The sequence below is a fragment of the Macrosteles quadrilineatus genome, unplaced genomic scaffold, assembly GCF_028750875.1.
Source record: "Macrosteles quadrilineatus isolate MER2022 unplaced genomic scaffold, UCM_ALF_1.0 Scaffold_3__2_contigs__length_128488019, whole genome shotgun sequence".
In the NCBI taxonomy this organism is placed as follows: domain Eukaryota; kingdom Metazoa; phylum Arthropoda; class Insecta; order Hemiptera; family Cicadellidae; genus Macrosteles; species Macrosteles quadrilineatus.
Window position 1 is genome coordinate 73,977,793 of NW_026542596.1, and position 72,089 is coordinate 74,049,881.

Genomic DNA, 72,089 nt, shown 5'->3' on the forward strand with positions numbered 1-72,089 from the left:
AAAATACTAAGTTATTTGTTTTATGCTTAAAAAATGGAAATAAAATGCAAAATACTAAGTTTTCATAACCATAACACTACCTATAAGCCCCTGTTCCCATAGTTTAATCATGCTGGTTCGCAAACTCGTTCGAATAAACCTTGTTTTAAACATTTTGACCAGATTTCATTAGCATCATTTTGCTCGAGTTATCGCGCTAACGGGCACACGAAGAATATATACAACGACGAACTATATATATAATTTATATAACTATATATATATAACGACGATATATATAACTTTTAGGCCTACGAAGACTAAAAGTGTGATTATATATATTCCTTGCCCATTTATAGACCCAACATTTTGAAACTTCGTAATTTATAAAGTAGGGTTTAAAAATATTCTGGGAAAATTTCAGCTCCCTAACCCTTGTAGAAACAAAATGGTGGCATGTTGAAAATTTATAAATTAGCTTCCTATAAAAATCACTTTCTTGAGTTAAGTTATCATCTGATTTGTTTGCCACATTGCGTTTTAAACGTTTTACTGAAACTAAAGTCAAGAAATTACTTTTAACGTTGAACAAAAAGTGATATGTTTTGCATGTGCTATTGTTTTTGGCAACGTCACAGATGAAATTCGACAATTTTAGGTTGCCTACCCAGAAGTTGAACTACTTGGTAATCCAACAATAACCAAGTGGAAAAATATTTCGTTAAAAACTGGTAGTGTTGCCAACAAATACTTTAGAGGATCTAATGAGGAAAAGAAGAACTTGTAAGCGCATCTCAAGTTCTCTGGAAGCCGTAGAATGTCTTTGTAGCTTGTGATTTTCAGTGTGTCGCTGAGGATGGATCACACTTTGAATAATTTTGAAATTTTAAGTTTTAAGAATAAAAATAGTTTACAAAACCAAAAACAAATTTTACTGTGTTTAAAGTATCATTTTCAAACATAAATTTTGTTTCTACAAGAGTTAGGGAGCTGAAATTTCCCAAAAATATTTTTGAAACCTACTTCACAAGTCGTGTATGGTTTCAAAATGTTTGATGCATAAATAGGCAATAGATAAAATTCAAACGTTTAAACCTCGGCGTGTGACACACTGTATATTTCATATATTTTATTGAAAAATCTTTCCGGACGCAATGAAATAAAATAAACTAGAGGTCGAAAACTAAATGGTCGAAAAATAAACTAAATGGTCGAAACTCGACCAAAAATTACTGACTTCTATATTTTCACCCCACGCTGTAAATAAAACATGTGATTGTAATTTCTTCCATTTGCTTTGATTTTCTGTTTATATTTTGTTGTTATTTCGTCGCCAACATGGCAACCCATAAAGCTCATGTTATTTTTTGTAATTTCAAATCCAGTTTTTGGGCTTATATTTGAGCCTATTTTGATTTTTAAAGGAATTCTGCACTTCTACAGGAAAATATCTTTCTAAAGGTATGCGTAGATTTTCCCTGCGATGCACATGAGCTGAGAAAAAAGGTTTTAAAGAAACATGCTTGCCTATTAATATATAGATAACAAAACACATACAAAGCAACAGGATGATATTGGAGGGTAAACAAACATATCTCACTTAAGCTACAGGTTATTATTGAGTCAAATATTAATCACGTCTGTTGCACGAGTTTTCCCACCCCTAGGGATCAAGGTGGTGTAATTAACTAAAGGGGGAAATCAGGAGTGGCTTTTATATTGCACATGAAACGCATAATTCCAAATATTTACATTTTCCTTCTAAAAAATATGTATTCTTCTTGACCACACCAGGTTTTTTCTGCTATATCCACAAGGTTAGGTTAAGTCTACATTAAGAATTTACTTTAATTCGAAATGTTTGGTTACCCAAACCTAAGCTGGTGTGGTTGGTACATCAGAAGAGTAACAAAACATCTGATAAGTACAACAATCCTTAAAATAAGAAGTCACACAATCTTTGATAGTTTATTTTTGTGTTGGTGAATTTATACTATTTAAGGGTCAATTAGAAAAACTTTCCATTACGTTTGGTAAAAAGGTTGTGACATTGTTCCTCAATCTGGAAATGGGCCTCTTAGGTTTTTTGTCCATTTTTATTATTTCACAGTTCTCTTTGTGTCCTTATGTGACTTTCAAGCTTTGACTCCGTTTGTGTTTTATTCTAGTTTACGTTTTAGGTAATCTTTCTCCTGATTTCTGAACCAGATTTCAGATCTTGAAACGTAACAATTCTTTGTTTTACTAATCGTGACACGTTCACAATAGTCTCTTAGATAACGAAGTAAAAATGTGTTGACGACTAGATGTGGCGCTCAATTTTTATTTCAGCACAAGTTTTTCGATACGGACGTAATGAGAGCATTCTATTAGCTGTCATGGTGTGATATCTCTCTTGTTGTCATTTGAAGTTTACCTCAGCCCGTTCCCGTTCCAGTTCTAGTAGTACCTGGGGACCGAGCTTTGCTCGGGGAAAATCATTAGTCCACTCTGAAAGCAGTCTTAGTACTGTATTGGAGACACATAGATCCATTCCCAAACTCCACACGGCTCGCCTTTACTACGTCATACACCATTTCCTACGTCATGGACCTGTTTCCCTCCATTTCCATAGCACTTTAGGATTGTAGATACCTTAATCTAATCGTTATTAACAGTTCCCACACTCCGGACAGCTCGTCTTTACTACGTCCTACACCATTTCCTACGTCATTGACCTGTTTCCCTCCCTTCCCATAGCATTTCAGAATTGCAGATACCTTAATCTAAACGTCATAAACAGTTCCCACACTACGGACAGCTCGCCTTGACTACTTCCTTCGCCAATTCCTACGTCGCGGACCTGTTTTCCTCCCTTTCTATAGCATTTTTGGATTGCAAATACTTTAATCTAATCATCATAAACAGTTCCAAAACTCCGGCTACTCGCCTTGACTACTTCCTTCACCACTTCCTACGTCGCGGACCTGTTTTCCTCCCTTTCCATAGCATTTTTGGATTGCAAATACCTTAATCCAATCATCATAAACAGTTCCCACGCTCCAGACAGCTCACCTTGACTACTTCCTTCACCACTTCCTTCGTCACGGACCTGTTTCCCTCCCTTCCATAGCATTTTAGGATTGCCCATACCCTTATCTAATCGTCATAAACAGTTCCCACGCTCCGGACTACTCGCCTTGACTACTTCCTTCACCACTTCCTACGTCGCGGACCTGTTTTCCTCCCTTCCCATAGCATTTTAGGATTGTAGAAACCTTAATCTAATCGTCATAAACAGTTCCCACACTCCGGACAGCTCGCCTTGACTACTTCCTTCACCACTTCCTACGTCACGGACCTGTTTCCCTCCCTTCCCATAGCATTTTAGGATTGCCCATACCTTTATCTAATCGTCATAAACAGTTCCCACACTCTGAACAGCTCGCCTTGACTACTTCCTTAACACCTTCCTACGTCGTGGACCTGTTTTCCTTCCTTCCCATAGCATTTTAGGATTGCAGATACCTTAATCTAATCGTCATAAACAGTTCCCACACTCCGGGCTACTCGCCTTGACTACTTCCTTCACCACTTCCTACGTCGCGGACCTGTTTCCCTCCCTTCCCATAGCATTTTAGGATTGCAGATACCCTGATCTTATCGTAATAAACAGTCCCCACACTCCGGACTGCTCGCCTTGACTACTTCCTTAACACCTTCCTTCGTCACGGACCTGTTTCCCTCCCTTCCCATAGCATTTTAGGATTGCCCATACCCTTATCTAATCGTCATGTACAGTCCCCACACTCCGGACTAATCGCCTTGACTACTTCCTTAACACCTTCCTTCGTCACGGACCTGTTTCCCTCCCTTCCCATAGCATTTTAGGATTGCCCATACCCTTATCTAATCGTCATGTACAGTTCCCCCTCTCCGGACTAATCGCCTTGACTACTTCCTTCACCACTTCCTACGTCACGGACCTGATTCCCTCCCTTTCCATAGCATTTTAGGATTGCCCATACCCTTATCTAATCGTCATAAACAGATCCCAGACTTCTCACTGCTACCCTTGACTACAATGTATCGAGTAATCTTCAGTATAATCTTTGCTAAATGATGTTTTTCCTTTTGTACTGTATTTGTAATTTGCTAGTATACTGTGGGTAGTTGGCTTATTATGAACACATGCTACAACTTCAAGTCTTTTGTTTACTTTTTCCTTGTTATTTAATTCAGCCAACAAGGTTACCTAGCAACCCATAAGACTAATGTTAAAAAAATGTGATTTTCAGTTTCATTTTTCTACGTAATTAGATTTTTGTTTTCAGTTCTAACTGCAGTAAACTCGTTTTTAGGCCAGAATTAAACTATTTACAACATTTGAAGAAAATCGTCGGAACCGTTTTCGAGATCTTTGTGCAAGCAAGCATACATACATACATACATACATACATACATACAAGCAAACATTGCTCGTATTAGAGTATAGGATTACAAGGGAACAGTTACTTCTGGAAGCCAAATTGTTTGAATAACTCACATTAAATGGTGAAGATGGAGGTTCCTTTAAAATATTACGATTTTCAATTGTTAAAAGAATTAATCTATCTAATATATAAAATTCTCGTGTCACAGTGTTTGTCTGCAAACTCCTCCGGAACGACTTCACCGATCGTTATGAAATTTGGTGTGTAAATTCTGTAGGTATGCGAATCGGACGTAAACTATTTCCCGTTTCGAAATTCTTAAAAGGGCTCCGCCCCAGTGGCTCTGGAGTTTCCCATATTAACCTTATGAGAAATGGAATTAATGAATCTTAACAGCTGTTTCATTAAACAAGTTGGTTCTGTTCTATGATGTTCAATAGCATTAAAGTTACAAGGATTACCAACAGGGTGCAGCACTATTATTTCTTTTACATTTATGACAACAGCTAATTTGCAACCAAAAGGTGAGTGAGCGTAGCGAACGAACTTCAACCTGGAGGCGAGTGAGCGTAGCGAACGAGCTAACCTGAAGGCAAGTGAGCGCAGCGAACGAGCTCCAACCTAAAGGTAAGGTGAGTGAGCGTAGCGAACGAGCTCCAACCTAAAGGTGAGTGAGCGTAGCGAACGAGCTCCAACCCAAAGGTGAGTGAGCGTAGCGAACGAACTTCAACCAGGACGTGATTGAGCGATGCGAACGAGATCATCTTGAAAATTAAACGTAACGGTACTTTCTTTCCATCGGTCTGTCTTAGGGGAAACCTATAACTTAGGCGATACGAAGTTCGCCGGGTCAGCTAGTACTATTATAAAAAAAAGAGGTGGTTGCTGTATGTGTGTATGTGTGTATGGGAAAAGTAAACTCGAAAAATACTGGTCGGATTGGGCTGAAATTTGGCATGATGATAGCTCACATTCCCGATTAACATATAGGCATATTCTTATTTCAAAAATCCTTTCGGGCTCCGCCCCAGTGGCTCTGGAGTTTCCCATGTTAACCTTATGAGAAATGGAATTATCGAATCTTAACAGCTGTTTCAATTAAACAAGTTGGTTCTGTTCTATGATGTTCAATAGCATTAAAGTTACAAGGATTACCAACAGGGTGCAGCACTATTATTTCTTTTACATTTATGACAACAGCTAATTTGCAACCAAAAGGTGAGTGAGCGTAGCGAACGAACTTCAACCTGGAGGCGAGTTAGCGTAGCGAACGAGCTAACCTGAAGGCAAGTGAGCGCAGCGAACGAGCTCCAACCTAAAGGTGAGTGAGCGTAGCGACTTCCAAACTTCAACCAGGACGTGATTGAGCCATGCGAACGAGATAATCTTGAAAATTAAGAAGTTAAACGGGGCAAAGCCCGCGGGTTACAGCTAGTTTCAAATAAAGAAAACGAGGAGGATATTCAGTTTTAAAGTTTTAACGTTTTTGCTATCAAACGGAATTTTTAAATGTTACAGCAAAGTTGGTAAGTTCTAGGATTAATTTAATCATCCTAAGGTCAGTTAGGTTAGGTTAGAACAGTTTCTAATACTGGGTTTTCTTTGTGTGCAGCCTCTTCCCAATAATTATGAAAGTAACTGGATTAGGATTTAGGAACGCTTTCAGAATTGGCAGCAGACAGCTTGATTAACTTTGTCAGCTTTGACTATGACGTCCGCAGTTTTATACATCGATGCGTCCGCCATGGCAGCCAATAGAATTAGTCTGTATTGAAAAAAATGGTGCTGAATTAAAAAAATTTCAGATGTTTCAGTAAATATTTGGATTCTGTTCGCACCAAAGCAGGTATGACAACATTACCTAAACAGGAAACCAAGACCGACCACATATTTTTTTTAATATTCATATTTTCCCTGTGAAAAAATACATTTTCGCAAACACTAGAGAAAGTAGCAAGGTGTTATCCGTTGAGTAAGGTAGTAAATTAAATTGTTTACTGTTAGTTCACGCCTATCATAGACAACGCCCGACAGTTTTCCAGCGGCTAGGTTGGCACCACTGAGGCGGAGTTTGTAGGACGAAGACGTCATTCAGTTCTCAGCGCGGGCCAGAGCAGGACGTGCTATACGTTGTTTGTGTTGTTTATTTATTTATGTGAATTGAAGGCATCGTGCGTTGATATGACCGAAGCAATGGAGACGGTAAGTTTTATTTTTAATGTGTTTTTGATTTTTCCGTTTTTTTAATGTTTCGATTTGTGTGTTGACATTTCTTTGCATGTTACATCATACATATGTTATAGTCACAAATGTTTTGTAACATGAATATTGGTCAAATACATAGTATAAAGGTACAACTAGTGTTGAATTACATATTTTGACGTTTTTACTGTGTGTTTCGTTAAGTCAGAAGCTTCGCATGTCGTCAGACCACGCGTTGAAATCTTTCTCATTTCCAACGATCGAAAAGCAACAGCATTTTGTGTTGAAATAAATTTTAAAAGATAAAAGTTGTATTACACAAACATAATAAATCTGTATTCTATTACAAATTTAGACTCCTGAACATTTATTTTTTTAAATAATGCGTTTGTACGTATGGGGTTTTCTAAGACATTTTCCAAAATTAATATTTTGTTAAATACTAGTTCAATTACTTTATGAATAGAATTATGAATTTTTAAAATACTTATGCTGAGATTTGAGGTGGATTAATTTATCTGTGTCACATGTTCCATGGAACATTTCTCAAATGAAAATTGAGATATTTAAGCACCGGTATTATATTACATGTTTAAAAAAATTCAATGTTGATAAAAAAATATAGATTCCCAGCTGAATTATAAGAAATCACACTATTTTTTATCCACTATTACTTTCTTTAGGTTTACGTTTTCGAGTATTGATTAGGGGTTGGATTTATACAGTTAGGGTTAGATGGTTATGAAGATAGTTCACCAGGTTTGGTACACATTGAAAAACGAACCCCTTTATTTTTAAGACACTTTACATTGTCCGTAATAGTACTTTTTAATCTTTTACGAAAATATAGTTTGTATAATGTGATAATGCATGTAGCTAATCGTATAACTTACCAGTGTTTTTGAGCAAAGATTACTTTGCATACTAAAATTATGCGTAACATTTCCAGCGTGTTGTTTGTATGGAGAAGCGGTATCTAAATGAAAAGATATTGTAAATTGTTATATAACTCAACGAGTTATGCAATAATCATATAAACATAGAGAACTAGTTTGGGTATGAATCGTATGATTCTATTCTACAGAATATGGTTGTAAACACTCCTTTGACTAGCACTCTGGAACGTTACATAAAGTACTACTCTACAAAGGGTTTCCGATTGAACGAATTCCTTTGGTCCTCTAGTGGTCGAGGATTATTTCTAGGGAAAGGTAAAAGTTCAACTGTCTTCGTGAGATTGCTTCCACTACCGTTAAGCTTTAATCTAATTTGTCAGCACGGTCATAAGTCTGGAAATATATTATTCTTTTCACATACTTTTAAAATCGCTAATAACTAGCGATTTATTAAAACTTCTAGCCGATTGGTAGGTTTTACTCTAGGAGTAGTATGTTTAATTTCTCACCAATCTACGTTTAATGGGTACTATCATTGACTATTCTGCTAAAACAAACGGCAATCACACTAGGTTTCATCTTTTATATCCACCATATCAAGTCAGTTTTTATGTCCTATGACGCTAGGCACGAGCCCGTTTTTACATTATTTCAGGGTAGAACTAGTAGTTGCGGAATTATCACTTGGATAAAATCCATTTGTGATTTGATGGGATTTGAACCCGGGACCTCAGGTACCGAAGTCCCACGCTCTAACTAGACAAGCATGCTCTCCAGGACATTTCCCAACATCAAGTTAGATTAGGTTATCCGCACTAAAATATACACTTTTATTCAAAATGTTTGATTATTACTTTAATACTTTTTATTGAAATGGCTACCATAAAAAAGGTATTTTAAGCCACGTATGGATGGATATGAGAGTAGGATGAGTGGAACGATCTAGTCTTAGTGACTAAGGCCGGCATATTCCTTAGACACAGCTGTTGATTAATAGCCTTTACGGTGGAATGGAAACTAAGGGACCTACAATTTATAGTGGAATCCGAACCACATTTTTGCCATGGTATTAACGAATTGGACTAATTATCAGCAAAGTACTGCGGACAGTAGTAGTACTTACTAGTGCAGACGTTAATCCACACCATTGAGTATTACATCCACAGTGCATGCCTATAAATATCCACAATACGTGACCTCCTAGTAACTCAGTCTATCCACAGAGACTTTTTTGTGTCCTAACCTGGACTATGTAATGTGGTCAGTATAACAAAAAGGTACAACAAAATGTATTGAGTGTGTATTATGGTGCGGATTAGAATGGCGAGCTGAATGCACAGATAACACAAGAACCATAACGCTATCACCGTTTATTTTGTTATTTCTTTTAGTCGTCTCAAAAATTAATTACTAAATTATAATTAATCATGAATGCCAATTGCGTTTAGTAGTGTGATTCTCAGTGCTGATAAGAACATTTCTTCGTCCATCCTGATTGACACGATCTATACAGTGAATATTTTGTACACATTGTTTGATTTTTTTCATTGTTGAAACCTCTGACTGTATCCAATAGTCAATGATGAAACACAGTTTTGTGTTTAATCATGTTTGTACAGTGATCCAATCACCGCTATTCACTAATTGGTGGAAGTTGCCGATCGTGTGACGGGATGCTGTCACGGACTTTTACCGTTACACGGCGTGTCGTCCGCGGTTACTGATCGTATCCGCCTTTTTGTCGCCTCATTTTATCATTCAAGTATTTGTATATGCAACAATATATAGTAATTAGTAAACGTGGATTTTTTATTTTGGAACGGTTGTATTGATAATCGAATGTGTACGTTGTATGCATAGAACAGTACGTTTTACAGAAGTTGCCAAAAGGTTCAACCCAAAAAAGTATTGTTGTATTTTACGCGAATAATGAATAGCAAAACCTCTGCTATTTAGGCACGATAAACGTGTATAAAAAATGAATCCTGCTCTTAACGGTACATGGTGACGGGAAAAGAGGATGTCTGTGATTTTCGATTTAAAATACGCTTCGTAATTTCCTTTCAACTCATTTGAAGCAAAGAATTGTTTTATTTTCTTATAATGCGAATATTGTTATTACAATTGTATTTTTAAGAATGATAATTTAACAAAATGATGTTTCCATATTACTTTTCTAAATTGCCGCACAGTTGACAAAACATCGCATTAAATTTAATCATACTGAAGTTATAAAATACTTAGTCTGTATTTAAAATTCAATTAATTTAACCAATCAATCAGAACAATAAGTTTAATTAAAATAATAAGTTTTCCCTATGTATGATTATTATTCAACGGTAGCCACATATTATCGTATTTTAAGGGGGGGGGGAGGGGGGTCGTTTAAATTATGTCATATTTCACCAAACAGCTGGTTCTTCGAAGAAATAATTTGTCATAATGCCTGCAAGGGCAGCTGAGCCCAGTATCAAGCCATCGGCTATCGGTATATGACTCGTAACAATGGTCAAACAGCTGAGTTACATGATAAATAGGCAAATCCAAAAACCACTTACCTACTCAGCTTACATGTTTAGCTTAAATGTTATTAACTGTTAGATGAACATGCAGACAAACAAGTTCAGTGGGATTGGGAACACGCATTCGTCATTCAACTAACAATTAAACATATACTAGGTAGATATTAAATGTGAGATCTACTATATAAGGGAACGTACGAAGTCTGCTTAGTCTGTAATAATCGATCACATTATTTTATCGATACCGAAAAGCTGTAGAAACATTTTAATGATTGAAATCATCTTCATTTGAAACAGTTCATCATTCAACTCAACAGCTTTCGCCGGATTAATTGACGCACAATAGCGTTCGTCATTTAGTTCACCAAAGCTTCTCTTAATCTGATTGCTATAAACATTGAATGATCAGGGGTGGAAATAAGTGAGTGGTCACTAGATAGCATTTCTATTGTAGGTGTTTATTTAAGCTTTTAATATAGAACTAAGTTCTTTTAAATAAAACAGTTTAAAAATTTAATGGATTTTGATCAATGTTAAGCTTGTCAAGCGCAATTACGAAAAATGTTTACACTTTGATTGCTACGAATCACCGATATAATTAAAATGAAAACACGTTTGTTGCCGAAGATGTATTACTACACACCAGAGTCTTACTGAGTCTTTAAAATTTGTTCTTTCAAACCCCTTTCTTCAGACTCCAAATAAAAATGCCACCTGTAGTTTAGAATATACGTTTTCCAAAAGCAACACACGGCAATAGACTATCTCTAAACTAATGTAACTAAGCTATGGGTGTAATGTTAACTAAGCTCTAAAATTGATTAATAAAAACCTCTACTTTAAAACGAACTTCGTAAAACTACGGTTCCAGCTTCCGTAAATCAACTACTCCAGCGTGTAAAAACTTCAATACAGTACTTATAATTGAAATAGCAAACATACGAATTGCCAAGTATGAATGGAGATGAGTGTAGGATGAGTGTGATCTTGTAGCATTTTTACTTACTAAGTCCGACATATTCCTTAGACACAGATGTTAATTAATAGCCCATACAGCCAATAAAGGGACCAACAGTTTATAGTGGAAACCGAACAACATTTTTGTCTTAATTTACGAATCGGTCTATCAACCAAGCATGTCCTCCGACCAAGTAGCCGATTGCGCATGTCTGTTTGCTCAGATTCACCTGAGCAAGTGTGACGCAATCACGCAATCACAGGTGCCAGGACACCATGATAGAAAGCTGAGACTGGGAGCGCCTGCGCGCCTAGCCCAGGGTGAAAGTAACCACAAGTCTACTGTGTGGATAACGGTCTCAACCCGTGACTCGATATACAAGGCTTTGTATCGTGAACGGAAGAATTACACTCCAAAGTGTACTACAAATAGTTTAAATGAAGAAAAATCGTTTAACAATTTCATACATGTTGTATTTCAAGACTAATGTTTACAGAACTAGACCATTTAGAGAAATAAGTAGCTTTCATAAGCGAACAGAGGAGTAAACATATTTCAAACTAATAACTCATGTTCCCTCGGACATATAAACACTAACCAACTAATTACTTTTGATTGACTTTACTGATTAATGTTAAATCAATTGAAGTTATTACATGTTATTTGTAATTGCGTGGTTATAGTTTTGTTGTGATAGTTACTCTTAACTTCGATTTTAACCAATTAGTGAAGTAAACAAAAAGGTGGAATAAATTGAAATCGATTTAAAGTAATATGATACATTTTTTGTTACAACGAGACGTGTGCTTATGAGTAAATAAATAAATACCCCAACCACAGAAAACCTGCAGACTAAGCGAATTTCCATTTGCTAATTGGATTTACTCTAAAATATCCCCTTAAAATATCACATTTATTCCCGATATAAATAATATTCTCCGTTGCTATTAGGCACATAATAAATGTTCAGTATACTAAATTATTTTATTTTAATCCCTACAAAATGGTTTGGAAAGAAATTGCAAAATTGTAAGTTTATACGGTAAAAAATGGGTAAAACCAATGTTTACCCATAAACCCCCACCTCCCCTCCAAAAAACCTGTTCCTATAGGCCGATCATGCTGGTTCGTGAACTAGTCCAAAATAAGATTTAGGTTTACAATTTAAATGTAGGTTTACACGTTTATACCAAATTTCCTCGAAATCGGATCATTTTTGCTCGAGTTATCGTGCCGGACACAGGTCCTGGGTCCAGCTCTTACCATGAGTACTACGGTAATAGCTTATTCCCTATATGAAAAATTCGCTAATAGTATTAGTCTATCAGCAAATAGCATGAGTGAAGCAATTCTTCGTCATTCGTTAAAGGTTTTTTGTATTAGGACGCTAGGCACGATCCCGGAATTGTTTTTCACATTATTTCAGGGTAGACCTAAGGGTTGTGGCATTATAACTTAGATAAAACCCATTGGTGATCAAGTGGGATTTGAACCCGGTACCGAAGTCGCGCGCTCTAACCACTCAGACAAGCTCGCTCCCCATTCGCTTAAGTTATACGGGATTGACGAATTTGCGATATGATCCATAGTGCTGGGGCTGCGTTGAATTTTCAAACTCCATCATGTCGTTATTGATGGTGCAATTAAAATAATCGTGATTGAGCTAGATGTAAGACAGCACAAAGAAACGACGAAGGTGACCTTTGTGAAGGCGAGGCCGACAAGTACAGTCTGAGGACGACCTTGATGGCACAACTACAACTCTGGTAGGCACCCAGTGGCGGTACAGTCCCTGCAGTGGATGGTGGCAGCTTCTAAACATATTAGAAAACCGGAAAACGCAGCCTCTAAACAGTTTTTTTTGAAAATACATACATCTAGTGACAATTAACTGTGTGATCTTGATCCTGTGGTGATGCTTCAGTTGGCATGGAACTCACACCTTTTTCAACTTGAAATTGTTACGAATCCATCTTAATTATTTTTGGAGGGCAGGCAATTCCAAAAAAGCGAAGAATCTTGGGAAGATAATGTCTTTGTTGTTCCACCATCTTATATGTATATTTACCTCTTTTGAGCCGTTAAAAGGTTCAACAATATCATTAAACATGGATTTGATCTTTGCGAATGTGTCTGAATAGATTTCCAAGAGCTCTACTCTCAATAGAGTTTTTGTATAAAAATGTAGGGTGAAATAGTCAGATCCAAGCGGGACCTGAGCTTGATGATAACGTAACTCTTCTAAGAGTATTAATTAATGTACTAATTTGAATAAGAGAGTCATTACATAGTTGGTACAACTACTCATATATTTATTTCGACGAGTTTTTCCTACACAGTATCGGCCTTGAAGGATTAACCTCATACCATTATGCCAATGCAGACAACAATCATACATTTGTATAAAAAATGATATATATTTATTATCAAATTTTGTATACCGGTACCTATTTTGTTGTATTCTACCATCTATGTTTTTCTTTGTAAATTGGCTTCTGCCGTTGGAAATAAATAAATAAATAAATTTGTGGTCAATAGTCACAGCGAACTTGGATTTCAGCTTTAATTTCAATTCGAATCTTACAAGCAACGAGAAGGCTTGGGAGAGATATACGCCTACCAAAAAGAAACGAATGTCATATATCATTAAATACGAATTGAATTCACTTATAATCCCGATCGGTGCAACGTTTGTAACATTCTATAACGTTATAGCAATAGAATATTAGAGTAAACTGCAGGTACCAAAAATGTCATCAATTCAGGATTTTTTTCGTATTCCTAAATTTGGATCTTAAAATTTGATAAATATTCTACGGAGTTACTAAAACCTAATTGTTTAATTTGTTTTTCCCACACGAAATATTCAACACTTTAATTATGATGTCGAACAATTAACCCAATAGGATCATTTAGGCCTGGTAGGCTTTCTACGATTAGTAGAGCAACTGTTTTTGCAAGATAAATGTGCAATAAATAAATAATCTATAATATAGAACCATTTTATCTATGATAGAACGAACAACAATAAAATATGCAAATTAACTCTTTTTAAGACTATAACATATTCTATTATTAAATAATTATCTAAATCATTGTGGAATTTAGAAATTGTATATCTCGAAACGTACTTGCCAAAACCTCAAATACAAATAATCGAAGATTAAATCCCAAAAGTGTTATTTGGAACTCAACTTTCAACAATTGGCACCAGACTCTGGCCTGGCACGGATTCAACCCGCTCAGATAGTAGAAAGTTTCTAAGCAAAAGCTCTAAACAAAGTTCCACAGTGTAGGCCAACTTTTAAACCGTTAGTAATATAAATAAATACGGTAGCAAAACACTGCTAGGAGGTAATGTTTCGTTAAATACATACTTCAAAGATAGTCAAAGCTTCAAACGAGGTGCTAAAACCCGCTTTGAGTTTATGTTATTTTAATATGTCTGATGTGTAGGTTTAGTGTTTTGTTGTTACTTTAACGTAAATAAGGAAAGGGTTCATTTTATTCTAAAATATGCAATATAACAATCAGTTAAGTATTAAGTGTTAATTAAGTTGCCTGTCTTCCTTTTTAACACTTAAAATCTACTTAATCGATTAAACAGAAATTTCAGTCAAATTTAGCTTCTAAGCTGGGATTTGGAAATTATGCCTATTCCTGTTTACATTACAGTATAAGCCCCTGCCTAGGGATTTCAAATTTTAGAAGTTTTATTTGTTCGGTCATAGAAATTCTGTTTAAGGTTTTCAAATAAATATTTATTGGTCTCCAAAAGAAACAAAACGAACATCGACAATTACAATGTTAATTTTTGCCCGAGTTGCTATGTACATTTCACGAATATTAGAACATAAATTGCTATAGATCATAAACATTAACAAATGACGTAACTCGAATCCTATACTAATAGCGTTAACATATGGTTTAGACAGTTCTATTTAAGCAATGTTAAACAATGTTTACTTTCGAGCCAGTAACATCGTTTGTATGTTTATGATCCATACCATGTATGTTCTAGTATTCGTGGTACATTAAAATACCTATTGATTATACGCTACGCAACTTATTTTCATTCGCTTTAATCTTTGTTCTACACAGTACTTCAATCATGTTTCTATAATCAATAGTTGGGAAATTACATATACAGAGTATCCATAAAAAATGTTTCAGGACTTTGTTATATGAATCCTCATTACTAAAAGAAAGAAAAAAGTTTATGTGAAAGTATGTCCAAAAATGCATATTTTTCCCAGATATCCGCCATTTTGTTTTGTATACAAAAATATGATACCGATGATTACAAAACTGTTTTAAGCATGTTATGGTACAGAAGATCTATTATATAAAATATAATAAAGTTCATATGACTAGAAATTTCAAAATGGCGGCATTAAAAATTTTTATAGCTTAAATAACTCGAAAACGGATAATTTTATCATAAAATGTCAGCAATACTTTTAATCGAATTTTTAATTTGCTATCAACCGATACCAAGATCAAAAAGATTGGACGACAAATAACTGAAATAAAACGTTTTTGGTGTAAAAATAAGGCAAAGTTAGTCGGGGTGCACTTCATTTTGCCTGATCTTACAACTAAAAAACGTTCTATTTACGTTATTTTTAGTCCCATCTTTTTGATCATGGAATCGTTATAGTGAATTAAATATTCGAAAAAAGTATTCTTGACATTCTTTTTATGAAATTAATTATCCGTTTTCCAGTTATTTAAGTTATAAAAATTCAAATGGCCGCCATTTTTAAATTTCTTGTCAGACCAACGTTATTGTTATTTCTACTGTAAAATAGGTCTTGTGTACTTAAACATGCTTACCAAGTTTCATAATCATCGGTTAAAACCTTCAGATATAAAAATATTTTTTTATAAAAAACAAAATGGCGGATATCTGGGAAAATATGGAAAAACTTTTATCTTCCTTACAGCATAACAAATCATATTTCAAAGTCCTGAAACGCTTTTTTAGGACTCCCTGTATATTAAATAGTTACCAGGACTGTAACTTCGCACTTTGTTCTTCCATTTCACAACACAGATAAAGCTACTCACATAAATTATAAACAAAAAACATAATAGTAACGTAGCTGTGTTTTCTCGTGCAAGCATAAATTATCGTTTAAAAAACACACGACAAAAGGAATATAAGCTTAGTTGAAAGTAAATAAAGGAAATGTGCTGCTAGTTACTGTCGAAACGTCTAGTTTACAGCCTGTCCGTGGTTAAGGTAAGCCGTAAATCTAGTACCTTAGTGGCTAGTGTGGCACTCATGTCCTTTATGTTCAATAAGGATTGTACTCAAGGACACACTTCGCTTATTAGTAACATAATAACTGTGCTTGTATGATATAGTCTGGGCTCTCATCAGCTGAGGTTGCTTTATCTCAGCTGTTAATGTACAAAATGAGGATTGTCTTGGCTTCATCAGCTGTTTATGTTCAAGGATTACTATAAATGGGTGTCATCACGAATATTAGAACGGAAACGGAATGGATCATAAACATAAACAAATGACGTCACCAGCAAGAGTCCTATACTAATAACATTAACATGGTTTGGACAGTTCAATTTAATCAATGTTAAACAATGTTTATTTTCAGGCCGGTAACATTTGTTTATGTTTATGATCCATACTGTGTCTGTTTTAGTATTCGTGAGACCAATCAATATTTTACCTCTGAAGTCCCATATAAAAGCTCTGAAGTATTTTTTTTTTTTTAAGGAAATTCTTATATAAAAAAAAATGCAATATAACAACAAATTCCTAGGTACATAGACTGCCTTTGTATTTAAAACTGAGTAGATTTCTCCATAATTTTTAGCGTTTGGTAAGGACGAAGGAGCTTAATTTTGTTTAACATAAAAAATATTGAAATCCTCTTGCAGTTTCATCATAATATTTCAACTTCAAGAGGACAAATATTTAGAGTCGCGAAGTGGTTGTGAGAACACAACCACAACCACAAGCATGGCGCGACGGCGGGAGCGGCTGTCCTGGATACCACAGGATAACGGTTCATTCCCCCTCCATGCCGAACTTGCCAGGCTTCATAACACGTTTACGCTCAGGCGTTGATTAAACACATCAAATAATTGAATCGGACTCTCAAATATTCATCAACTGCTCAATCAGTCAATGATTGCATTAATTAGAGGTCTGAATAAAACCGTAAAAAATTTATTTAATTTAAGTTTTCTAAATGCCCCACTAAGACGAAAACCATTTGGGTCTTTGTAAATTATTATATACTACTATCAAGTTAAGTATTACTACCACTTTCACAAACTTGTATTTTAAATATTTCCAAGCTAAGCCTTATTTTCCAACTGCAATTCCATGTATAATACAATCGTGTTTTTCATAGTTTATAAGTTTTAGCGATCAGTGCGTGGTATTTGGATTTTCGTATACATATTTAATTGATCCGTCTAGGCTTGAAACATTAAATTGTCACCTCTAAATTTTCTATTTAGTTTTCTGTAATAGACCTTTATTTTATTCATAAACTTGTGTGTGCATCCATAATCTTTTTGTGAACTGTATAGTTTTAAAAATATATTTTAGTAGAGATGATTTTTATTTACACCCATAATATACAATAATACCATGCTGATTCTTTAAGTTATCATTGACTTATTGGTCTATGTTTGGAATTCAAATTGTATAATTTGTTTTCCTAATAAGTTTGATTTGTGTCTTTAAATTAAGATGGTATCAAAACTCAACTTTAAAACTCAAAATTCACATTAAAAATGCATTTCCCCTATCAAACATAAGTCTTGCATAGAACTTTATTTCTTTCAATTGTCCCTTTGGTGCAAATATTGAGCTCATTTCCTAACATTCTTTCATACTCCAGCCTCAAAATCTGAAAATTATTCCAACAACATTGAAAACATTGCAAGTTTCCAGTTGGTCGTCTATATTCGGAATCTAATCGTGTGACAATAAACGCAGTCTTGCAACAAACTACAGCATGTGGCCTCCAAGTGTGCTTGGCTCTCACGCTTGTGAAAATTACGCTCGTTTTTACAAAGTGACGCACGTCTTCAAAACACACGTGGATGTAACTGTTCGCACTGAGAAACAATGTCTATTTAGTCATTTTATTTGGTTTTGTTTAAAGGAGGGGTTTATTGTGTTAGCTAACGTAGAATCTTGCATTTATACTTAACTATTGGATAGTTTTAGTCCTAACGTCATTTTTGTAATGTGGATGTATAACCTAAATGTTGGTCACACATTCATTTGTGCTCCCCATTCATAAAATAATAAACCAAAACAGGGTTTTTTGGTTTGTAACGTCGGAAACTCTTTTTCGGAAATTATTTTAGAGTTTATTTAAGCTACTTTGTCATAAATATTTGAAATTACATTTTCGACCACTGTTACCTTAAATTTAGTATTAATGTTCAAATCATATTATGCAGTTGATACTCGTGCAGTAGTAATGATTTAGTAAAATAAATTCTTTTGACTTTAAATGGCAAACATCTAAAAACACACTAGTTAAAGGAAGGAGATAGTTTTAGGCTATATAAAGACAAAACATGCATTAAACCAGTGCTAAATTCCGTTATGATTTTTTGTGATCATCAATTTTACATTTTAGTTGTGACAAGTACAATAATTGATGTGATGTGCACCAATAATCCAATTGAAAATGCATTTAGCAATCCCGATTACAGGTTTTCGTTAATATCACTATTACAGTACTACCATATAATTATTACATGATATTACTATTACAATTCAAGAGAGTAAAATTTAAATCCACTATAAAACTTGATAACAGTTACACAAAATTACAAACATCACATATTTATTTAAAAATATATAAAATTGTAATCACATTATTCAATGTAAAAGTGAAACACATCATTCAAAGCTCCATTTTGGAACTACAAATAAGTGTTAAAAACCCGATTTTATCTTTAATACTTTGAGAACGATAATAGACGAACAAAGGGTCACATCCTAGCATTTGTAAATAGGGAACAGTCAATGCATTGGATGTTAAATTTCAATAAGTTTAGAATCAATAAACAAATTTTCTAATTAAAACCTTGGAGTAATTGGTCTGGTTGTAAGGGATAATAGAACGGATCGATGGCGCTCTTAATCCAAAGAATCGCTTTTAATCACCCAAACAAGGCCAAGTGCAATGGAACAAAAACTAATGGGAGACTGCCATTAGAAAATCTCCCTTCGATAGTTTTAAACAAAGCCCTCATCTCCGCTCTTCTACGTAGTGAATGGTGGAGAAAAATAGAAATTATGGTTCTGGGTGTTCTTTCCCTTAGCTTAAAAATATTAATTTATTTTTTGCATAAACTTATACTTACACGGATTTTATTAACGGAAAAATGTGATTATACGCAAGTAATTTTAGACATACAGTACAAAATTACACGTTTCCTGAAAACGCTACACCCTGAAAAATAAGTAATACCAACGATCAATATTTTTTATCAACTTGTAACGTAAACAATTTAACAACAGTTTGAAACCAGCTGTTAGTCCAAATAACATTGAAACAAACACGAAATGATATCGTCGGTTGCTAAAAGCCTTAAAAATTAGAATTTAATTTCTAGACAACGGAAATCTCAAACTCAAGTTCGGCATTTCCTTCAGTTTAAAATTATCTTTCTTTCAACGCAAAAATCATGAACATTCAAGTGGTTGATTCAGAATTTTGAAATTAAAAAAAACCCCTCGTACGTTTTAATGCATGTAAGATTAAACATACCAATTGTCTAAGTAGGGAGAAGTTTTGGTCCTAACCTTCAAATCTGAAGGTCTCAGGTTCAATTCCAAGCAACGTTGATTCTGAACCAAGATGATATTGTTTTGCTATCAGCTAATAATGCCTAATAAAGGGTCAACTTTGGAGTATCTAGACCAGGGTGTGGACCGTTCCCTTGAAAACAGCTTATACAACACAAATAAACTGGAAGATTAAAATTAAAATTAAAATTGTTGAAATATAAAAAAAACTTAGCTATGCGTGTGAATATCACGAATTCGACTTGTACATGTAGGCCTCAGACATAAAATAGATCATTACTTCACGTGTATATAAGTTTCATCGTGAACTCAGAAAACATTAATGTAAATGTTTTTACTGTGATTAACCTTGATACCTGCTTGCGATCATTCAAAGATTGACGATGTAAATGAAATTTCGAGAACAGCCACGGGATACAACTAATGGTTCTTGCTTTCAGCCTGGCAGCGTTGTTTTGAAGTGTTATTTCTGTAAATACTCTTACAGAAGAGAATAGTTAAAATTCATAACGATGTTTTCCTCATATGGAAAATTCTATATACTTGTTCAAAACAAATTATTGCTAAACCTAAAGAGCTGCACTGTTTACAGTATTTTAACTTGGGTGTAAGAAAGTAATGTTTCTTTTAACATACTTTCAACTCAAAACTGTCTAAATTTAATTAAAGTTCATTCTATTTTGTAAGTCTTGGCTAAACAAAACTGCTTCTTTGGAAATTGTAACGTTTGGTACTCATTATCAATTTATCCTTCATTCGAAGGTAGTATTAATGTATTATTGACGTTTTTGTGTTTGGCTAATGTTATGTATGCATTCTTACATTCGTCCCAAAATCGTATTTGTTGTGAGTGTTTCATCATGAAGTGACTGGCACGGAGGTTTGTAAGTGCAGGGCCTCTTGCAGGACTCTTCCCACCTCGTCTATATAAAACATAATCTCTTGTAAACACGTTATACTTGTAAATAAGCTGGAGATTCTTAAATGTATGTTTTATACGGTATATAAGACAACGTGTTGTTCACTATCACACTGGGAGGAGCAAGCCGAGGCTGCTCTAGTGGTAAGACAAGGAACTGCAGTCCCTAGGTCCCGGGTTCGAATTCCGCCCCCAATGGATGTTATCAAAGTGAGCTTGAAATAACGTGGAAAACGATTCTGGACCAGAACCTATAGTAATAAAAACAATGTTTATTATAGGGTATATTTATTGTTATTTTACCAACTTTGAAACCAGTTTTACCCAATTAATCTACTTGTTCTCCGGTTATTTGCTAAACATTATCAGATTTATCATAATTTTTTCTTAAGGGGTGAACTAAATAATTACCGGACATCAAGATACACCAAACTACACTATTTATTTTAAAATTGCGTGTCTAATTGTAGTATAAAATAACTATAGTTCTACGACCACACGGATCGGACTATGGATACCAGCTCTGAGAGACATAATGGTTTAATACATCATTTAAGACCTTTAGAACTGTCAACAATGCGTGTATGCGGGTGAAAAGTCTGCATGCACCAAAGTCAATGGTTACGTCAAGCCATAAGGACCTGGTACGTCAACCTGATCTCAAAAGAGTTTGTCACCATCAAGGGTGCCATTCACTTGTACAGCCACGTTACGGTTTCAACATGTCAAAACAAGCTTTTGCAACCACATTGACCATGATTTGAACACGTGCTTGACCATAGCGGACACTGCTTTCTATCATACCTTCGCACAAAAAGTACAAGGAACAGTTTCCTAGCGTTACGAGAGGTGTTGTGAAACCCAGCTGGTGAAAGTGACAATGACGTCACTAAGATGGCCGCCACCTTGGCTGCTAACGTGGTCTAATAGTCACTGTTTACACTGACCGACCTGGAAAGAAAGGAAAACCCAGGTGTTGCGAAAACTGTGGGACTACTGACTGACTCACTTGGTGAATTTGGAATTTGCTACCAACGTTGGTTCTTTTTTGGATATAATTTTAATTCGTCCATAGCGATTTATATATTTCCATTTGACTTGTTACTTGCAGTCTTAAACTACATTATTTATTTTGATTATTGGCAACGCCTAAGGTCTTAACTGTTTGCAATGTAGATTCCGAGAGTGGAACTGTGGTACACATTTAGAGATGTTGAAAGAGGGATTTGAAATACTAAAAATACTCATAATTTCTTGAAAGATGTTAACGATTTAGTTTCTATAGTTTTTTAAGGACTTAATGTTGTAAACACGTATACTGGGACGACTATACATCTCCCCTCACACCTTAATAATACCACACTCCTGTAGTAGATGTATCATCCTTGGAACTATGGAATAGCTGAAGCCAGTTTTTTTTTTTTTTTTTTTTTTTTTTTTTTGGGTTCCGCACGCTGCACTGTAAAGGTCGTCTTTGTTTTACAATTTTGAATCTTGTTCTTTATTTTAGTCATTTAAAAACTTGTTTAACCAAATAAAACTATTAATCATAAACAATAACTCTTCCCCTAGTTATACAACCAAACAATAAAGCACAAATCAAGGAACTAACCCAAAAATAATGGAAACAAAATTTCGTCGACACTAGAGCCCTGTGTCACCGTACACGAACTAGACACGAAAAACGAGCTTCAAAATTTACAATGGGATGAGAAGTGTACTTGTGTTGCTTATTCTATGGTATGTAATACTTACTTATAACCTTTTTCGGTATTAATACAAATTTCAGGGCTTATAAATGCGGAAAATAATTTATTTTACCACATATAAAATGTATGAATTAATTTTTATAATAACTTCCATTGTATGTTAATGAAATGGTCACAAATATGTTTATACTATATAACAATTACTAGGAAAGATCTACGTAAATGATGTGATAGTTGGAAATGCAAATCTAGTTTAATTAACATATGCATTAAATCATAAACTTAGATCCACGTGGGGTGTATTTCAGTTTCAAACTTAGCGTTGATGTTAAATTTATAACTGCAAATATGGCTTTTCTAAGTAAGAGCAACTTATCAGTTCTTTAATATTCAGTAGAGAGTAAAGAGTACTAGGGGCATGATTAAAACCACGGTATTCTTGTGTTTATTATTATCTGTTTACATTTACCATTTTATTATTTAATTGTACACTAAAATTAATTGTAATTATATCGAATGTAATTTTTCTTTAAATAAAAAAAAATACGCTCGTAGTTATCCAACTAATTTTATTTTATACCATACGTGGATTAAATTGTAAATTTTCTTTGGGAACCTATGGAATGAACGCTATAAACAAAATGGAAATCCTCCTAGCCAATAGGGTTGCTATGTCAGTATTATACGGTTACTGAGACTCTGACATTGCTAAGCCTCTAAATGAAGAGTCAAGTAGAAGAGGGTCAGTAAGCCAATACTGAGTCCACTCACGTTTTTATACTTTACCTCTGGGATCACTTCCCGCCTACAGTTACAGCTTTACGCTTATTCTATTTTCCAATATGCAAATTTGTTAATTTGATAATCACAGTACAATATTAAATATAATTCCAAATAAACTACAGGACTACAGCAAACCTGCAGACTAAGCGAATTTCCATTTGCCCGAATGGATTTACACTAAAATGTATCCTTAAAAATATCACGTGTATTCCCTATTTAAATACAATTAGTTATACGAGCACTTACGGTTAAAAAGTGGTTTTTTGTCAAATTTGATCAAAATATGTTCATAAACACGCAAACTACAACAGTTTACTTATCCTCCATAAGAATAACATGAGAATTTTAAATTTATTTTTTTTCTCCGTAGCTATTAAGCTCATAATAAATCTTCAATATACTAAATTATTTGTTTTTAAGCTCTAAAAAACGGTTAGGAAAGAAATTGCTAAATTATATGTTTTTTTTTTAGGTAAAAAACGGGAAAAACCAACTTTTACCCCATAAAACGCCCCATAAACCCCCGTTTCCATAGTCGGATCATACGAAATCGTTCAAATAAATGTAGGTTCACACGTTTAAAAATTTCATTAAAATCAGATGATTTTTGCTTGAGTTATTGTGCTAAAGGACACATATATATGAATTTGAACAGATTGTGTTTTTGGCCTCTGGGGACATCAAAATGAAAAAGTAAATCGGTGGCGGGCCTAGGTCTTACCATGGCACCTACGGTAATAGCTACTTCCCTATAGGGAAATTCGCTAATAACAAAAACCGCAACTTGACTGTTAATTTTACCTGTGAATGAATAGGTTTTCATGTAGAATGTTTAATCCATATTTACATGATAGATACGTATTTTGTTTTAACTATCCAGCGTTCGTCAGATGTTAAGTTCACTGGGATTATAATTGGGTCCATGTTCGATATCGAATGTGATCTTAACATGTAACCAATATTGAAACAGAACCCTTGTAAGCCTTAAGGTTCGCTATTTAATCAGCCAAATAGAAACGTAATCGTATAATAGTATTTCATAGTTTGATATTAATTCAATGCATTTCCAATATCAACACAAATTCCTACAAAAATTACGAACTGTAAAGTTTAAACATTTCAGAATTGTTTTATTTACATAGGGTTGCTCTTACCGATCAAGTCTATGCGTTGTTTTTGCAATAGTTGAAAACTTCATCAACGATTTAAAGATAGACAAACACCTAAGTACGTACTATTTCTCAATCCTTAAAAAAACACATCTACGATAAAAACACTCACAACATTTGAGAAAATCGCACTATCAACCGTATGTGAAACCTCCCCGAAGAATATTAGTTTTATTGCGTCTTACCCTTAGGCTAACTAAGGGTGGTTTTTAATCACAAATTCCATCCACTTTCATTGAATCTAAAACCCCCCACCTCAGCAAACCTTCAGACTAAGCAAATTTATAATTCCCAAGTTGGATTTTAATTTCGTTAAATTTGTCACATTAATTCACAATTGAAATGCATTGAATTTTATGATTTCTTAAGTTTGCTCCGAAGGTAATATGGTGTGATTTTTTAAATGTTAATGTTAATATTTAGTCTGAAAAAAATAAATTCGCCAAATTTGATAAAAATATATCTATAAACACGCGAATCTTATTAAAATAAACATAGGTTTACACGTTTGTACAAAATGTCATCTAAATCGGTTGAATGTCAGGGGATTTATTCCTGTTAACGGACATGGTTGTTTTTGTAGCGTCTGATAAATAAAAAATGAAATACCAAAACGAAAAATTAAGGTGGTCCCGAATTTAGGTCTTACCATGAAAGCTACAGTAATATTTTACTCCCAAAATGATAAATTCGATAAAAGAAGTGTGGTAGATTTTTTTTTACAAACACAACTGTATCTGAGTTTTGAATCAATCTGCAAAAATGTTTTGAAACTCTCGTATTATTTAGATCACGTGAAGAGTGACTGATGTTCGGCGCTCTTTATTTGATTGCGGTGCATTCTCAAGACGAGAAACCTACAAATGCAATATCATTAACATATCTTCGTCTGTCGCTTCCCTCCGGTTTATATTTACTGAGTTCACTCAGATGAAATACTTAGGTTTTAAAGAGGTTCAATAACTATTTTTGGAGTTTTAAATCTATATGAATATTTAAATACAAAAACGAAATGCTTTAATAGGTTGGAAAATTGACTTTTAATTACTTTGTAAAAACCAGTTAATATTTGATTCTTTACAGAAATGCATAAACAGAAATGCAGTAACTGATTGATTCAGATTTACTTGACAAATAGTTTGTAAACAAGAAAATGAGTTAATGTAATCGAGAAATTGTTTGCATTCAAATGTTTGATTCGGATCTTACCCATCAGGCAAGGGGGATTGAAAACTTTATACTACCTGTTATTTACCTATCCTATAAAGATGTTGTCAATTTAACATTGCGCGTTTACATATGATATAGTTTTCTCTAAATATGTGAATTCAGGTAAAAATGGTCTACTTTTGGATTTTAAACTTGAAATACAATTGTTTATATGTCCGACCTTCACATCTTAGGAAACTGGGTTCTAGCCCGGAACTGTTTTACACATTACTTCAGGCTAGTCCTAGAGAGTTACAGCATTATCACACGGATAAAATCCATTGGTGATTGGCGTGATTTGAACCAGGAACCGCGGGCACCAAAGCCCCGCGCTATACCTCTAGACTAACTCGCTCCCGACTTGAAATTCAATAATGCAAATGTTTATATTGACAATATTATCAACGATATATTAGCTGAAATCAAAATCATAATTTCTAAAGTGATTCTTAGAAACCATTTTGACAGAGCGCTGGCTCGGTAGCACTCAACATTTTACATTTATACATTTTAGTTTTTGTACGAACTAATTGAAATGTGAAAACAAAGTTAACTACTGCACGATTACTAACTAATATTAATACGACATTTGCATAAGCAATCAGATTTCGCTTAATGCGAGTGCGCTCGCATGGCAATGGAACATTTCACAAAGTCGTCTCTAGTCAAAGGGATTTTCGAAATATTGCGATTTATATTTTAATTAAAATCTCACTCATTCTCGTTTTCAGTTTCTTTTTTGTTGCTGTTACCAAAATAATCCTTTCAAATAAAAGGGAAGTTCAGCTTTTTCAGAACCTTAATTTTTACATATTCAGAGTGATTCATATTTAATGTGACCTTTGGACATGAGGCCCTAATACTAACTCGCGAGTTGTAAAAACACACCGTGCAGTTTTTTACAATAAAAGAATTACCACTGAGAAATATATTTAACTCTCGCTTACACAGTTTTTTAAATACAGTACCTAAGTAACTTGATTTGCTATAAAGATTAATTAACTTACGTGAATACAGATTTCTTTCAGTGAAGTCTGTACATCAATTTGTTGTATGTCAGAACACCATCGTTGATGTTCTCTATAAGGTTCACACTACATATATTTCACAGAAGTTTAAGATAAAACATTTTACATTGACACCAATAAGGCTACTTGTTATATATAATTATTTCAATACTTGCAGTTAATTGTTTATCATTAACATTGATCTTTATTTGAAAACGTGGTATATTAAGTAATAACAAAATTTCAGTGAATATTAGTTTATCGGTCGATTCTAGACTGAGGAGAAAAAATAAAGTTTCGTGGGATGTAGGAAAGCTAATTTAATGTGATGAATCTACAAATATGTAACACAATTACCAATAATATGCATACGATTCAGAATAAATGTACAAGGAAAGTACAACTGTAACAGATAAAAGCAGAAAATGTCTCCTAGCACATCAAGTTTAAATGTATGCTCTAGAAAATGTGGCAATTTCTATGCTAAGCGGTAAGAAGAACCCACCCCAGTTGGTAGACTTTACTTAAACGTTTACATAAAACTACCTTCGTCATGTTTTCTTGTTAGCTTATACAATTATTCCCTTCAAATTGTTATTAAAATACTCTTATTTCAGTAACGCGTTGGAATTTAATCAAGTGATGGATTTACGTTCACTATAGCTTAAACCTTGAACTTTTACGATTGGCCTTGGAGGAATAATATGAACGTTCAGCAACTGCCACTAATATAAAAGTGATATGCCAGATACACTTGCAAGTTATTTATTACTATATTATAAACTATTTATAAGTAGTTATATACCTTATAAAAAACGGCTAATCAAGCAAGAAAACTCTACAATACGTTACTCAATATGTCATACACGTTAAACACTATAATAATGTGTTTGCTAGTTTAGCAACACCACAAAGTCGTGAAAATTTTAAAACTAAAGAATTATTCAAATAAAAAGATTAAAGATTAAAAAGATTAAATTATGATGACACTTCAATTTATCGCTTTGTTTGTTGGAACAGTAGCAACGCAATAGTGTCACGTAAAATTGCATTTTTCACCATGCCTATGTCGACAAATAGTTCTGGTGCAAATATGTGACATGCCTTTGGTCATGAAATCTCATAAAGTTCACATATTAAATCTTCAATGTTAAAATGAATATTTACAAGTCTCACAACATTTTTTCCATATTTTTTACTTTATGATAGGCACTGTCTTTTAAAATTAAGTTTGATATATTTTGAAATTAAAATTTCGGATTCATTTACACCAACAAACGAAACAAACTGTTTTAAAACTGTTGCAACAAACTTTCAAACTGATTTGCATACTGAACGAGTAACAATTTTGAACTATTTAGGTTAGCCACAATTAGGAACATACTATTTTCTAAAACTGTGTTTAATAATCCTATCACGAAACGAATTGCATTGTGAAATAATCGAAGATATTTAAGAAATTGCATTTACAATGTATCATTACAATTTATTTATTGTTGCAATTTATCATTCGTGTTTCCGGTAACCGCTGCAATAAAAATAATCTATTTAAGTTTATCAGCTTATGGATAGAGCGATGCAATTAAATCCTCAAACTACATTTACTTTTTAAAATAAGAAAATAATTAAAAATTTTAGTTATACAAACAAAAATTAAATTTAAAATAAAAATGTAAATACATGTTTATTCTTGACATTCGTGAGCTATTCAAACCTTGACAAACAACCGATGTTTATAAACCAACAAATCATCAATTCAAGTCAGCTTATTTGTGTCTATCCGATGTTATCAGCTCCTAATGCCCTGATGGTATCATTATATACAAAGACAGATTAGTTAGTGTTAATGATGTCCAGGGAAAGCCGGTGGAAAAGACCGCTATGGAGTTTTACACTTAATATATTCAACGTATGTATTTCATAGTGAAAATCTATTCCAAAATAAACGATATTAGACAAATTCATTGATAAATAAGCTAAGATTTGGAATGAAGTATCAAAAGATTCTAACAAACTACACAATAACGTATTACATACTAATAGTAAATAAAAATCATATAAATTGCAATAACTTTTGAACCGTAATTTTTACACCAATGGGGTTGTACTATTTTGTTTATATTTATATTGGCTTTAACATGCTAAATTCCAATCAAAATAGTTCGAGTCGCTTTAAAATCTAGTTTTCCCGTTATTAAATCGGTGTTTATAAAAATCACCATAATAAATCTAAATTTAAAAAATAAAATGAATAGACCACCTGGAGATACCACGGAGATACCCACATACAAATTTCATCAAAATAGTGTGGTAACTGGTGTGGTCTATAGCTGCACACATCCACACACATACATACACAAACATCACTTTGAAAACCTCTTTTCTGTGTTCTTCCATCCTAAACTCCAATCAAAGTCCACGTTTTAGCCCCTAATCTTACCCCTACCTCAACAGGAGGCTGTTATTGTCAATTAGATCACTTTTTTGCTGTGAAACCCTACTTTTCATAATTCAAACTCGAAAATATTTTACAAAAAATCCTTAAAAAATACTATGTACACTTTTTAAGATTTCAAGACACATTCATTTCTGCTAACAGATGGTACATGATTACTTTTAATTAGAGACGTTGTCAAACACTTGCAGCTGATCAAACATACTTGTGTACAGACATGTTGACGTACCCATTGTGACGTTACACTCCAACGTACGTAGGAAATCACCTTAGGTCGTCATTTACAACGTCACAACTAATGACGTAAGTTATAGCAGTTGATGACTATTGGTTCTCCCTTCTACACTGAATTCCCTAATGACAATAGAGCCAGAATCGTGGAGCAAACCTGACTGTGACGTGCAAAATCTTACGATAATATGACGTTCTTACAAATATGACGTATTTTATGACGTTTTGCGGTCTTGGGGTTTCCAACGATTGTCTAAGGAAAGCTTCGTAAGATAAATTCGTGTGATACTGTAGTTAATTATAATATTGCCTATATAAACACTTGGTTTTATGAGGTTAAATAACAATACATCCTCCTTGATTTATTGTTGGCGGTTTTATGTCTGGTTGAGCTCCATCCTACCCGTTTCAATTCACTGGATAATGCTTTGTTTTAGAGACCATGAACCAGTTAAGTTGTTAAAATATAGTAACAAAAAATTGTTGGTACTTTAGTGTTTTAGAATATTACCTTGAGTCACTGAAAAATACCCTGTAAAATTTGTTCCAACAGATCAAAGAACAAAAAGATTTATAAACGTCGTATTTTAATAAGAAATTATAAATTATGATGTTAACGTAAATACCAATTCAATAATATTTATAATTTGAGTGGTGAAACAATTTCTTTATCGGTAAAAAATAAAAATAATTCGGAATTCGGAGTAGACATTCTTAAACTGTTTCGTTGTGGTAATTAAAATGTGATGTAAATAATTGTCTTAATTAGTACAAACGTGCGTGTATTTCAGCTTTTTCTTACTTACCAGAACCTATATTTCTTAATTACCTCAGGACAGCTTTTCTTTGTAGTCACTGCAAATAATTACTTTTTATATCCAAAAAACATCCCATATACAACATTTAAATGCCTGGAGGTATACAAAATTGTCCGAAGCCTTTGGTTCGGATGAAGGTAAGAAAGGCTACCAGGGGAGATATCAAGCATTTCTGAGGGCGGATAATATCTTCCCCAGACGCCTCCGGGAATATTCAATCTTTCCTCTTATTTGGTAGATTTCTACATTTCTAGGAATACGTTTTAAACCTCCGAATACACATCCGTCTATATTTGTAAACACTATTTATATATTTGTGCTCATATACCATGCAGTCAAATTATTTTGGCTAAGTTGAGTTGTTATCAATATAAAATGAATCTTCACAATATTTTTGGCCGTACATCATTTCACTTTTAAATTTAGTTCTATATAAATCAACTTATGTATCACTCGATGTACAAAAATTTAAACGCGAATTTGTAAGTCCCTATACTGTTTCTTTGACACACATGTTTAAATTATATTACTGTTAGTTATTGAGCACTTGTGTTAATCTTACTAATATTATAAATCTGAAAGTTTGTGAGTTTGTGTGCATGGTTGTGTGTATGTTTGTGTGTTTCTCAATCACGCATAAACTACTGGACGGATTGGGCGAAAATTTGGTATGATGATAGCTCACATTCCCTATTAACATTTAGGCAAATTCTTATCTCAAAAATCCTTTCGGGCTCTGCCCCAGTGGATCTGTAGTTCCCCATGTTAACCCTATGAGTATTCATATTTAAAGGGAATTAAAGAATTTAGTCAGCTGTTTCAACTTTACAAGTTGGTTCTATAATATGCAATAGCATTAAAAAGTTATAAGGTTTCCCAACAAAGTGCAGCACTATTATTTTTTTGTTTGTGCATATATGACAACAGCTAATTTGAACTAAGCAGCAACAAAAAGCTGTGATACACAATCCGAACTGTTAAAAAAGGATTGTTTACAGTTAGGTTTGAGTTTTTAATTTAATGAATAATTTGTGATATTGTGCGGATGTTTGATAATTTATTGTTTTCTATTGTTTAGGTGCAATGGTAGATGTGTTATACTATATCATACCGTAAATTTATGAACCAAATTTTATCAAACTGTGTCCTCCCCCCATTGCAAACGCAAAGCTTGAGTATAACTGCAATAAGCATTTTATACTTATATGACAACCCCGTACAAAGGACGGGTGCTCTGCTAGTTTTCAAATACAGTAAACAATGTGTTAGTGTAAAAACCGCTTATGAAGGCTTAATATAAGGCGGTAATTAGAGATAAGTATTACACTTTACATAATTATCCCTTTTGCAAAATAAGCAGATGTTGTGGGCAAAAATCGCAGTTTAGAGTTCTTAAACTACGAAACCACAATCTTAAATTTTAAATACAGAATTTTACATCACCAAATAGACGTATTGACAGTTTCAATGTCCTTGGAGACATCACGTTCGGAAAGTCCATCTCGAGGCCCTGAACAGTAAACGTACGACCATGGAGACAGATCAGATAATGTTAACGAAGACATATGAAGAACAACAATGTATGGTGATGTATGGAGAATGGAGGCGGGGAAGCCCGGTCAACAATGATCCTTGTAATGGAGGATTACGTGAACGGAAAACCCAACGAATGGAGTGGAGTGAATGGCGGCTGACCTTGGAGGATCCAATGGCCAATGGCGGACCGAAACTGCGGCACAAAGAAGAACCTTAGTTTTATATTCACCTTCGGCAGCGTCGGTTCAAAATTTAATCGCCAGATCTTTATTGTGAACAGTGATCAGTGCCGGGAGTTCCTCACAAGGCGAGTGTATTTCAATTTAGAGGCCTGCTGATAGGGAATATAACTCTCAAACTCACAAACATTTACAAACAATACACAATTCCGTAAAACTTAACACTTCGAATATACTCCACACACACACAAACCTTTGGAAATTTCAAAATTTTTCAATTATACACGAGGTTCCAAAAATATGTCATTAAATATACACGTTCGGCAAAAATCACGCGGGGGAGCATTTTATAACTGGTAAGTCAGTCTTCAGTAGCTTATGATAAAGTCATTCATAACAACAGAAATCGCTGACGTCAGTGAAAGCTAGCAATTATAGATCGCCAGCGGCACTTATCTTACGCACAACAGCAAAACAGTAACGATCACAAACAAATTAGTCCGATTGTCCGTTCAGCCACTCACATCTCGGGTCCACTCACATCCACTCACCACTCACTACCACTCACTTCTTCTCATGTAGGATAGATATGCTTGTAAGTAGAGTGTACTATACGTTGACTGTGTGTGTTGCCTAGTGTTATAGTGTTACTTTTGGCAAGTTATTTTCGCTTGTTAGAATCATCTTAAGTGTTCTTCACTCTTGTACAGAAAATGTTATTAGTAGTCGTTTGGGTTAGCCATACATAAGTGGTTTTTGCAAAGATTTATGTATGTTTATACATTGATATTTTGAATGCTCTTTCAGTGGTATTTTTTACGCTAAACCGTTTTGTATGGGTGAAATGGAGTATAAAAAAGCCATTGTTTTAGTTTAAAAAAATTAATTTAAGTATTTACTTTAAACTTATAAGCCATACGTGTCAAAATGCAAGTATATAATTTAACATTTAACTATCTATTTTTCTTCCAATTAACATCCGTGTTTAGTTAGTTTGATTTAAAATTGATAGCCGAAACACAAACGTCAACTTTGCGCTAGTTGTTTTGTAAAGCACGCACGACTGTCTCAGCAGTTGTGGGCGTGACTTGTACACATGTGAACAGAACCGAACATATGTTTCCTACGTAGGTGTGACGTCACTCCAGAACGTCAGTAAAACCAAACAGCTGTTTCGAACCGTCAGAGTCAAGATTCAATGTTTGACGCAACGTTTTACTTATAAGAGGTGTAAAATGTTTATCACTTCCATTTGGTGCTTGAGTATACGCTTATGTTACATTCTTAGACTGTGAACGTGGAGTGAAAACTTTGATTTTGTAGGTTCTTCAGTTGTACGTTGGTGGAGGTGTTGTTTGATTAGGTTGTAGTGTCGGTGTTATGTTCCGATGATGTATGTGTCATGATCCGGGTTTAAGTTAATTATTTGGATGTATAAATGAATTATGAATTTAGTTTCCATTGAACTTTTATAGATAAAACATGAGAGGTTGGTGCCAATAACTTAAACATTTCCTAATATTTTCCTTCGGTTTTTTACAGATGCCTCAGACCGTGCCGTCAGTGTACGACTATTCCACTTCCTTCGCTGCAGATTTCGACCTCTCACTTCTCCCGTGTGACGGCGAAGTCCCCAGCCAACAGCAGCAGTTCCTGAGCTTCTATTACGACACCCTGTCTCCACCCCCTATGTTCCCCTCCCCCACCGGAGAAAAAGACGACTTCCTCTTGAAATCCATCAAAGAAGAATTCCCCGGGTCCGTAGACGTAGGCTACCAGAGCTGGGAGTCTTCTCCGACCCATTCTACCTACTCTTCCCCAGTGTATTGCCCATCGGCCTCCCCTCAGCCTGAACCGCTGTTCAAGGTCAAACAAGAGATCACCATAAACCTCGAGGAGATCCTGCAAGAGTCCAAATACCTCCAGGAGATTTGTTTCCCCGAGAAGAAGAAAGACTCGATCATAAGGAATATTCTTGAGAACAACGATTTCAAACAGGAGAAGAAGGAGTCTGATCATAGACTTCTGCGGGAGGTTCTCAAGGACACTAGCTTCCAGAGGAAATACAATCTGAAGCCCTTCGACATCGGGGGCCTCGGCACCGCGTTCAAGGCAGACGTGAAGATGGAGACTAACGGAGAGGAGGTGCAGGGGTCGCAAGCTCCCCAGGGATCAGGGGCTCCGGAGGGTGCGGTGTGCGGGGTGGATATCGCTCAAGACAGGATCGAACCTATGTTGTCCCTGGCTATAGAGCAGCTCAAGGAGGACCTCAACAAGACTTGCACTGTGCTGGGCATCGCTATGGGTGAGTACCCAGAAATATGCATTGACTAGGGTACAGCTCCGTAGAGAACCTAAGATAGTTATCAGATAACAAATAGTGATATATAAATAGCGTATTCGATATACTTTTCATTCGATATAGATATAAAATATCTATTAAATACGAATATTTTAAAGCACATTGCCCTCTGAACAAAACTAACCTAACAAAACTTAAACGCCACAGCGCGCTGTAAAAGAGTTGCAGCAGGCCTTTAATTTGGAAAAGGGCCATACCGAAAATCAATATCTTCATTCAATAATTATGTAGAATACAATATTTTAATCGATATTTATATCGCATTAATATTTCATCCGATGACATGTCGTAGGTTCTACGGAACTCTACCCAAAATATTAAAATGGTTGTCTATTTGGCATGCATTCTTAACGCTCAATATATTTAGCTTTTTCTTAAAGTGTCATAGTTAAAGCTTGTGTTTTTTATTTGTCTGTTTTCTTGTCCAATTCAATCAAGAGGAGGTTTACGTGATACAATTATATAGTTTAAACGTCAAATAAACATTACCGAGAGTCCAATTTCGGTCTTAAAGCTACACAATCGATACAGTGTTGCCTTTAATTCTCAGTTTAATAACGGATGCTCGCACAGTTCAATAGGCCTTGGCAGTTTAATCTTTTGATCGTTATTGGATTGTCCAGACCCGCGCGAATCTGTTGTTTTGGCGAATCAAGCAATTCGAGCATTGATAAATTGGTTAGATTGGTTTTGAATTCAAACTTCCTATCAAACAATTTTTTTGATACTTCAAGCTCAATTGAGCAAAAAAAAAGATATGTCAAGGAATTGTTTACTATGAACTAATTTTCCGCGTTCAAAATTATCAAAATAGCACACACTTAAGGAGTAATTGATATTGTTGATGAAGGCTAAAAATTTGTATTTAAAATCTATTATAAGCCTATTACAAATTTTATGTTTTTGGGACGTTTCAAATTGTGTAATGACAGTTTAAGTTTCAGAGGGTCTACCATACAAAATGCTCAACATAGGATGAAACATGCACATTAACACTTGATCAAAGTAATAAACCTTAAGTGTGTATTTAAGATGTTTTGCTTGTAAGATAGTGGAAAGTTAAATAAACTTAATAACTAAAGAATCGGGATAGGATATGATCAGCCAATTAAATACAGATACTATTTCACCAAAATACAATATTTAGACAAAGTACGTTGCTCTATTCAGAAGTATCTGCTACAGTACTACAAGATTTATATGCAATATAACAAGTAATTTTTATTAGGGTTTTCAAATACAGCACGGTTTCGTCATTGAAGTGTTGTATAAAACGCTTCAACAACATTCTGAAACACCATTTGAAATAGATGTGATTTTTATATTACCTTTTTTATTAAGATTATACACCATAATCAAATGCATTTACTCAAACAACCATCATATCTCCACTTTCTTCCAAAACTACGATGCTGCAAAAAGAACTCCTCGACTGCCAGGCCCGTAAAATTTGCCAAGAGTACTTCGCCCGCTGAAATCCGGTCTAGTCAAAATTGATCCAATTAGGTGATATGGCCAAAATCGCGTTGCAAACATGGTCCTGGGCCAATAGCTGACCTTGGTTGGCGGATGCATGGTTGGCACGGGTACAAACGCCCTGCGATGGGAATTCCACCGGTGGGCAGAGCGGTTTGCATATTCAAAAAACATCTCCGCATTTGATGTAATCGACAAACTACGTCTTGTTGCAAGTTTGTTGGTAATAGTTTGTGTAACTATTGTAGTGTGCAAAGTGGCACTTTGTCGTCCATGAGAGAAACGTTTACGCACGGGCCGCAGGCGAGTCGAGTGCAGTAAAGGCACTTTGCACTCGCGTTACACATTATATTTTCCTACAGTTACAATAAAACATATAAATAATTAGTCTTTACAATACTATACAACAAGTTTTTAGGTTAGGTTAAATCCAATCGTTGAATGAAATGGGAAAACGCTGCACCTGGTCTTAGTCGTAGTATTTTTAATTGCCATCTTATTTTCATGCGTACGTGCCTAATAAAAGCTCGTTGTTTTGTGTTGTTTGGTTAGAACACTGAAGTGTGGCACAAAAGGGAGTACGGAAAAAAGTTATTGCGGCAAATTAAGTAAACGTACCTGTTAGCTACTTAGCGTGCTGTAATCAGTGCAAAGTCCACTTTGTCAGAAAACTGTATCAGTAAATCTCATTGTTCTGTGATTTGGGTTTAAATCCTTTACGGAAATAAATCCTTGACTTGGGAACATTTGAAATAATACCAGATTTTGATAAAAAATTTATGAGGTTAGGAAATTGAAAAAACGGCAACGAGTAAGGATTTCAAACTAAAACATTTTGAAACAACCGAAAGCATTACCAAATTGATGCTACTATATGTTTCTATGTGGGCCTACACTTCTAAATATTTACTATCCGTGATATTCTTCTGGAGGAGTCAATCAAACGGAGAAACAATTAGTACGTTGTGCTGGAAGTGGCTAACGGTCAACGAGTTGAGAAGAAAGTGGGACAGATAAACCAGTCAGTCCACTGCGGTCTGACCAGTAAATAGCGATTGTAGAAAAATACTCCTCCAGAAGTCTTCTACAACTGTTCTCTCTCTGACCAAATGCTATTTTTCTTCACTTTTGGTGGGAAAGGATCAACGAGATTTTTTCATTAACGGAAAAATGAAAAATTTGTCTCAATAAAGCCTTAACGGCGATTAAGGTTACTTAACTATAAGTTGAGTAGGATTGATGATTTGGAAAGTGATTTTTAGAAAGTGTAGTTTTAATGACTTTTTTCATAGGATTTATAGATTTTTCTTTGCAAAGAGCATTCAAAAACTAAATTAATAGCTTGGGATCGATGGTTCTCGATGGAAGTATTAAGTAAAACAATAATTTCTCCAGTATGTAATCAATCAAAACATCTGAAGTGGGTACTCATATTCTGATTGATTCTCACTCGTATGTTTCGAAGTAAAGCACCTCAGAACGCGAGCAAAGTAGAATGATTTAGAACTTTCCTCATTATTCGTCTTCCTGCTGTATTGTTGAAGAGTAAATCTGGAAATACGAGAAACTTAGATGAATTGTTAACTGGTTTGACAAATCTTCTGGAAAATTAATTTCGGAGTTACTAAACTGACAAAGTGTTAAGTGTTAATAGTCGTACTTATCAGACTGTTACGTCTCCATTTGAGTTTATCTTTATGAAACCCATCAAAAAGTGAGAACTTAGATTCAACTATCATAAAATAAAGTTTATGTCCTCCAATTTATTTTTTAGTTTATTTAGTGAAATAACTAGACAACGCCAAACGGGATGTCACACAAAAATATTTAAAATTTACGTAGTATTGACCCTAAAAATATAAGTCCTAACGAAAAGTTGAGTATTGACAATGAATATTACAAGTATACTTTTTATCATACTGTAAAATATTGATGACGTGTATTGGCTATTTGAGGTATATTTTAAATCCATCAAATATTAAATCCCACACAATCCCTTTACGAATTTCCATAGTGCATTGAATCGCAGCTCTACCACTCGGAAACAATGCCGTTTTCAACTGTTTTCATTTTAGCAACGTGTTTGCTGCTGAGCTTTCAGATCAAATCGCGGTACCAAATGACTCTGCGGCTTTTATGAAGGAATGTTGACAGACAAAATGATCAAAATGGCGGCCGACACCTACAACCTCTTCAGACAATAGTCGGGTGGAAACATGGGCGATGACCTCACCAGGAAGACTTTAGACGAGCTATTCAACAACTTCGATTGTCATGTCTCGACACTTTGGAATCAAAAGACACAGTGTGTCTTTAGTCAGTGACGCAAGAAGCTTTGAATAGACTAGTCCTTGAGACTTCTTAGTCATGGGGAGTGAGGACCCGTGAACCGAGTCCTGGTATATGCTTGTACTATGGAGGTTGAGTAACCAGAAAACTGATTCATCGTACCGGAGTAACCGTTCAACGGTAAATTGAACTTGATCGAATTTTCTTCGTTTTAGTTCTAAGACGCTAGTCTATATCCTGGGATTGTTTGGGTTACATTAGGTTATCCAGGAGGGGGGTTTGTTCCGCGCTCAAAACATCATATTTTTAATTTATTGTATTTTTATTAGTGAAATGATAATTTTAGCTTTTGTGTTACAAGTTTAACGGAAATCAAACAGTCCAATGTGTTTAAGCAATTTAAGGGCCTTCGAACCGGATATATAATGTAATAGATTCGCCTATAGTGTGTTAAAGTTAATTAATAGCAAATTATAACTAGTCACTTTATGGACTTTTCCATCGCCATGTGTTTTGAGAATACACTACATTTCAAGGTAAAGAGACTCGTCCCGTTTTCAAATTACTATCAATCTACATTTACCTTATCATATACTTTACCAAACCTACATTAGATTAATTTTTCTTCATCATGGCACACATTTTTCACATTTCCTATATACAACAACCCTTATTATGTTATGATAAACTCTTGTGATCGTGGAAATATCTTGGCATTCCCTCGCAAATAAAATAGTTAGGTAAATGTCAATCAATAGTTTACAAACCAGGAGGAGTCTCGTGACCTCTCTAAACATAGTGTAGTCATAACACAGTGTTGGAAAATAAATTATAATTTAGAAAATCGCTCATAGTTTAGTTACCTAGTACCATTGACTATAGTCAATGCTAGTACTTATACCCTAACTATATATCTTGTCTTAGTGTGAATGTGTTATTGTTTCAGATCCTGCTCAATGGACGGTGGAGGATGTTAAGGCATGGTTGGTCTACAATCTTCAGCAGTTCAATCTCCCCATGACAGTGGTGGACTATTTCAACATGACTGGAAGCACACTGGCCCAGTTGACAGAGGAGGAGTTCCAACAGAGAGCCCCGCAGGTTGGTTTAGGCATTCCATGTAAACTAAAAGTTACAAAGTATGCTAATAGTTATTTATGTAACTTAGTGCGCGAAGTGGCACTTTGCGCTCGCGTTACACATTATATTGTCCCTGCAAATACTATAAAGCATGTAAATAATTAGTTTTTCAAACACTAAACAACACTTTTTAAGTGAGGTTAAATCCAAGACTTGAACAAAAATAGAATGTCAACCCAAAACAATAGGATTACAGGAAGGAGAATACAGTTAAGTCGTAGTACCAATACTCAAAGGCTGTGAAACACTGCACCAGCTAATCGTAGTAGTAGTACTGCATCTTTAAGTGTTATCAACTTATTTTTCAACCGTACACGTATTACGTGCCACATAAAAGCACACTGATTTGTGTTGTTTGGTTGGAATACTGGAGCGCGGCAAAGTAAAATGAGGGCGGCAAATGTAAATAAATGCAGCAATTAGCTACTTTGCGTCCACAAAAAAGTGCAAGGAACTCTTTATTGTTCGGTTACTGAAGAAAAGAATTATTTTAATTTCAGTTGAAAGTTGCCTTTTAAAAGCACTACGTTCAACATGAAAATTCTTCAAGAACCTTTATGGGTAGACTACTAATAAAATTTCGTTAACTAAAACAGATCAAGACGCACTAGTGGAATAAGATTTCATTAAAAATATAATGTCGTAAAATCAGTTTAGAAACGACTAAACAAAGAGGGAGGCATTGAAAAAGTCCCTTCGGATAATCTATTATTATCCTGAGCCTTTGAAGTAGGAAATTGTCTGCATTCCTAAATGGATTATTGGAAGCTTGTTTTTTCTCGTAAATACGGTCTTTCCTTCTGTACTGTATTGAGCTCATCGACAAATAACTGCACAAACCATTCAACGTTATTAGATTGTTGAAATAAAGCTTTTTATAGTTGTTGAAAAATCATCTATGGTATATTAAAAATTCAGAAAATATTTATTCATTGGATATTTTTGAGATTCAGTATCATAGAGTAAAGAGTCGGTGCTAAATAGATATTCATTGTTTGTAATTGTTGTCTGTATGTGGAAAAAATAAATATGCGATGTCCATACTTATATATTAAACTTTGAATTGAACTCGTTCCATGTTGTTTTTACATAAGAGAAAATTGTATATCATTTTGGAAAAGATTACATCAAAAAATTATTTTTTCTACAGTCACCTGAAAAATTTGACTTCCTGGCATTGATTACAGCATGCAAAGTAGCCAATTGCTGCATTTACTTACTTTTGCCGCACTCATTTTTTGCCACACTCCAGCATTTCAACTAAGCAACACAAAACAGTGTGCTTTTATTACGCACGTACTACGTGTACGCTTGAAAATAAGTTGGCAACACTTAAAGATACGATCAGCTGCCCCCACTAAGCAATGATTATAAGCAATGATTGAATATAAGCAATGATGCAGTGTTTTCCATTTCGATCAACGCTTGTATTCAACATAACCTAACAACGTGTTGTATAGTGTTTGAAGAATACTTTTTTGTATGCTTTACGATTTATGGTAACTGTAGGAATAATATAATGTGTAACGCGAGCGCAAAGTGCCATTTCGAACACTAGTTACACAATTTAATTGTCATCCGAAGAATCTACGGTTCTCGTTGTGAATCATTTCGTGAGAATGTGTTCATATTCCGGTGGCAGCGCGGTAGTTTTCCTTGGCAGGTCGGTGGGTAGAAAGAGCGGCGGCGACCAGGTCAAAGACTCCCAAAGGGGACACCAGTCCTCTCCCCACCAAAGATCTGCGCCACTTTCTAAACTTTCTCTTCAAGGTCTTCAAAGTTCCAAACACTTACACTTACTTTTATTTGACATAACTTAATAAAGTTCTCGTTATTTTGGAGCAAAAAAGAGCAATACAAATTTTGAAAATCAAACTTTGTCGATTAAAAACAGTGTTTTGTATTTTTGGAAAAGTTTAGTTTGAATTTATCAATCTGTTTGTAGGGATGTCCAAGGAAAATACAATAAACTAGAATCAATTAACTTCAAACTTTGAAAAGGTTTTACAAATTTCCTTTTGATTGAATGCAATTTATTAATGGTAGGATTAAACTCGCATTTGACTTTCACTCTTATTGCATAGACCACATATAAATACTGAAATACACAACTTTTTTGTTTAGTTAAAATTCCCTAATTACATTTATAAATCACAGCATGACTAGCAAATGAATATTATAAAAACACATAAGGAAAACTCTTTGTTTAAATGTTTTACCTTGACAAAGCAGACATTCCATCAATTTGGTCCAGTTGTGACCAATTGTTTTTTATAAATAAAATAAACCACACTATCGCTTGGGTTTTGCTACCTTGGTAGGTTTTGGGATACAAAGGACTTCTTTCAGTTTGGCTTTGTCAAAAAGTGTTCAATAATAATCAGTCCAGCTCTATATTTGACTGAATTTAACATTATTTTAATTTTAGGACAAGCCACAACTCTGTAGTATCTATAGTTGAAGAATTTACTGATTAAACTAATCCACAATATTTTTATAGGGTGGAAGCCTCTTACACGCTCAGTTGGAGATATGGAAAGCCGCCTGTATCCAGGGACCCAGTGTGGACGTTCAGGGACTATTGGAAACTTCAACCCAGTCAAGCAGTTCTTGTGGTGACGCCTCTGAAGGTAAAAAAACACAGAACTTTTGTAACGCTAAAATGACTATGGTAAAATGGTTGTAATTGGAAAATAAAATATTTCAATTGAATCTAAACAAGTCAGGCAAACGAAGGAAATCTTATTAGGGGGGACTACAATATGCACAGTAATTTATTTAACCGATGAATCTGGCTGTAATGAAATAATATTAGTTAATACCGTTTCAGTCCACACAATAATGGTTTTTGACAACTATTTTATGCGCTTAGTTTTGGATTACTCCTTAAAGTCAGAGATTTAAAACTAACTTGTTAATTTATTTTGCAATGTTATTCGTTTTAAACCTGTTAACACAATTTGGTTACCTCAAAACCGATGCAACTATCGTACATATTAAGTGCGCCAGCAGCTCAAATGGTAGATAAATACACTGTGAACTCAAGGCAGTGAGCGAAAGGCAGTCTAATGTTTGCGTTCAGGTACCTTGACGAAATTTTTATTTATAAAGAAGATAGTTGTGTGAGCCAGTCACAGAATTAGCTAGTGCCTAAATTCCAATTGTAAACCTTATTTTTGGTTGACATAGTTGAGGGGTCATAACAGTTGCTATCGCTCACACTAAGTCCTTTCATCAGTTTGACTTGGCAAAAAGGTTTGTGCATTCGACAGAAATTAATAATTTAGATCAGCACTATCTGTCGGTGGCTTACATGAACTGCGACAATTTTGGTAAAAAAAAAAACTGGCGTCAACTTAAACAAGTGGATGGAATGTCTACAGTAGTATCAATATTCAAAGGTTTTGCACATACCTTTAAGGTCTTTTAAATCCAACGATCAATTTTTTTTTTATTGAAAAGCATTATTCAGTACTTTGCTTCTTTGTCCCCTGCCTGGTAATAAGCACAGTTATGGAACATACTGTACATTTACATCCAGTTACTCCAAGGTCTATCTAACCACACCCAGTTCACTCTAAACTAACAATATTATATTTATGGGCGCTATTCTTAGCCCAAGGCCAGAGCAGTAGGGATTGTCAGTATAGGTGATTCCGCATTGCCCCCTTCTACACCAAGGCCAGTGGGTGGACCTAACCACCTTGAGTTCCCCCTCCTTCGCCGTGTTGATTTTACTCTCAGATTTGCGCGATGGATCAGGTCTGAACCTGACTTGACTTGGGTCCAGGATTGAATACTAAACCAGTCCAGGGGAGTGTCCAAGTCCATCTGTCTCCGTCGTCTCTTGGAATCCTAATATTCCTTTTCCGACTGCTTAGCAATGAGATGTCATGGCTTTCATCATTACTATATACATTCCATACTAATCTGTTGAATTACTCTGTTTGACAGTATGTCTTCACTTGTGTTAGGTTGTTATTTTCCAATAACAAACGGTATTCCGAATGAAGGCAGTTATCTCAAATCATCTAATTCGTCTACCTTCAGTACATTCGACGATGTATATGTCCATTGTTGTCAAACTCATTACACGTATGACGAATTCATTCGTTGTTTATACAGTGAATGTACTACGAATGAATGTGCCATTTTAGTTTTTTGCTCTCATAGGTTATCACAGTTCTGGGAAAGTATTTAATATTTTAATAGAGTTTTTAAGATGCCCAATATTTATGTTCCTTTCTTTACGGGTTCATGGTTGTTCTTAGTGGTTTGTGGTATTTATTTGGCAATCCAAACGCCACCCATCTTTATTTACCCAAACAACTATTTTGTGGTGAAGAAATATTGGAAAAACCTAAACGTTCAATGCCACAACAAGAATTTTAACTATAAAACTATAGCCTGATTTTGTTTGTAGATGAGGAGGATGACGACATCGCTGATTCTCCCCAGCCTTCAAGCTCGTCCCCCAAGGGTCGCGGAGGATCTCATATACATCTTTGGCAGTTCCTGAAGGAGCTCCTCGCCAACCCTCAGGCCAACGGGGCGTGCATCAGGTGGCTCGACCGAACCAACGGAGTGTTCAAGATAGAAGACTCCGTCAGGGTTGCTCGCCTCTGGGGTAAGAGGAAGAACAGACCTGCCATGAACTACGACAAACTGTCCAGGTCTATCAGGCAGTACTACAAGAAGGGAATCATGAAGAAAACAGAAAGATCACAAAGACTGGTCTACCAGTTCTGCCACCCTTACAGTTTGTAAACTGAGAAACACTCTTCCAAATTCAAAATTTTACGAAGTTACTTAATTGGCAATGAATTAAAATCTCGCTAAGAAAAAATTTCATGGATTCCCTAGTGAATACTAGTTAGCTAGGAAATCGATAAAAGTTTTTCTGTTTTCTTCGCCTCTCTCACTTATTTGCAGTAAGCAATGAGGGCAGAGAGGGTGTACATAGTAGTTTAGGTATTTTCCACCCAACTTCGGATGTTTTGGCCGCTTATACCTAAGCGTCGCCGTAACCATCTCGACCTGGGTGGGAATCATTGTATGCCATTTTGGCAATTTTTTTGTTTTTTGTTAACAATGCGGAAGGTAATTTCCGGATTGTCAGTGTATTTTGTTGTTTGTGTTGTATTATGTTTGCTGACCTAGTACATCGGAGGTTTGGTATGGTTGAATAGTTCAAATTAATTACTTTCACAAAAAATAATTTTTATATTTTGAATTACAGCTCTATCAATCAGCTAATACCACGTTAAAATATTGATTTCGCATTAAAACTTAAATTCACTATACATTAACTATTCACCAACAATGCCACAACCATGAGATGGAAAAGTCAGTGATTTTGGTCCCATATATCTATGATATATACCTATTGTAAGTTCTATGAACAAATTATATAATACTCTATGTGTAACTGTTGTGTTTTAATATACTTTTTAACGTGTTTGTAAATATTTTGTTTTGTCTTGTGCAAGTGTTGAATTTTCAGCACACCTTTAGCTATTGTATTGTTTATTTTGTTACCACAATAATAATTTTAGTTTTAGATTGTATCGATATTGCTTAATATTATTAATTGGTAGATTATATTGCCATATCAGCAAACACATTTACTCCATGAGTGGTGATAAGGTTGTTACTATGAATAAACATTTATTTCTGTTTTTTTATTAACTCTTTATAATCATTTACTAAACTGTGAGACAATATTTAGATTAGGAAACAGAACCAAGAGACAGAAAATTTCCAAAATAAATAGTGTTAGTTGAAACTGTACTTCAGAAGAAAGAGCTCGCTTCTGAATTAGATTTTCAATGGCATTTATTTGATTTACTGATTTGAAAATTGTATCAAAAGAGATATCCTACCAGTGACACACTGAATTCAACGATGAAATGTCTATGCAACGTTAGCTTTATAGTTTCCTAACAATGTATATAAAATTTGATATTTTTCGTAATATTTATTGTGCTCAAGTGTTTTACGTTACAATGAATTCTCAAAAATAAAATACTCAGAATATCCCTGTGTTTTTCTTCCTCCTTTATTCTCATTCTATTTCATATCTCACGCCCTTTAACTAGTTAAAACATGCAAATGTAACACCAGTATTTTTTTTTTTTATCTACATTTTTCACTAATTTCAACTTCAAAATAAACTACGTTATATATGGATTGTAATTAATTGGACTTAATGTAACTGTTAGTAAATGAAGTTAGCTTTTGATTGTAGAAACCATTATGTAATTGCAACATGGAGGATGTGGCATAGAAACTTAGTAATTTGGGAAAAAGAAAAAAACAGCAAGCGCATCAACATTGAAAATGATATCAACAATCTGACACATGATTCCTCTTTTTTTGTCAACAGCCCTTATAGGTAGGTGGTGGTAGGAGTAACTATGATATATTTTATGGGGAACTCACAAACCTTTCAATACAATTTTAGCTGTAATTTTCACAGAAACGTAATAGAAGTTGTTCCATTATGTTTAGAGAGTTTAAAGATCGATAAAAAACTGAATTGTAATCAAAATTTTTGTAATCAAATTTTTTTTTGCATTTTCATGGTTCAAAACTGTACCCAGCTACTTTTAATGGATCATTCGCTAATATAACAGCTGGTCCTAGTCAGTAACAAAGCTTCACAGATCATCACACTTCTTTCTATACTCATCTTTAACGAGGACACCATCACAATTTGTAATCATACCTAAAATGTGAAAGTTTGCGTGTTTGTTTGTCTGTTTGTTTGTTTGTTTGTCTGTTTGTTTGTCTGTTTGTTTGTTTGAAGTTCAATCACGCATTAACTACTGGTCAGATTGGGTTGAAATTTGGTATGATAATTGCTCTCATTCCTGATTAACATATAGACATATTCTTATCTTAAAAATCATTTCGTGCTCCACTCCAGTGGCTCTAGAGTGTCCAATGTTAACCTAGTAAAAGGAATTAAATTTAAGGAATTAAATAATTTTTCCAGCTGTATCAACTACACAAGTTGGTTATATGAAATTCAATAGCATTAAAAGGTCATAAGGTTTACCAACAGGGTGCAGCCCTATTCATTTTTTTCATTTATGACAACAGCTAATTTGAACCAAGCAGCAACAAAAAGCTGTGAGACAACTCTTCTCCATTGTTTAGGTGCAGTGGTAGAACATTATGGCTATAGTAGATGTGCCATACTAAAGTATACCATCAATTATAATAAGCCAAATTTTCTTAAAATGTCTGATCTCCCATTGCAAACGCAAAGCACGAGTATAACTGATATAATATTGCATTGTCATCCATTTGTGAGTTATGTTTCAAGTTTAAAGTCTCTAGCTCATCGGTAAGTATCAAAATTTGCAAGAAAACGAGTTAATAAAACAAGCCCATGGGCCGCGTAGCCCAAGGGAAATATGAAAATTAAATGATATAATATTGCATTGTCTTCCATCTGTGAGCTATGTTTCAAGTTTGAAGTCTCTAGCTCTTTGGGAAGTATCAAAATTTGCAAGAAAGCGAGTTAATAAAAACAAGCCCATGGGCCGCGTAGCCCAAGGGAAATATGAAAATTAAATGATATAATATTGCATTGTCTTCCATCTGTGAGATATGTTTCAAGTTTGAAGTCTCTAGCTCTTTGGGAAGTATCAAAATTTGCAAGAAAGCGAGTTAATAAAAACAAGCCCATGGGCCGCGTAGCCCAAGGGAAATATGAAAGTTAAATTATATAATATTTCATTGTCTTCCATCTGTGAGATATGTTTCAAGTTTCAAGTCTCTAGCTCATTGGGAAGTTAGTATAAAATTGATTGCAAAATTTGTACTGGACAAGAAAGCGAGCTAATAAAAACGTTTTAAAATAGGGCAATTACGAATAAAATTTACCCTTTAAAACCCTTCAGGTAATAAATGTACCAATAATTTATATTATGGGAGGATCAAAACAAAATAAATGTAATAATTTTAAGAAATTTGTAAATATTCTTAAACATCGGGAATATATGGAATTACACTTTTGACACCTGGCCAACGGCCAAGATAAGCCAAAATACAGCTTTATGATAGGCCAGAATGCGGGGAAAGTTATGGGCTTACAGCAGCTGCGTCAAATATGGGGTGTTTACGTCTTCCGATAAAACCGTGTTGTCGTTATCATATGCAGCATTTTCATATTCAATTCGCCCCTTAAACATATTCTACTTTCGTGGAAAGGGATTTACCACCAAGCTGCTACGTTCGGTGACGGAGTTTATATGGATTGAATGTAGTTAAATTAAAATTGTACTCGAAGATTGAATGAAGGATTAAATTAGTAAATTTTGCTATATTTACTGCCTTTGTGTGTGTCAAACCCGTCGTGTGACACGTGGAAAACGTCCCAGTAATAATGGAAAATTATTTAAAATTGATGAGTTTTTAATATTGGTTTACTTCTAAAATATTTTTGTTAAAAACTTAAATTAGGATTCTAAATTTAAACTTGTATATAAATAACTGTTTTTAACACTAGAAAAGCAACTCCTCATTCCTCAGTTAATATGTTTGATTGATAGATTATTCATTTGAATGAGGGAAAGTATCAATGAGGTAAACTACAAATTAACCTTAAAAAACAAACGTCAAGAAAATGAATAGTGTTTAAGCTACAATAAGAAGTTATCAAGATCTGTTAGTGCAATGTTATTTAATTTACTATTTGATATTAACAATTTGACCTCTAATTGAGATGATAACAAGGTGATCCCGTTTTTACATTGAATTTGTTATTAAATAAAGTATGCTTTGTATTAATTTTACAATACTTGAGCAATAATCAGTTTTTGTAGTTTCTTATCTTTTATGTATTTGATTTAAGCTGGAACTAAGTGGGAAATCTCCTTAAGTGAGCAAAAAATCTAGATTATAGTTTTAACTCAGATTTTAGATTGGTATTTTAAAAGACGCAATTGTTACTTAAGTATCGTAATGTAGAGTTTGCAAAGAGTATATTTACTAACTCGCCTTTGCCTCGCTAGGGGACGAAGCCCCCTGTTCCCCTAGCTGTAAGTCGTCATTTAGAAATTTAAGAGGGGGATGAAAGACCATCACCAAGAAGCCTGGGAAATTTCAAGGCCGTAGCACACATAGAAGTGGTCTAGATAGCACTCTCAGCATTTCTCAAGTCTCTGTTAAATTTGAAGCAGTTAACACAATAATGGTGGATTTTTATAAATCTGTGAGGGGGACTTAACATTTAAGGATATTATTAGTTAAGATTTAAAGATTTTAGAGTTTTGAAAGTTTATACAGAAAAATTGGGGGGGTTGAATTTAGTATACCTTTCATAAGTATTCCTTCGTTATAACCGAAGAATAATAACTGAAAAAATTTCTAAAGTCCTTAGCACAACGAAAGTGGTTCAAGAACTGTTTGGGGGGGGGTGGAATTATTTGTTGAAGGGGGGTTATTATTTGATAATGCAAATTTCTTAGATATTTAGGGTATTTAGTATGCCATCCTGTCAGATGTAAAGTACATAGCAATTATGTTAATGATTGATGGTAGACCATTGCACAAGTAGTAGCCATTTGAAATATTTTGTAAATACACTATTTCTAATATTTTGAGGGGGTGAAAATTTTAAAATGACGCTTTCGTGAGTTTTTCTTTAGAGTTGGGTCATTAAAAGTACAGATAACTTATATGTCCAAAAAAAAATATAATTAATCAAAAACACCTCCCAAGTACAAGCAATTTGAAAAAAGTCAGAAATATGTGGCGTATTTGGGGTGAGGGTGAACATTTTTGGAAACGCCTATGAGTGTTTTGTATAAAATTTAATTTCTGACTGTGAAAAATCCTTAAAATCTTTGCTAACTCTTACCATTTTTTAAGAAAAAAAACGTTTTCACAAAAATCAGTATTTTCTAAAATATTTTTAGGGAGTTAAAATTTGAAAATGTAACTTTTTTATTTTCCTGTGTGCTGGGTTATAAATATTTTATTTTTAATATGGAGTCGTATATAGATACAACAACGCGTGTAAAATGGTTTGTTTGAAAGAATTGACTGTAGTAGTCGAGACTTAACGCTCGATAGGGCTTATAATATCGTGTTGTTTTCCTAACTTATCCATCAAACCATTAGTTATTGAACATAACTAACACTAACTGTTACTATCTGGGGCATGTGAATTGATAAAATTTATATAAAAGTACGAATACTGTACCTTGTTCTGATTTTACAATAATTTATTTTACCTTTTTGATGTACCTTAAAGAGTGAACGTTTACTAAAATAAACAATAACGTGGGGACTCGTGAGCGAATTTAATATTATAAAAGGGTTCCAAGCTTGTTTGCAAGACAAAGCAAGAAACACAATACCATTTTACTTTTCAAAGATTATTTTTATTTTACACAGTTTTCCGGTGAATAAAACTACTAATTTACAATAATAGTTATTTGTGCAACTAGTGAGAAAAGTGAGCAATTGACTCACTCGAGAGAAATCTATACTCACGAGCCATAGGCGAGTGAGGAATGGTTTCTCGAGTGAGGCAATTGTACTTTGAACTCGTGTTCCTACAGTTACCATAAAACAAATAAATTGGTGAAGAAACATAACCTATTTTTACACAGAAGTGAACTTTTAATATAACATTAAATGTGAAGTGACAAATACAACAGTACAACAGCTGACCAGCTGATTTACAGCCAGTGCTGCCAACGTACTTCGCGCGCATACGACGTTGCCTGCATGTTACACGCTCACTATTTCGTGCCTTCACGTTGCAAATCTGGAGTGAGACAAAGTAATTAGAGTGAGACAATGTTAACATTGTCTCACTGATGAGCGAATTGGCAACTTTGCTTTCTCAAATCAGTGAGAGATCATGTACATTGGTAGGTAACTGTAGGAAAATTAAATTTGTTGATTGTAGATCGAGTAATTTACCTTCCTCAACAAGGGTGCAAACATAAATAAAAGTAGACAGTTTATAATTTATTTGCATAAACTTTTTCTTGTCTTGTTTACAATCAGTGGATGAATATTACAGCTGTAAATTTAATAATACTAGAGGTCTTCCAGTGGTCGAAAACTCGACCAAAAATATGTAATACACAAAGTTCTCTATTTTCACCCCACGCTGTAAATTAAATATGTGATTAGAATTTCTTCCATTTGTTTTGATTTTCTGTTTATATTTCGTCGTTATTTCGTTACCAGCATGGCAACCCATAAGACCCATGTTAATTTTTATAAAATTTCAAATTCGTTTTTTGTGCTTATTTTTGAGCCTATTTTAATATACAGGGTGAATTTTAAATGAGTTCCCCCCCTACTTTTTTCTACATTTCTTAAGATATCAACTTCGGACCACGTCAGATCATTGTAGTGTAGTAAGTACTTCATTTTGACTGGATAAACATTTTTGGCCGCCATCTTGGATCCGCCATATTGGATACAAATTTTTTTTTCAAATGTAAAGGTAGGGTTGTGACCCATTGTTTCAAACTACAATTTTACGCTGATTACAATGCCGCAATTAGTTTTAAAAAATCTTGATCCGTTCTAAAGTTATGAGGACTTTTTATAACTTTATTTTTAGCCCATTTTAACATTGTGCATTTACAAACTAAGACCATAATCTCAAAATAGTGCTAGATAAAGATAAGTATACACCACCATTCATTGTCGACCTATTATTACTTGGTTATGACGGATTAATTTTTTTCGGCCACCATCTTGGATCTGCCATTTTGAGATGCGATAAATTAATTTAAATATGAAGGTGGTGTTGTGACCCATCATTTTGAACTACTTTTTTATGCTGAACTCAATGCCGCAATCCGTTTTTGTTTCTCAGGCTTTCTTGATGAAATATTAAAATTATCTTACTTAAATTTCCAATATTTCAAAAAACAAATATGAAAATGCAAAACGGATTGCGGCATTAAATTCAGCATAAAAAAGTAGTCTGAAATGATGGGTCACAACACCACCTTCATATTTAAATTAATTTATCACATTTCTAAATGGCAGATCCAAGATGGCGGCCAAAAAAATACATCCGTCATAACCAAGTGATAATAGGTCGACAATGAATGGTGTTGTATACTTATCTTTATCTAGCACTATTTTGAGATTATGGTCTTAGTTTGTAAATGCACAATGTTAAAATGGGCTAAAAATAAAGTTATAAAAAGTCCTCATAACTTTAGAACGGATCAAGATTTTTTTAAACTAATTGCGGCATTGTAATCAGCGTAAAATTCTAGTTTGAAACAATGGGTCACAACCCTACCTTTACATTTGAAAAAAAAATTTTGTATCCAATATGGCGGATCCAAGATGGCGGCCAAAAATGTTTATTCAGTCAAAATGAAGTACTTACTACACTTCAATGATCTGACGTGGTCCGAAGTTGATATCTTAAGAAATGTAGAAAAAAGTAGGGGGGGAACTCATTTAAAATTCACCCTGTATAAAGGAATACTGCACATCTTCAGGCAAATATCTTTCCAAAAGTATGCGTAGATTTTCCCTACGATGCACACAAGCTGAGAAGAAAGGTTTTAAAGAAACATGCTTGCCAATTAATATGTATAGATATTCCATAACAAGACTAGAAACTGGGTCATTACATATTTGAGACCATGTTTCATCTGCGAGATTCATCGAGCACTTTAAATGGTCGACAATTTGTACAGACTCACTTTCACTCGTGTTCTGGACGTTACATTTCGCTACACTACAAAGACTAATTATTTTCTTGAACATTGAAATGAAATGAAAATCGTCTTTATCCTTGAGCGTTTTTCATATTACAACATATGTTATTCAAAACAACTCACGTCAATATAAATAATATAAAACAAAGGCAACTTTCAAATCTTAAGTTAGGCTAATTAAAAATTAAAAATACGTTCTCTATTCCTTTTTATTTTACCATTCTTCAAGCCATATGTTATATATTTTTTAAACGACTTTTCAAAATATTTTATTTAAAATTCCCATGTTATTCTTATGGAGAATAAGTCAACTTTTGTAGTTTGCTTGTTTATGAACATATTTTGATCGAATTTGGAAAATACATTCATTTCTTACTACACTTTTAACATTTTACAACAAAAACAATTTTTTAAGCTCCCTGTTGCAGCATATCTAAGTACTCGTTAAACTAATTCTAATTAAATAAGGAATAAATGTGATATTTTAAGGTGGCGTTTTAGTGTAAATCCAATCAGGCAAATGGAAATTCGCTTAGTCTGCAGGATTGCTGCGGCGGGGGTATTTTAGGTTTTTTCGTAAATTTCATTTGCTGTGGGAGTATTTATCAATGGATCTTGCTACAGAAGTAAAACTTTATGAAACATGATTCCGTCACTAACTTTAATGTCTGACATGTAACCATGGCAGTTAAACTTGTAATAAACAGCTGTTTCCCTCTCAATCAGACATGCATTACAGTCCATGATCTCACTAGGAACTGTACAAACTATGACTTCATCAAACACACATCCTCATGTGTTCACGTATGAAGATTTTATATAATTCTAAATATTGCATTTTATACCGAGCAGTCTTCCAAAAGGTATTTTACTTGTATTCTCATTCTAAGATTTCATGGAAATACTTAGTTTTCGCAAAATATTAGTAAAAAAAGTAGTGTAATTATTCATAAATTTTTAAAGCTCATCATCTCTACAAAAACTACAAGAGGTTTTTTTTTAGTTTTCTAAGACTTTTGTATTTTTTTATGTGGACAAAGTGATTTGATATAGTCTATTCCTTAACAAAGGATTGTTTGTTTGTCCCTTTAGTTTTTTCATACGTACATACACCAAAATTCAACTATGGGCCTGCTTATGACCGTCTGTTTAGTTTATAGCCCAAGTCTTTTACTTTTGTACATAACTGGTTTAACAACATTTTCTTTCATCTCTCAATATTTAATAATATTTTTCTATGTATTCAAAAATACATAATCATCAATATACTTTAATACAACTGGGGTTTTCTGTGTGACATCTCTTTTCCAGCCGTCCAACTCAACCGATTTTAGCGAATTTCCCTATAGGGAAGTAGCTATTACCGTAGGTCTCATGGTAAGACTTAGGCCCGGGACCGATTTACTTTTTCATTTTGATGTCCCCAGAGGCCAAAAACACCACTCGTTCAAATTTTTATATATGTATATATATATATATATATATATATATATATATATATAAAGATTAAATATTTATAAACTTAGTACCCAAGTAAAATTATTTATTAAAATTTTACTTGGGTACTAAGTTTATTAATGTTTAATCTTTTTTTATATATAATAGCCCTATTTTTCTATTTTTCATATATATATATATATATATATGTGTGTGTGTCCGTGAACACAATAACTTGAGTAATTTTTATCCGATTTTGATGAAATTTGGTTTGAAGGTGTAAGGCGGGATAAATTTGAATGAGTTCAGGGTTTTATGGGGGGTTTTATGGGGTACAAATTGGTTTTTCTCACTTTTGACCCTCAAAACACAAAATTTCCCAATTCTTCTCTAAACCTTCTTAAAGAGCTTAAAAAAACAAACAATTCAGTATATCAAAGTGTTTTTGTACGGTTATTGGTTACGGAGAAAACTAAAAAAATGGTAAATTTAAAATTCCCATGTTATTCTTATGGAGAATATTGTAAAATGTTGTAGTTTGCTTGTTTATGGATATCTTTTGATCAAACTTGGCAAATATATTCATTTTATACTAAGCAATAATTATTTTACTTAAAACACACACTTTATTAGTTTCCTTGTAGCAGCAAACCTAGGTACTCGTTAAACCTAATGTTATTTAAATAGATCAATTGAAAATCAATTCAGCCAAATGGAAATTCGCTTAGGCGTCAGGTTTGCTGCGGCGGGGGTATTGATGTGTCAAATAAAGCTCGTGATCTAGCGCACTGCGAATGGTAATTAAAAGGGTATTTACTTCAGAGCTTCGCTCTCGTTTAATTTACTTCTAGAGTCCATTTTGAAAGATAAAGTTATGTTGAGCAACTTTCTTTATAACGATTTAAATGTTAATTGTAATTCAACATTTTCAGTGGTATGTTTAACCACAGCCAGATTCTAAATAAGAGACTAAACCGCTTATGAAAATACATTTTAAATTGGCTACTTTTCTACAAAACCTGGTTTATGTAGTGTAATCATTCTTTAAACCGTAGATCTATTTTAATAATAAGTATTCTAAGCAAACATAATCTTGAAAAGCTAAATTGGTATTGCAATGAATTCTTTTTGCTCGGAAACAAGTGTTGGACACTAAACTGTGCAATTGGCTCGAGGATCTCCTTGTTCAACTTATTGTTATAGATTATGCAAATTAACAATATTTTATCCTGTTTATAAACGTTTAACCATTCCAAAAACTTTGCAATTAGTGGGTTTTTAGATTTATTTCAAAAGGGGTTTTAATTTTACACAAAAAACTAAGGATTTGAATTTTAGCAACAGATCGACTCTATTGAACAAAAACGTCACAAGTTTCAAATACCTCCTAAAAGTTTACATTTAGCTAGATAGAGAACACGAAATCAGTAATGATTTTAGCAACAGTATTGACGAATGTAAACAATTACTAAAACAGCTTTTTACATCAAAGTGTGTTTTAAATCGTCCATTTTAAAACTTATAATTGAGTTTTCCAAATAGAATAGCATGTTAAAACATTTTAATTACCTGTCCTTTGTTTGTGGACTTTATTTATAAGTTTTTCCTCGGGTAGATTGATCAAACAATTATACAAAAAGATTGAAATGATTATAATTACCTATTTTATTCACCCATGTTCTACAAATTTCACTTCTTTCTACAGATTTAATAGTTATTGAAAAATGATTAACTTTCTGTATATAAATAAGATGTTTAATGTATTATGGAAATGATTTGCGTTATGTTAAAAACATGTAGGCCTATACCTACTAAAGTTATAAAGTCTTGTATTATTTTCTTCAGGCATAATGTCACTATAGTTGTTTTAGAAAAAATAGAATTGAAACAGGTAAAAAGGTATATCCCAATCAATTCTTACTACATATGTACCAAATTATTCTAGGGTACACCCAAAAAATGTTACGCAAGATGTTTTAGAATGCACTGGATGTCTAACAGATTCTAGGGTAATTAATCACTTCCCGGCCAGTAATTAATAGAGTTGTAAATTTTTATTGCATTATTTTTTGTAGTTATGTTATCTGAAATATGTTGGGTACTAACAAAACAAACAAATAGACATGGTTATAATTCTTGATGTTTTAACACACAACTAAGAATAAAATAATGCGATTTCTTACTCTGTTTTGAATAATATTTGGTGTTGATAGGAAATTATATCATCTTACAGAAACTCATAAGGGTGCAATTTATTTAGGTTCTTCTAAAGAGTTAACGTTTAATATTTTAGTCGAAATTATTCGAGACCAATTTTTGAGACTGGGCACATATCTAATCACTGCATAGCTCAGTGGCTACGAATTCCCTAATTGGGTGGCAGTCGGAAATCCTGAAAGGAAAAAAACTCAAATCACCATCTAGCGGAGCGTTATATAAGATGGGTTTTCCTAGAAGAAGAGAAAGTTAGTCAACTCCTTGCACAGATTGCGTGGGTTGGGAGAAAGTGGAAATGAGTCATGACTTGTTTTGTATGACTTGCTAAACAACGGCACCTAACAACATAACTGTACCCAGTAGTTAAACATTACACCATTTGGTTAAGGATAGTGAGCTGAATCCTGAATCATAAAGAGGAGAAGGTATTTACGTGTTATACCAAGCACACTTAACAATTATAACCTAACCACTGAGCTATAATAATAACTGGAGTCACCACTCTGTGTTTAAAAAAACGTACCACCGTTTTTGCTGTTTTTTATTTATTTTTTTTTTCTTTGTGTTGTTAGGTTGGCCATGTGATCGGTTGGTGGGACTTGTCAAATTAGAGGCAAGATGTCGCAATCCTGTTGTTTTGTAGATAGTAAACAAAAATATGTCAACATTATGATTGCAATATAAGTTTATTTATTTACTATACGAGCAACCCAATTTAACAAGATCATAGATACAACAGCGATAGTTCAATATAAGTTAAGTAGGTGGGCCTGTAAATTTCAATTACTAGTTCAGTATGGTAATATTTTTGCTACACCCTGTTATTTTACAGTCTATACATTTTCTTGTTAATAATTCCGTCAATGTCCATAGTAAATTTGCATAGTAAATTTTTTATCTTGTACCCATCATGTAACTCTACACGTGGCGAACAGCTAATATTTGCTCCCCGTAAAATCACAGGATAAGAAATCCGTTGGCAATCAATGCCTCCAGCTTAGCAAACCTACTGACTATGTAAATTTTGCTTTGTTTGATTGGATTTCACTTGAAGTGATGTGCCAGTTATTCCCAATTTAAACAACGTTTAACGAGAATTTAGGATTGCTGCTACCGGGATAAAATGTTAATAGTCAAATGTTTGGTAAAGGATTAAACATTTTACTAAAACAGAGTTACTCTATTTTGTAATAAACTACTGGGTGGTAAATACGAAACTCTAAATTTCGTATATTCCTCATTGCCCCAAATAAAAACAGAACTACTATCAGAACCAGAATAAAAAATAATTTTTGTTTTTAATGAGTAAGTTAAAAAAATATGTTTATTGAGATTCATATATGCATCAATAATAACTTGGACTCTTCAGTGCAACATTATTTGGAATCTTCACAAGTAGTGTAAGCAACAGGAAATCGTTTGCCTTCTGGAGTACGAGATGTCTTTGACCTACATTATACCATTGATTATACATCTTCCCAATGCACAATCAATGGTTATACACTGTCCTATAATATTGCATCTACACATTATGTTGTATTAGATTTAGTAGTTTTTTAAGGAATTAATTGCGTAATAACATTACACGTCAAATGGGCGGGCATTAATTGCGCCAACTGACCTGGGTCAGGTAGTTGGGTATTCCTGAATTTCGCAAACCACTCCAGGGAGCCATCCAATACGTTATTAACTTCACCAAGTGGCGGTTCTCTTTGACTGTATAATTGAGTAGGTTAGGTTAGATTGGGTTTGGTTAAGTTAGGTTAGGTTATGGTTAGATTAAGTAGATTAGGTTAGGTTATGTTAGGTTAGGTTAGGTTAGGTTAGACTAGATTAGGTTAGGTAAGGTTAGGTTAGGTTAGGATGACATGTAAACAAGGACATTCCTTCTGCCGGCAACTCACTCCTACCTGGCTTGAACTTGGGCGCAACTAAGGAACTTTTTTTGGACCCTTTAAAGGCTTAGCGCAATTAAGAAACTCTTGGGCGTAATTAATGCACGAACCGTCAAATTACGTAGTTTCCTGAAACCCCTTTTAAATTTGAACATCTTTCCCTTTTAAAATTGAACAGCAGTAAGTTTGTATTCTAATCAAACACGAACAGGTGTTTGAGAGAATATTGTGAGAATTTTACATCACGTATAGTAAAATACAAGTTTTCACTAAATTTCAGGATCTGTAATCTGATACCCTCCTCAGGTGTGAACTATTAACAAAAACTCAACAAGATTCTTAAACAAACCCAGCTAAAGCTAGAAAACCACTTAGAATTGCCACACAGAAAATTGTATAGTCAGAACAAACCTGGAACAATACAATAATTATTTAAAATGTCCTCAAACACCATAAGCCCACCATCACAGAAAATAGACTTCAAACAATGAAAAACAAATAGTTTGAGATTTATATTATAAAATTGATCTTTTCATATTCATTAAACTGTAACCTCTTGTCCTAGCCTTTGTTGAAACACCGATTTTTGTCGCCAACTTTTCCTGGAAAATGCAACTTTATCTTTCATAATCTACTTAACTATGATGAAAAATGGATAAAACTTACTAATAGTAGCAGTTAAAAAAAATTTATTCAATATATTTTCATAAAGTCTTTCCGCTTTTAGCGAATTTCCCTATAAGGAAGATATTACCGTAGGTGGCACTGTATGACCTAGGCCCGGGACCGATTTACTTTCTCATTTTGATGTCCCCAGAGGCCAAAAACACCATTGATTGAATTTGGTTTAAAGGTGTAAGGCGGGATAAACTTGAATGAGTTTGCAAACCAGCATGATCGGACCATGGAAACGGGGTTTACGGGGGTTTTATGGGGTAAAAAATGGATTTTCAAATTTTTGACCCTCAAAACACAAAATCTCCCAATTTCTCTCTAGACATTTTTAAAGAGCTTAAAAAACAAATAATTTAGTATATCAAAGTGTTTTTGTAAGATTATTGGTAACGTAGAAAATAAAATAAAAAATTTAAATTTTAAATTCCCATGTTATTACTATAGAGAATATTAGGCTCAGACGGAGAGTGGAAGTGAAGAGGTGTTTTAAATGCCTCTGTTTCGGCCATTCCTCCCGAAACTGCAAGGGACCCGACCGAAGCAAGAACTACCTTCGGTGCGGGGAGGTCGGTCACGTCCGTAAGGACTGCCAAGTCGAGTCCTGTTTCCTTTGCAAAGAAAATGGGCTCGCTGACAAACACTTGAAGCATATAGCTGGGTCTGGACAGTGTAGTGTATTCAAATCTGCACTACAGCAAGCGAAAGTCCTTTCACGAAGATAAGAATCCTTCAGTGCAATCTTGAGCGATCCAGGTCGGCTGACGCACTTCTATGTCAGCTTGCCCTAGAACACGATGTCGACGCGCTCTTAGTCAGCGAACAGTACCAGTACCGTGATAGGGACCCATCTTTTTGGTTCCCTGATAGTCTTGGTACTGCTGCATTCTGGGCGCGTAATGCAGCGAAAGTACAAGTACGGGGTCACGCGAAGGGCCGAGGTTTCGTTTGGGTTCGGTGCCGGGATGTCACTTACTTTAGTGTCTACCTCACTCCCAACGAGGCCATCCGTGAATTTCGTGAGAAGATAGACCGCCTGGAAGAGAGCGTGCGCAATACCACAGGACACGTCGTCGTGGGTGGGGATTTTAATGCTAGGGCTGTCGAGTGGGGAATGACCCTCACCAATTCCCGGGGCAAGTACATTCTGGACTTTGCTGCCAGAGCCGGACTCGTTGTCGTCAACGAGGGAAACACGCCAACTTTCCGGCGCCCTGGGATGCGGGGAACGATCCCAGACATAACCCTTGCATCTGAGTCCCTTTTGCCAAGGATCAGAGCCTGGAGAGTTCTGGAGGATTACACGGGCAGTGACCACCAGTACATTATTTTTGATGTCCTGGATGGTCATCAGAGACAAGTAGCCGCGTTTCGTCAAGTGCCCGTTCGATGGAATATTAAAAAATTGGACGTGGCAAAATTCAATGAAGCCATCTTACGAGGAACACCGGTGGTTCCCCCCGCAACTAGTGTGGCTCATGCAGAGGTGTTAGTTACATCCATGATGGGACTAATCGTCTCCGCTTGCGATGAGTCTATGCCTCGCGGAAGATCCCGGTGCAATAAGCGACCTGTGTACTGGTGGACTGCCGAGATTGCGGAATTGCGTCGGTCAGCATTGAGAGCCAGAAGACTTGCTACCAGGGCCAGAGAACCTGTAGACAGACGTCGTAAGTCGGATGCTTACAGAGTGGCTAGGAGGTCTCTTCGTCGAGCCATCAACCGGAGTAAACGTAGTTGCTGGGAGACATTAAGGGACGATATCGATTCCAATCCGTGGGGCTTGGGTTACAAACTGGTAACCAAGAAACTTGGCACCCGCTCTCCACCTTCCGTCATGGATGGGGCCACTATGGAGAGGATAGTCGAGTCCCTTTTCCCGGCTCACACGTTGCGCCCACTGCGGGATTTCGGAAGGGTGGATGACGTACCACTTTTCAGTCTTGGAGAGGTGGAGGCGGCCGTCCTATCCCTGAAGAACAATAAGGCTCCTGGACCCGATGGGGTACCCGGCGAAGTTCTCAAAAAGGTTTTGACTATTAACCCCTTGATCCTTTTACGCATGTACAATGCCTGCCTAGTCGAAGGAGTTTTCCCTTCGTGCTGGAAAACAGCTAGGCTTGTGCTTGTTGGGAAGGGGAAGGGAGATCCAGACCTGCCATCCTCTTACAGACCTCTGTGTATGTTGGATACGGCTGGAAAAGTCCTCGAGAAGTTGATACGTTCCCGCCTGAATTCAGCCGTAGTCGCTGCGGGGGACCTGTCCCCTCGGCAGTATGGATTTAGGATGGGGCGATCTACGGTTGACGCTGTTGAAGAGGTGAAGCAAGCCGTGATGAGAGCTGAGGATTTTAACCACTACTCTCGAAGGGTTGTGCTGCTCGTCACTCTCGATGTGCGAAACGCATTTAATTCGGCGAGGTGGTGCGATATGCTGGATGCTCTGGAGAACACCTTTCACGTCCCGGCATACCTCATGCGTATCATAGAGGATTATCTCCGGTTCCGCCTCCTCTTGTATGACACTACAGAGGGCCCACGGACGATGAGTGTCACTTCCGGTGCTGCCCAAGGTTCCATACTCGGCCCGGACCTCTGGAATGTCGCGTATGACAGCCTCCTGAGGTCTGAAATGCCTGAGGAAACTGTTTTGGTTGGGTACGCGGACGACGTTGCAGTTTTGATAGCTGCACGTAGCGTTGAGCTGGCTCAGCTAAAGCTGAATCGAGTTATGCGTACTATAAACGCATGGATGACAGACCACGGTCTCTCGCTTGCTTTGAGCAAAACTGAGATCGTGATATTAACAAAAAAACGGATTGACACCATCGTGCCGTTGAGGGTAGGGGCCGTTGAAGTCCAGACCGTTCGTTCTGCCAAGTACCTTGGGATTATGGTGGACAGCAAGCTTAGCTGGCGGGATCAGATTTTCCGTACGGCGGATAAGGCCGCTAGGGTGGTCTCCTCTCTTAGCCGGTTGATGGCCAATGTCGGAGGGCCTCGGTCCAGCCGTAGAAGGCTGTTAATGTCTTCTGTCCAGTCCGTACTCTTGTACGGTGCTGAGGTGTGGGCAGACGCTCTAAATAAGGAGGTATATAGGATGCGGCTTGCCCGAGTGCAGCGTCAGGCAGCACTAAGAGTTGCATCCGCCTACCGAACAGTGTCCGAACCCGCCGTCCTGGTGGTTGCTGGAGTCATCCCCGTCAAACTTTTGGCGGCGGAGAGAAAAGCAATTTATCAGCGCCGTGGGGAGGACCAGGCACGAACAGAGGAACGCACCCGGACCTACCAGCTGTGGCAAGAGAGCTGGGAACAGGAGACTCGGGGACGCTGGACCAGGCGACTGATAAAGCAAGTCCAACCTTGGGTTAATCGGCGGTGCGGAGAGGTGGACTTCTACCTCACCCAATTTCTGACGGGTCACGGCTTTTTCCGGTCGTACCTGTTCAGGATGGGCAAAGCCGTGTCACCCGATTGCATATACTGCCCAGGCATTCCCGATGACGTGGAACATACATTTTTCCACTGCCAGCGTTGGGAAAGGCCCCGCCTGGAGGCTCAACAGTTAGTAGGACTGCTGTCGGTGGACACGGTCATACCGATGATGACGGAGGGTGAGGACAATTGGACCTGTGTGTCACATTACATCCAGGGTATTCTCCGCGCCAAGAAGCTCGACCTTGACCGGGATGCGGTGTAGGTCTTAAAGTATCCAAATGCCATAAACGGTGAGAGCCCTGAGGGCTTAGGTAACATGTTGGCCTGACTTGAAGTAATGTGACAAACAATTCCAGGTCTGTGTCCAACAGAGTAGAGGGGGTTTTTTAGTGAGTAGTCTGCGATAGATTCAGGAGTCTCACACTACAGGCTGGCTACCTGTGTGCGTAAAAGCATTTTCCCTCCTCTCCCTTAAAAAAAAAAAAAAAAAAAAAAAAACTATAGAGAATATTGTAAAATGTTGTATATTTTCCTGGTTTATGATGTATTTTGACCAAACTTGGCAAATCTATTCATTTTGTACTAAGCTATAAATATTTTACTAAAAATATACTTTATTAGTTTCCTTGTAGCAGCAAACCTGGGTACTCGTTAGACCTAATGTTTTTTTGTAGATTTAATGGAAAACAATTCAGACAATGGAAATTCGCTTTGTTGGCAGGTTTGCTGCGGCGGGGGTATTGATTCTTAAGATAAGACTTATGTTTATAAATTAAAGTTAGTGGTAAAACTTAATCTTCTTAAATTTTTACACAAGCTGTTATATAATATATCAAATATAAATGCATAAAGAGTGTATATGAAAAAAAATTATCATACTAGCACAAGTTGTTAATAAAAAGAATTTAATATAACCAATAATCAAATTCTACCAATAGTCAATTGATAGTCAAACTATTAGCTTAAGTTTTCCATAGAAATGTAATACATGTATTACGGTCTGTAATACGCTACACGTATTGGAGGAGCGTGTAAAGTTAGTATCAACAGAGATAAAGGCGCAGGTTTTATAAAAAATTTTCTCTGATTTTGTTTAGGTTTGTATTTTGGAAAACAATATGTTTGAAACGTCAAAGTAAATTTTGTTACATAACAACTTTTGAAACATGAAATACTTAACGTTGTCTCCTTGATGTAACGTTGTAATAAAAAGGTCAGTGGTTCGGAAAATTGATTTACACTGACTCCAAATATAAAATTACATGTTCTTGGTTCTGTGTTCCATTAATTTCAACGAACGATGTTTGCCTGAGGAGTTTTATTAATTCTGATGTATTGAATTTTTAAAACGTATTTGAAGAAGGATTATAATCTAGGTTCATTCAGAATGATATAATAAATAATATAATATTATAATATGCACATTGTAATACGTTCTAAGGAGGTAGCGTAGATTAGCATTGCAAATTCCCCCTGAGGATTTAGTGACTAATTTGTTAAAATTATTTAAAGTCCAGTAACTTTATACCAAGTTTTATACTTCTATCTTTATATTATTATTTAAAATTTTATGTAATCGTTCCGTGGCTTTTTTCCACCCTGTATAAAATCAGGAATAGTCTTTTCTATCGATCTAAAAAAGAAGTCTGCAATCAGATGCTGTGATTCCTTATTACATAACAATGAGCATTTGACTTCACGTATTCATGATATCAATGGCCTATACACAATATAGGTCATTAAAATCATGAAAGACCACACACTTTGCATCATAATTCAGCTTTTTACTAATGAATTGTGTGATATTATCTGGATATTACAAATTCACCTGAGAAACATTTAAATTTAACTCCGCGATGAGTCAGGGACATTAATTAAATATATAATGCAATCGTTCAATTTCTTTTATTTGCTATTCGATTGATCTCATTAGTAACAACAAATCTGTACTGTTGTATATAATTGATTTTTTTCATTAAACTTTGGTGGTTTTGTTTCTAATATAACGTTGAAGTTTAATCAACCAAATGTTCTATACATGAAAGACTCCCCTTGATTCATACGTTAAATGTATATATCGAGGGTATATCTAAGAAAAATGATTGAACTACCAATAAATATTTTGTTTTTGAGCTTTTCTTTATACATTAGTGCGCCTGTCACTCATACTAAGCTTCATGCACTGCTGCAACGTATAATATCAGTAGCTGTTCAAGTGAAGGCACTTGTTCTATCAACTTACTTGTCCACTACTTGCCATCGTAATTAGTTGCAAAGTTTCCTTATCCTTACATGAAAACATTACTAGAACCTTTGCTACTATTATATTTTGTTCAATATTGAATAGTGAAATATGTTTTTTTTACAGTAGTATGACTATTTAAATTAAATATTTTGTTTACTCTTCTATAGCTTTAGACGTATTTACGTTAGTACTTTGTGTATAATATCATAAGCTAGTAAAAAGAAATTTTATGTAAAATTATAACGGCAATAAATAAAAAATATTCTAAGGATCAAATAAAAATAAAATACAAAATCTTATTAAGTAATATTATTAGTATATTTTCATTTAATTTCATCCCCAAGTTGTCACCAGTTTTTTATTCAATATAGTCGTATCGAACATACCAACTGCTTAGTCACTCATTGTGAGCTTTATCAACTGTAATGATCCATCCATTTGGTCAATAACAAAAATAATGTCTAAAATATAATTTTAGACATAAGCGTATTTTGCGACTGGCTCACACAACGAAGGTATTTTTTATGGGTAACAGTTGGTCCATATACAGGGTGACCGTTAAGTCTTAGGACGACTTTATAACTTTTAAACGACAAACGATATCACAACTACATTTGGTATACCGTTACTGGAAATTGTAAGCTACTTTTCTGTGTACATGGTGGTCGGATATCACCTTTGGGGGACGGCCCGTCGGGGGTCAGAAGAAAATCTTTAATGACAGCCTATGTTGTGTTGTACATCATTTTAAAGGTCTACTTCAACTGAAAGAAATGCCGCAAACCGCACTTCAAAAGGTTGATCCTGCGCAAAATTGCAGATGTTCAAAGATTTTCAAAATTAGCCAATTTCTTTAAATTAAAACACTTTTTTAAATCTTTAAACAACTGTCATTTTTTAACGGATGGCCCTTTTGAAGTACGGTAGGATTCTGTGGAAACATTGGCCAGACGGATGAAACCTTCCCAGTTGGATTGGTCGCGGCGGTCCCATACGGTGGCCTCCTAGATCTCCAGACATTACGCCTCTTGATTTTTTGTATGGGGATTTGTGAATCAAGTGTATAACTTGCCGATCTCAAACTTAGATGAACTTAAAGCAAAGATAAGGGAAGCCTTTGGAAAAATATCCAATGAAATGCGACAAAATGTGTGGTCTGAGCTTGAACACCGCCTTGACTTTCTCCGAGCGAACAACGGAGAACATGTAGAGGTTAGGCGGTGAAATCATGTTAGGAAAAACTTAGAATGTTAAGAAATAAAATGTATATAAAGTTAACTTTTTATCTTTAAGAATAAAGTGTTCATGTCAGTTTACTTTTGATCCATTCTTTTTGGGACACCCGGTATTATTATCTTTAAGTGTTGCCAGCCTATTTCCAAGCGTACGCGGATTACGTGCATAATAGAACCACGCTGTTTTGTGTTGTTTCGTTGGAATCCTGATGTGCGGCAAAGTATAAACCGTACGACAAAGTATAAACCGTACGGCAAAGTATAAATATGCAGCAATTAGCAGCTTTCTGTACTATAAACAGTACAAGGAAGCCAACTTTGTCGGGTGACTGTAGGAAAAAGTTTTTTCCTACGGTTACCTAACAATGTACATGTTCTCTCACTGATTTGAGAAAGCAAAGTGGCCAATTCGCTCAATTTCGCTCTAATTGCCGGTATCTTGTAAAGGGTATAAATATTATGCGCAACTCTGCTATTAAAAACAAATAGGCTACCAACCCTATCTCACAAATGGATCACAGGTATGGGGAATTTTGGATGATAAATCTAAAGGAACATTACCATCAAGTAGAATCGTTGTAAATAACTATATTAAGACTTATTGTCATGGCTAGTTTTAATCTAAATTATTTAGCCAAGGAAGAACTGGCCTATGAACTAATTTGTAGAGGTCAGACTATTGTTCACAATAATGTAGAAGCGTTGAGAAAACAGCTAAGATCCGCTCAGGAGATACCTACAAGTGTAAACTATCTACAAGGGAAATTATCACTAAGCGATGAATTTGTGAATATTGAAAGTAAAATTTCTACCTTAGAATTGCTTCTTGATCAATGTATAGAATGCGCCTCAAACTTACAAATTGCTAAGATAAAAGCAAAAATCGCCCACTTAACGCTGAGAATAAGCAATCTAAGTAATTGTAAGCTAGGTGAATCCTACTTTGAACAACTGAAAAGCATTGCGGAAAAATTACAACAAAATAAAACTAAATTTGAAAAACTCAAGACAGGAGTTCAAGAAGAAACATTAGCTGCATTTGAACGAAAATTGAATGATTCTATGATAGAAGAGGAAGAAATGGATTCAGAAATAGGTAAACACGTGCATATAAATAAAGAAGGTACATCATCAACTGAACAAATAAATATAAATGAGGAACTTCCTATCACACAACCCTCCTTTATTTTACCTGCGACTAACCTAAATCATCCACAGGTAGCTACAAATCTAAGCCATTCTATTCAGCCTGGTTCACAAATCTTCAACAAACTCAGTAATCCTTTACAAACCTATCTGGAAAAGTTTACTATATGTAACGGCTTGGAGATTAATCCATTACTGCAATTTTTGAGGAACCTAGTAGCTATCCAAATGGAGACTAGCCTAACTTCACAAGAGTTATATGAGATACTACCAATCTACACTAAACCTCCCTTAACCAGCAAAATTTTAGAGTTCAGAAACAATGGGCAGTCCCTGGAAAACCTGCATTTGGACATTTTAAACACATTCATACCTATTACACTCAGGGAAAAACTCAAACAAGATCTTATCTTCAGACCACAGCAACCTCAAGAACCGTTATCTATCTACATCAACGGGATAAAATAAATAGCAAAGTATTAAGAAGTAATCTAAATGAAAGTTAATTGGTGTGTTTTATTAAAAATGGAATCCATCCAGAAATTAGAAACAAGTTGGTTTTCGAAAATGTCCCTCAGACATTCAAAGATCTGGATCAGCTCTGTATAAACCTAAATAACGTCCATTTCAATGACTACGTTAGAGAACATATGTTTCCCAGCTCATCGAATCATCATTATTACCAAGACAGACGTAATCAATTTTCCAATCAAGGGAATAGGAGATATTTCAAGAGTGAAGATAAAGGCCAAGTCAAGATATGTTATCAATGCAACCTTAAAGGACACATTGCTAGACATTGTTTTAGAGCTCCAAAAAACGAGTAACGCCGGGAGTTATAAGTTCTTGTACAACACAACCTACCTCTTATACTCCCATATGCAACTCACAAAACAATAATTGCAAGGATAGAAATGAGAAACAATTTAAGACACATTTAAGACGTATAGTAAAATCCTGGAATAAACTAAAACAACCTAACCTAACCAAAGTCAAGGGAAAAGTAATTGAATCTTTACCATGCATAAATGTATCCTTAAATAAAGACATAACGGTTAACTCTTTACTAGATACAGGAGCAAGTAAAAATTTTATTAGTAAAGAATTATATGACAAGTTAAGCAAGTCAAAACAAATTTTGAGGCGTCATAAATGGTCTGGCGTTATACTTGCAGCGAATGATAATCCAATGGATATAATTATGGCATGCAAACTAAGAATAAAAATAGATGACAAATCTTGGACAGAAGAATTCTTAGTTATAAAGCAAAATCATTTCCAAATGATATTAGGCGCTCCCTTTATGAGAAACAAAGGTTTGATGATAGACTTAGAAGAACAAAATTGTTATTTTAAATTTGACCCTGAAATGAAGATTAAATTAAATATGGACTTGGACGACCTAAGTATTAACAATATCAAGATCGGAAGTTCGGAAATGAAGAAAGAAGTAGAAGAGTTAATAACAGCCTATCCAAATGTCTTTACAGACAGCATTGGCGAAGCTTTGGACCTTGAAGTTGAACTTAAGTTAACAGACGACAAACCTATCTGCATTCGACCATACTTCCTAAGTCCCCCTACTTTGAATAAAATGAATAAAATTGTAGATGAATGGTTAAAACAAGACATAATAGAACCTTCCACAAGTGAATGGAGTAGTCCGGCATTTTTAACAGCTAAAGATAGGCTAGTAGTTAACTATTCGGAGCTAAACAAAAAGTTAGTTAAAATTAATTACCCAATTGGGGATTTACAGAACATGTACCAGCATTTGAGAGGTGCAAATTATTTCACAGTCATCGACCTTAACAAAGCTTTTTTACAGTGTCCATTAGCAAAGAACTCACGGGATATAACTTCATTCAGTACAATCTTTGGGAAATACCGAATGAAAAGAGTTTGTTTTGGTTTACAGGTTGGGAGTTCTGTGTTATCAAGTTACTTAGATAAAGTTTTCAATGACATCAAATTTAAATACGTCATTAATTTCTGCGATGATATTATTATCTACAGCAAAGTTAAAGAAAATCTTTTGAAGGACGTCAAGGATGTTATAGGCAGATTAGCTAAACACAAGTTAACTGTGAATGTAGATAAAGCAAGATTCTTTTGTCAAGAGATCAGTTTCTTAGGCCACATTATTAAGAACAATACAGTAACGATTGATCCCGAACGCACAGTTGCTGTTAAGAACTTCCCTGTGCCTAAAAATGTTAAACAAGTGCGCCAATTTACGGGAATGTGTTCCTACTGGGCAAAATATATACCACGATTTGCGGACATTTGTGTACCACTCCACGCTTTGAAAAAGAAAGGAGCTAGATTTATTTGGACTGCGGATTGCCAGAACGCCTTCGAAGAACTTAAGAAGAATATTTCACACCCTCCTATATTACAATTGGCTGATTTTAATAAGCCGTTTGTCCTTCAAACTGATGCATCTAACCGCGCAGCTGGTGAAGTATTACTGCAAGCAAATGAAGAAAACGACTTATTACCAGTAGCCTATTACTCCAAAAAGTTTAACGGCAATGAACTTAAATACAGCGTCTACGAGAAAGAGGCTTATAGTGTGATTTTATGCGTAGAAAAATGGCACGAATTTTTGGAAGTTCGACCATTCACACTTATCACTGATAATCAAGCCTTAAGCTATGTATTGAACACCCAAAAGAAACTTGGTAGACTATCTAGATGGGTAGAACGATTGTTAAACTTGCCATTTACTGTAGAGCACAGGAAAGGTGTGGACAACATTTTAGCCGACACATTGTCTAGGCTATATGAAGAATCAACTGATGATACAACGGTTGAGGACAATAAAATTCAATCTACATCGCAAACTAAGGAAATTGTAAATATCACAAGAGAACTAAACAACAATGTAAATAAACATTTTGAAAGAAATGAATCTGTAAATAGTAGTTGTAAGATGAAACAAAGGATGATTAAAGAAAACTTATATTTTAACAATTTGATAAGTGAAATACCATTAGCATTTAATGACTTAAAGTATCATCAACAAAATGATGCAAAATGTTGTGAAATTATTCAGAGTATAAATAACAAAACAAATCAAGAGTGTTATTTTATGAAAAATGATGTTTTGATATATAAAGCGGCATCTAACAAAGCTAGGATTTATCTACCCGAGAAATTGATAAACATGATATTTACATTTTATCACAATTCATTATTAGGTGGACATCTAGGCATCGCACGCACACAAAGCAAGATAAATGAATATTTTTACCACCCAGACTTAAATAACATCGTACGGGAAAAAGTGAAGAAGTGTAAAATATGTATGATGTCAAAAAGCAGTCAAATTAAGTATGAGGGCAAATTAATTTCAATCCCTGTGGAACAAACAATGAATACTGTATTTATTGATATATTAGGACCACTGCCAAGATCCAAGAATCAAAATAAATTTATGTTAGTTGTGGTGGATGGCTTCAGTCGATATGTATGGCTACATGCAATGAGGGAATGCAACTCTAAATTAATTATCAATAAATTACAGCTAATATTCATAGATTTCTCCATACCAAGAATCTTAGTCTCAGACAACGCCAGCTACTTTGTTTCAAAAGAATTTAAATCATATTTATTTAAGAACTACATCCAACACAGGCGAATAGCAGCATACAGAGCAAATGGAAATCGTTGTGAACGTTATATCAGAGAAGTTAATAGTCTTTTGCGCTGTTTTTATCACCACGATCAAACAAATTGGGATTAGAACTTGGGATTAATTCAAACAAGCCTCAATACTGCACAAAACTCATCAACCGGACAATCAGCATTCAAGATGATGTTTTACCACGACTGCAACAATACATTGTCTAACTTGTGGGATATTCAAGATCTAACTTCAAGCAAGCTTAGTGAAGATGAGAAGAGAGAAAACTTTGAAGAAAGCCATAAATAATATCAAGAGGAGTAACATGAAGAATAGAAATCGACTTAAATATTGTGATCCAAGAAACAAACACCCCTTCAAGAAAAATTCAACTGTGTATATAAAGACTCATTATTTGAGCAACAAGTTGAATAAATTCTCGAAGAAGTTAGCTTTCAGATACATCGGACCTTATCGCATTTTATACTTTATAACTGATGTAACAGTTCTGGTGCAAAATGTTAGTGATCTATCTGATGTAAGAAAAATTCATATTGTCGATTTAAAATTAGGGGATGATTAGCATAAAAGTAAACAAACATGGCATTCTATGAAATATTTATTTACGCCATATTTGATTGTAATTCAACAAAATCAAGTGCTAATTGTTTATGATATCATTTCTTAAAAAAAAAAAAAATATTATTCAAAACGGAAGCATATTATGTTTGTAAAGAAAATGGATTTGTAAACTGTATTTTAGAATTGGAATGAAAAGAAATGTATGTATAGGGGAAAGAGCTTTTCATTTTGTAAATAGCTGGAATTATTTTAGGCCTAGATTTTGTTATTATTTTGATATTTTATGAATGGTATGTGACTTCGGAAATATCTAGTTGTACATAGTATGGATGAAATACGCTTGTTAGAATGTAAGATATATGAATCGGAGTGTAAATGTGATTAGCGAATGTTGTATATTTGAGCACGAATGAATTGAGTATTTGTTTGAAAAGGATACACCCACGACGACACAATCACTGCACTTTTCGCACTTTTTTTCACACATTCACTACACTAAACACGGTGACACGAGACACTATACACGCGCGCACTACTTGCTATACTTACATTACACGCACAAACTACTACTTGCTTTATGGACACGACACAACTAACATAACAAAGATAATTCCGAAGGATGGTTAAAAGCTATTTGGAAAACCCGTTTTTGATAAGGAATCTGGTTAGTTACAAACATGAAATGCTCGCTCATGATAAACTGGGAGTTATGGAATTTGAACGGTCAGCCTTGAATAATGACTCATCATGTTTTAAATAATTTTAAGCTTTTTAAGGAAATGCAAACTTTTTTAGGAGAAGATAAAATTGTTTATGTTTTTACATTTTGAATATTTTTAAATTGTGTATGTTCAGTATCGAGTTAAAGAAATTTTCTTTTATTATATTCAGAAGTTCAGAATTTATTTTTGTCAAGTGGGAGAGAATTTATACCGAATATTAGATTTAAAAAAATTCTTCACAGAAATATAAACTATGTATGAAATCGATAGTCATTTTGTACTATATTATTATAGGTTAAGACTAGTAGATTCAAAAGGCATTGACAACGCCGACTTAACCTAGGTTGATTTGAATAAACCGTTACTGTATTGGCATCTTCCGAAAAGAACAATACTCGTAGAAAATGTAAGTTTCTTTATTTAATTAATTTATTGTCTGATGTCAAATTTCCAAGCCAAAAAGATTCATTGTAAAACTAGTCTTAAACCAAATGTAAATTGTCAAGAATTGTATTTTATTTGAAATCTTGTTAGTCACTTTTGCAAATCTTTTCTTTTAGCAAATCAATTATTCATGTTTCAAATGGTTTCAGAGATCAGGAAATTTCATTTTGTTAACTTATTAATATAATTTATTAATGCTTTGTGGGGTTATTTTTCACAGACGAGTTCGAGTGGAATAAGGGAGATTTGCCAAGTATACGTCATTGTAAGGTAGTAGATATTACTAAAATTTAAATGGATGAGTAATTTAATTAATTAAAGCATATGATACGAGGTTAAAGCTAATTTTGAGAATACTGTATTATTTGAAGAGTAAGTTTTATTTTATTTAATAAATACGTATATTGATTTATCATGTGATGGCATTGATTTAATTGAAACCCGTGATCCAGAGAACAAATTAAATTGTGAGATAATCAGCCCCAAAATCTTTCATATTTATATCCAATTGGTATCTTGTAAAGGGTATAGTGTTTAATGTTTTTAGCTGTTTTACATACGTTTATTGGTGGCTGAAAGTTACGTTTTGCTGGCCATACCAGCGTCATCGTCATTTGGGGACCGAGTAGGTTTTTACATCCCTAGG

At 34.8% G+C, this 72,089-nt stretch overlaps 1 protein-coding gene across 3 annotated transcripts; it reads left to right on the plus strand.

Moving 5' to 3' along the window:
• The first annotated feature begins 6,463 nt into the window (after positions 1 to 6,463).
• LOC128990832 (SAM pointed domain-containing Ets transcription factor-like) lies at positions 6,464 to 45,097 on the plus strand. Of its 3 annotated transcripts, none has more exons than XM_054413443.1 (5): positions 6,464 to 6,593; positions 33,336 to 34,098; positions 38,867 to 39,021; positions 41,561 to 41,690; positions 43,484 to 45,097. In XM_054413443.1, exons 1-5 carry the CDS (start codon positions 6,573 to 6,575, stop codon positions 43,825 to 43,827), a joined length of 1,413 nt encoding a protein of 470 aa, XP_054269418.1. In that variant the 5' UTR covers positions 6,464 to 6,572; the 3' UTR covers positions 43,828 to 45,097. The 3 variants fall into 3 exon arrangements, with proteins under 3 accessions (XP_054269418.1, XP_054269419.1, XP_054269420.1); XM_054413444.1 differs by lacking the exon at positions 6,464 to 6,593 and adding an exon at positions 31,843 to 31,921; XM_054413445.1 differs by lacking the exon at positions 6,464 to 6,593 and adding an exon at positions 32,027 to 32,149.
• The last annotated feature ends 26,992 nt before the right edge of the window (positions 45,098 to 72,089 follow it).

Bases quoted from the DNA above. Each gene is read 5' to 3' on its own strand.
- LOC128990832 (XM_054413443.1), top strand. From the start codon at position 6,573: ATGACCGAAGCAATGGAGACG. The intron at 6,594-33,335 runs GTAAGTTTTATT...GGTTTTTTACAG, and splicing joins TGACCGAAGCAATGGAGACG to ATGCCTCAGACCGTGCCGTC. The intron at 34,099-38,866 runs GTGAGTACCCAG...TTATTGTTTCAG, and splicing joins TGTGCTGGGCATCGCTATGG to ATCCTGCTCAATGGACGGTG.